The sequence below is a fragment of the Octopus bimaculoides genome, chromosome Z (genome assembly GCF_046866305.1).
Source record: "Octopus bimaculoides isolate indiv1 chromosome Z, ASM4686630v1, whole genome shotgun sequence".
Taxonomy (NCBI): Eukaryota; Metazoa; Mollusca; class Cephalopoda; order Octopoda; family Octopodidae; genus Octopus; species Octopus bimaculoides.
In genome coordinates, this window is record NC_142944.1 from 7,388,573 (window position 1) to 7,443,572 (window position 55,000).

Genomic DNA, 55,000 nt, shown 5'->3' on the forward strand with positions numbered 1-55,000 from the left:
TATCCTCATCCATTCTCGCCACATGACCATACCAGCGCAATCATCTCTCTTGCACACCACAACTGATGCTTCTTAGGTTCAACTTTTCTCTGAAGGTACTTACACTCTGTCGTGTATGCACACTGACATTACACATCCAGCAGAGCATACTGGCTTCATTCCTTGCGAGTCTACGCATGTCCTCAGCAGTCACAGCCCATGTTTCACTGCCATGTAGCATGGCTGTTCGTACACATGCGTCGTACAGTCTGCCTTTTACTCTGAGTGAGAGGCCCCTTGTCACCAGCAGAGGTAAGAGCTCTCTGAACTTTGCCCAGGCTATTCTTATTCTAGCAGCTACACTTTCAGCGCACCTTCCCCCACAACTAACTTGGTCACCTAGATAGCGGAAGCTATCAACTACGTCTAGTTTTTCTCCCTGGAATGTGGCAGAAGTTGTTCTCTGCACATTTTCAGTGTTTATAGCTCCTGAACATCTACCACATACAAAAACTAACTTCCTAGTTAGCCTTCCTTTGATATTGCTGCACCTCTTATATGTCCATAGCTTGCACTTGGTACATCTTATAGAGTTTCTACCTACGCCTTTGCTACAGATCGAGCAGAGCCATCTACCCGAAGGGGCTTGTGTTTTGTCTGCTTTCCTACTTATTAGGACTTTGGTTTTAGCTAGGTTGACTCTAAGGCCCTTCGATTCTAGTCCTTGCTTCCACAGCTGAAACTTCTCTTCTAGTTCTGATAGTGACTCAGCAATTAGTGCAAGGTCATCAGCATAAAGGAGCTCCCAGGAGCATCCTGTCTTGAATTCCTCTGTTATAGCCTGGAGGACTATGATAAATAGGAGGGGACTGAGGACTGAACCTTGGTGGACTCCTATCTCTACCCGGAATTCTTCACTGTACTCGTTGCCAACCCTCACCTTACTGATAGCTTGCGTCTCTGTACATGGCTTGCACAGCTCTCACTAACCATTCTTCTATCCCTAGTTTCCTCATTGACCACCAGATAAGGGATACATACATATATATATATATATATATATGATGGGCTTCTTTTAGTTTCCACCTACCAAATCCAGTCATAAGGCCTTGGTTGGCCCTTTAACTATGTGGTTGGGAAGCAAGCTTCATACCACACAGCCATGCCTCTTCATATTTATTTAATATGTATGTATGTACATGCACACATGCATGTGTGTGTATGTATGTATGTGTGTAGGTATGTGCAAATGTATGTGTGTGTATCTACACATTGTGTATGTATCAATGTATGTATCTGTGTCTATGTGTGCATGTAAATGTTACTGTCATTGTCATTGTTGTTGTCAAACATTCACTTTTCCATTCCTGCTTGTTCCAGGTGGAATTAGACCAAGACCTGTGACTGAGAAGACCCGGCAAATAAAGTGAGTTCACAGCTGTAAACTACACCAGTGTTGCATAACCAGCCCACTCAAAAGTACCTTGGATCATAGAGTGACATGCTGTGCTTCAGGAGACCTATTGAGTCAAGTACATCAACATCAAAATCAAAATCAAATCAAATCAAATGGAAATTGTAGTTGTGGTCCCCATGCCAGTGGCACGTAAAAAGCACCATCTGAACGTAGCTGATGCCAGCGCTGCCATGACTGGCTCCCGTGCTGGTGGCACGTAAAAAGCCCCATCTGATTGTGGTCAATGCTAGCCCCCTCTGGCCCCTGTGCTGGTGGCACATAAAAAAAGCACCCTCTACACTCTTGGAGTGGTTAGCGTTGGGAAGGGCATCCAGCTGTAGAAACACTCCCAGATCAGACTGGAGCCTTGTGCAGCCTCCTAGCTTCCCAGACCCCAGTTGAACCATCCAACCCAAGCCAGCATCGAAAACGGACGTTAAATGATGGTGATGATGATGATATATATATGGCAAATGAAAGATAAAAGATGGAATATATCATTTTATTATCCATTATATATATCAATATATTATAAATTAACTACCAACAAAAATAATTGGTAAGCTAACTCAAAAAATCATCACCAAAATAGCAGAAAAAATCGACAGTGAAGGTATGCGGACTCTTCAAGAATCGATCCTTTTGGTTATATTAATAATAATAAAGGAGTTACGACGCAAAAACGTATATATTCAAATGAACATATTTATCTTCTTCAATATATATTTCAGTATAAAGAATTCATTAAGAGACTTAATAAATCAAAATTTCTTTACACATCATTCAGGAATAAATATAACATCAGAAAAAATACATTCGGTTTAAAAACACAAACCGTTCATGGCGAATGTATTTTTTCTGATGTTATATTTATTCCTGAATGATGTGTAAAGAAATTTTGATTTATTAAGTCTGTAAATGAATTCTTTATACTGAAATATATATTGAAGAAGATAAATATGTTCATTTGAATATATATGTTTTTGCATCGTAACTCCTTTATTATTATTTATATATATATATATAAATATCAATATGTATGCATATATAAATATCTGTATAATAATAATGCCCGGATGCAGTACCACGTAGTGGCTCTCATGGCATCTGATCTTAATTGATTGGAAGTGTTATCATGTACATTGTTTTGTCTTGGTATCAAAAGATGGGCTACAGCAAATATTCTACTTAATACCACAGATTTGCTTGTCAGTTGTTTGACCATAACCAGTTGAGCATGTCCCTTGGTGGCTGACGATATGTGCATTTCGGATCATGAGCAGAAGTAGTGGAGGAGCTTCATAGCCATGTGTTGAGAGGGATTCTTTGGGGCTTGAATAATTCACCTTTGGAAACATGGGTGTTTTGCTCAACATCCTTAAACAAACCTTATTCAGGGACCTTTTGAGCGGGATGGGCTACTCGATCTGAAGAAAATTCTAACTGGGCCCCACCTGCGAGGTCATGTGCTTTTTATCTTGATATGAGATCACCATGTCATGCACATATGGTTGTGATGCATGTGCCTGGTGTACCCTTATCAGACGGGTAGTCATGATGGGTATACTGGGCTCCGTATATTTTACCCCAGTGTCACTTTGATGGCATGCACTGCTCTCTCACTCAATAATAATTAATGAAATTATTGTGTATAGTGCTCAGTTGCACTACAACTTATCAGAGGTGTATGTACAGTGCATAGAATTATGTACAAAAGTCAGGAAAGGGAACAGTGTATGAGTCATGGTATACATGTGTGCATGTGATTAGAGGCAAGATATCAGGTGCATGTATGTATAAATATATATATATATATATATATCAATATAGAATAGTGGTACAACAAGGCACCAATGCTTACTGGAAATAACAGTTGATAGTTTTATGATGCTATAGTAAAGCTTCAATGTATATATTCCGGCTTAGATGTGTGCAGGCAGCGATCATAAAAAAAATTCATCTTACCTCTAGGAAGAACATTAGATAAATGGTTAATCTAGTACATAGGTTTCAAACTCGTTAAAATACATTTGTTGTCGTAAATTTGATTAGTCCTCCTCACCTAGATTTACCTAGATAATATTTCAAATGTTGCCACATCAATGCCAGTAAACTCGCCTGAACGCCTAACTGTTAACAAGACCGATAATTGTGAAAAAGTTTTCAATGAAAATACTATTAAATATTGCAATACAATAGTATTACTTTCCAGTCAAATAAAGCACTGTAAAGGTAAAAGTATAAATATAGAGTAGTTTACTTTATATATAAAGTAAACAAACACAAATGGTGTTTAAAATTTATGACAGCTGTTTCAGTAGAATTTTATTTATTTAATGCAATCATAAAAGATTACAAAAGATGTACTCGTTTATGACTGTACTAAATTAAATAAAAGTTTCCCGAAACAGCTGTCGTAAACTTTTAGATGCCCTACGTATTTACTTTTTATACCTATGTCATACCAAGGATCTATGGTTTAAATTGGAGTTGGTACATTCATATTTCCAGTATCCAACACTTGATGTCTTCAATATTATTTATTTCACTGTGAGCTCTGTGTTGTTGTACTTAGCCATTTCTGGTATCCTACAAGTCAGCAAGGACGCTTCTGTGGGGTCACATGAACTGCTGAAAATAGCCGCCAAATCTATCCCTTTCATAAGGAAAAACACATTTGATAATATAGTGCTAAAAAAGACGTTATAAATGAAAGGTTATATGGATGGGACGTTTTTGATCATCAAGAATGATCTTGAGCTAAATGAACAAGATACATGGAGGAATTTCCCAGACTATTACACTGCACTGCAAATAATAAACCACTGTATGTAATAATTTAGTCATTCTGAAATGTAAGTAAACAAATATAGGCGCAGGAGTGGCTGTGTGGTAAGTAGCTTGCTTACCAACCACATGGTTCCCGGTTCAGTCCCACTGCATGGCACCTTGGGCAAGTGTCTTCTACTATAGTCTCAGGACGACCAAAGCCTTGCAAATGGATTTGGTAGACAGAAACTGAAAGAAGCCCGTCATATATATATATATGTATGTGTGTGTGAGTGTGTTTGTGTGTCTGTGTCTGTACCCCCAACATCGCTTGACAATCAATGCTGGTGTGTTTACGTCCCTGTAACTTAATGGTTCGGCAAAAGAGACTAATAGAAAAAGTACTAGGCTTACAAAGAATATGTCTTGGGGTTGATTTGCTTGACTAAAGGCGGTGCTCCAGCATGGCTGCAGTCAAATGACTGAAACAAGTAAAAGAGTAAAAGAATAAAAGAAAACCAATGAAGAATAAAATCTATAAGAGTGTCCAGAGACCAGAGGTTCTCAAATGACTCACAGGTCTGCATGTGACCCTTAAACATCCTTTTGGTGGCCTCCAACAATTTCCCCTCTATAAACATATTTTTGGCTTGTTTTACTTTTCTCCATGTGGCCCCCTAAAAAAATCCAGGTTTTGGATCTGGCCTGAATATCATACAGGTTGTCTCCTTCATTGGACACGAAACTCAGCTTGCGAAGACTTATTGGGGCAAGCGAAAGCAAAATTGGTATAGCACCTGTGCCCAGCGTTGCCTTTCTGGCACTTGTACCCCTGACATGTGTAAGGATTTTCGAGCGAGATCGTTGCCTTTCTGGCACTTGTACCCCTGACATGTGTAAGGATTTTTGAGCGAGATCGTTGCCAGTGCCCCTGGACTGGCTCTTGTGCGGGTGGCACATAAAATACACCATTTTGAGCGTGGCCGTTGCCAGTACCGCCTGACTGGCCTTCATGCCAGTGGCATGTAAAAGCACGCACTACACTCTGAGTGGTTGGCGTTAGGAAGGGCATCCAGCTGTAGAAACTCTGCCAAATCAGATTGGAGCCTGGTGTTGCCATCTGGTTTCACCAGTCCTCAGTCAAATCGTCTAACCCATGCTAGCATGGAAAGCGGACGTTAAACGATGATGATGATGATGATGATGATGTTGGGACCCACTATCATAGACTATTTCAGGAGAAATGGCTAACTCCAAATTTTTATATGCTTAGCAAGCTAGAAATTTGAAAAGAAACTTCTCATCTTGTAGCTTTTACTACACTTTTCCTTAAGCAGTGCTACTGAGAGAAACCAATGGAAATTATTCCCCAACAGCTGCAAGACCATAACGAGACCAAGAACCCTATAATCCTCTCTCTCAACCTCTAGATTATGTCGAGTGCGACTTTCTAATTAGGGCAAATTGTAGGGGAGGGGTGCTACCTGAAGTCACTCAGTTTCAGTGAGTTATTCTTGTAGTTAGCCATCAACTCTAAGTTTATTCTTGCTCTTTGTCATCACCATCATCAGAATCCTTTAGCATTCATGTTCTATTCTGGCATAGAGTGAACGGTTTGACAGGATCCAATGAATCCAGGACTGTATCATGTTCCAGTTTCTACTGTTGGAATAAGTATCAGGCTTTAAAAAATAAATCCTGGAGTTGATTCATATGTCCAAAAATTCTTCAAGGCAGTGCCCCAGAATGACTGCAGTCTAATGACTGAAACAAGTAAAAAAGAAAAAAAAAGGAATACTTGCCTCCAACTTTGAATGAATTCAGCTCTTTTGCACTGGGAAAGTGTTATTCTTAAATCCTCTTAATTATTGCATTGCGAAAAAATTGAAGTTTTACTATGAAAAATTACAGCAAGTAATTGCTGTAATTTGTTTCTTGGAACTTCTTAATTCTTCAGCTGGATGCACTTTCTGACACCAGCCACTTTACAGCATGTACTAGGCCTTTTTTCTTTTTGTACCACCTGGAATTAATTCCTTTCTTTATGCCACCTGCAACTAATTCCTAACATGCAAACCACAAATATTATTCTCCACCGAGACAAATCTCTAACCCACTTATATCCAGACAACTATCTATGCTTCAATTTTCTCAAAAATGACGTCTGTCTGCACTAATGTAGAAACCTGTCCTTGATATTTTTAAATGTTGAAATATTCAGCTAGCTATACAATCAATCCAGATTGTAACAGTACCAGTTTTGTCAATTAGGTGTTCTATGTTAACTAGCCATTTGTTATATGCAACATTTGAGATGGCAAAATGAGTTAACATGTTCCAAAGTGCCCCTCACTTACATAACTGAAGCATTGATGGCCTTTTCAATGAGACTAGCATTTATTGTTGTATTCTTTCTAAGCACGAGTTCAAGAACATATTCACTTGTTGAACCCTTTATCATTCAGATTACTGTCAAATGTAACTCTTATTTAGTCATGCTGTTTTGAACTAATCGTGCATTATCATGTAGTTTTGAGATTTCGATGATGTGATTTAGTTTTAGGAAAACACTGTCTTGTAGGTCGGACCTGACCAGATTTTGCTGGTTTGAACATAAAAAAAAAAGAAACAAAGGTGGAGGAATTGAAAGGCAAAATGAGAGGAAAAAATATTTCCAAGTTAACCATATTTCATTCTGCTAGCAAATACTAAAAGGTAATTAAAAATGATAAAAAATTGATAGTTTGTTTTAACCATTTAACATTTGAAACCAGCCATATTTGGCCTCAATATTCTACTAGTCTGAAGTTCAAACAGTCCAGATCTGGCATTTCTCACCAACACTATAATGTCATTCTAAAAATACACAATCACATCAATGAAATCTCAAAGCATTAGATTTACAGACTGAAAGGTTCAACCAGTGTTTCTCAACCACTGTTTACCCATGGAACTCCTTTGATTCTTATTCTACTTAGATAAACCCTCCTAGCCATTCAATGTTTTAAAAAATAATACATTTTTATAATCAAATTATCATCACCATTTAATGTCTGCCTTCCATGCTGGTATTGGTTGGACAGTTTGACAGGAGCCGGCCAAGTAGTAGACTACACCAAGCTTCCGTGTGTTTTGGCATGGCTTTTACAGTTGGATGCCCTTCCTAACACCAACTGCCCCATGGAGTGGATTGAGAGAGAGGTAACAAGAAAGAGGACAGTTCTTTGACTTCTAATAATATTTGTCAAACCCAAACATAAAAATGGGACAGTCAAGGCTGTAATATTTGCTTAGTCTAGGTCAGCATTGGATAAGCTGATTTTGTCTATACAACTAGAAATTAGGCCAAATTATGTATAAAAAAAAGAAAAGAAAAAGTTACTTCAGTAAATGTATAAATACTATTAAGAATTGTCTGCCAAATCAGATTGGAGCCTGGTGCAGCCATCTGGTTTGCTAGTCCTTAGTCAAATCGTCCAACCCATGGAAGGCGGACATTAAACGATGATGATGATGTATAAAAAAACTGTTGAAACATTTGGTGCATTGTAGATGTATAACCAATTTGTTGCACAAATTTTAACAGCAAAATCTTATATGGACCCCAGTTGAGAACCACAGGTTTAAACTGTAAGCTGAACAATGAAAGTTAAATGAACTTAGGGAGAAAACGAAGAGTCATAAATCTCCCTGTTAAATCTATGTTAAAGAAGAACACATGCTCAACGAGACAAACAAGGAAACAATCAATGAATATGAAAAGAAACATTTGTTCTTAAATAAAAGAATTTTATTTCTCAATAAAAGTTATAAAAATTAAAAGTTAGGCCTGAGTACTTTGCAATGACAAAATCCATACAATTTTAAAAATAAAGTTACATATAAGGCCATGAAAGAATGACATTCATGACATCTCAGTGATAAAGATTTGAAGTGTATTGAATGTGTTCATTATTTGGCAATAAACCAGCATAAGCCATTTGGCAAAAACTTCATCATCTCCCTTATCTCGCATTTTATATAATCATACATATTTTCAAATAGCCAACATAGACTATCAAGTCAATTTATATTTAAATATAAGGCTAGCTCTAGGATTTAATACAAATTTTGTATCTTACAAAAAAAAAAAGCTTATGAAAAAAAAAAGCAGTTAAAAAATTATTGTTTGGAAAAGTTGTAAAAATCCAATTGTAAAATGTTGAAATGTTGAAAAAAAAAGTCAACTGAATATTTGAAATAATAAAAATAATAAATTAAAACATTGTAAAAAGTAACAACACTTGGTTGCATTTGTATTTTTGATTCAAGTGGAACAATTCAGATTTGCATTCTCTTGTTCTTGTGAAAAGCCACTACAAAAAAAGCCAGTTTTGCCATTGAAAAATCAATACTAAATGCAAGATCGTGTTGATTTTCTTTAATGAAGCAAAAGTTATGAAGTCATCTTCGACAGCAAATAAAAGCTTTTATAGATCTATAAATTTGTGGTGAAAAAAATTTTAACATAAATGTTGAAAACAAAATTTGGCTACATATATTTTGAAGGCTTTAACTATATCTAAACAGTATGAATGGAAGTTTTTTTTTTAAACTATATTGAATTGTTTGTATTTACCTCCAAAAGATTTTTAAAAAATTAAACCAACAAACACACACTTCTTTTCCCAAAGTCAAGCATTTTATATAAGCTTTCAAGGGAGAATAACAATTAAGAGAATTCAATTAAAGTTGAAATGTGCAGCAATATTTTTAGAATAAAGTAACACATGCTGATGAGGTTTAGGAATAAATAACTAAGGTTCTACCTCAATCCATTCTGCTTTATAGACTGGTTAACTACTGAAGTGTTAGAAATATATATGCCTACCAAGTGTGCATCATGAAGAACAGACCATAAACTTTAATCAAGTACAAAATAATGGAAATATACAAAGAAAATGATCATTTGAAATATTGCATTTTTTTTTTTGCATTTTTTTTGTGTGTTATATTTGATTAACAGAACATAGTATTTCTTGATCTTTAGTTTAGATGGGAGCTACCAATAAGAATACTTCCACATTTATGCACCATACATGCATTCCAGTCCTTTCTGCAAGGGTCCAATACACGAGACGAGTGTATATTCAGGTTTCAAAAATACAAAAACAAAATCAAACAAAATACTTATCGTTGATTAAATACAATGAATAAAATCAACCTTAGTTGCCAAGTAGTTTGATTTGCAATAATAGAATTAAAACTCTCAACCTAAAATGTAAAACTTTGAAGTTTATGAATGGCTACATACTTTGATATTTGAGAGAAATTGTTAAAGCTAAAAAGAATCAACAATATTAAAGTGCCTTTAACATATTAAAGTACACAAATTGCTGTATGCCAAAACTTTTACATTTTTGAAATCTTCAAATTGAACAAGCAAAATCACCAAAGTTGATGACAATGGCCACCAGGAGGTTGAGAAATTCTTGTATGCATTACTTCTGAATCGGCTGGCTGAAAAAGTAAACAAAAATCAGACATTTACAATTAAACTTGTAAAAAGATTATGACGAATATATTTTGTATTTAATAAATAAAATAATGTAGTAAAGATTATTTGTCAACATAACATGGCAGTCCTGGTTTAGGACAGATGTTGCTGTAATTTAACCCCAGGAGACATCATCTCCAGCTGGTATACGACATGATCTGTATCCTCATATTTAGAACAAGGGAAATATAAGGACACAGATTGTGTCGTATAGCCAGTTAGAGACGATGTCTCCTGGGACTAAATTACAGCAACATTCATCCTAAACCAGGACTGCCATGTTATGTTGGCAAACAATCTTTACTACAAAGTACTGTTGCTGAATAGCTCTTGTTGTGAGATTTACAAATAGTAATTTTCTAAAATAAAATTATTTCCTTTATTATAATATGTATTAAAAAAAAAAATTTTTTGTCATTAATAAGGTAATCGGCTTTAAGTGTTCAAAATGAAAATTATTTTAGTAAACACTACATACATCAACTGATCTGTGAGTAAATATTTTTTTTCTAAACAAGATTAAAAGTAATATTGTAATCCTAATAAAGTTCCAATCTAATAACACTTCCAGGGCAGTATGATTAATATTTTATCTTCTCACTGATTTCTGTAATTCTGGTGACTTCAAAATTATAAGATTAAGTCTTTCCAACACTTTCATTTTATATTTACACACACACACACACACACAGGAAAAGCAAATGTTAAAACAATGATGATGAGATATACTCTTGTATCACCAAATCTTAAAAAATACCATCAAACTTTCACACTCTCCTAATTACTACTTGAACCTTATCTAACCTTTTCTAGCCTCTCCCGACTTAATAAATAGAACAAAATGGGTAACCAGTAAGATACTGATAGTAATAAATACCCTCTGGAATCTGTTTGGTAATGATATTTATATGCACCACTGTATAGTTACCACTAACAACTCCAAAGACTACACATTGTTTTGACTTCAACGCCCACTTTAAATCCAAGCTTTCGTCTCACCCATTGCTTTAGGAATTCATACAAAAGTATACAAAATTCTCTGGTTTCATACAACTGGTTGCTAAAGAAAAATTTCATATCTTTTCATCTTAATTGGAATATACTTTCAAAGCATAAATGGGAGAGGGCGTACATTTCCATTTTGCTAAAATTCTATTATTCAACTGCCTCTCAGAAAAGATTCCAAACTTCAATCATAGAAGAAAAGACTTTCAAATTTCTCCAACCAATTATCCTCTTATCTCTGTTTCTGTGTGCTTTGTCCGATTGTGTTTATTCTCATTAACGCTGTTTGTTTTAGTTCATGCAGTATATTTCAATCATATCTGTTGTCAACTGCAACAACCACTTCACCACAAGTCTATTGTAACAAACACTTCACCACTAATTGATCAGTTGACTTGCTAGAAATAGTAACCAAACATCCTTCAAATCACACCTTATTATCCTCTTACAATTAGAAAGAAAAAATTAAAAAAAAGATACACACATTTTAATGTAGTTCAAGATAGACGACTGAGATTGTATGAAACGTCTTTTACCCAATGCTTGCTCAACCAGAGATAATCTGAGACTAGACAATAGCTTTACAATGATCAAGCTTTGAATTTACTGTACTCTTTCTTTTACTCTTTTACTTGTTTCAGTCATTTGACTGCGGCCATGCTGGGGCACCACCTTTAGTCGAGAGAATCGACCCCAGGACTTATTCTTTGGAAGCCTAGTACTTATTCTATCGGTCTCTTTTTGCTGAACCGCTAAGTTACAGGGACGTAAACACATCAGCATCGGTTGTCAAGCGATGGTGGGGGGGATAAACACAGACACACAAACACACATATATACGATGGGCTTCTTTCAGTTTCTGTCTACCAAATCCATTCACAAGGCTCTGGTTGGCCCGAGGCTATAGTTGAAGACACTTGTGGTTGGTAAGCAAGCAACTTACCGCACAGCCAAAATATTTTACATTTTCAAATACCAAAGGCATAGGCATGGCTACGCAGTTAAAATGTTTGCTTCCCAACCACTTTGGTTCCAGGTTCACTCCTGCTGCATGGTACCTTCAGTGAGTCTCTTCTACTACAACACACATGTGTATGTTTATGCGTTTCACTCACTGTTTGGAAACAATGACTTCACAAATGGTACCATTCTTCTCCAGTTCTCCACATAAACATGCTCAGGCAACTTTTTGTTCAAGCTCTGAAGCATTATGACCTCATTTTGGAAATGGGTAGGAGCTGGCAACAGGAAGAGCATCCAACCATCAAAACTCTTCCCCCAACATATTTTCACCGGCCCCTTGCAAGCATGGAAGAGTAGATGTTATGATGACGATGATGATGAAACAGTGATGACAGATGAATTAATTTTTGATGTTAGGGAAAATGAAAGTCATATTAAACATAATTTTTTTTGTCTCAAATTGGTGCTTAAAATGACTAAAAAAAAAAAAAATTCTAGAATAATGAAGTCATGTATTTTTCCCAGGTAATGAAGTTAACAATATATAGGAGCAGGCTGAATGGTAAGAAGTTTGCTTCACAGCCACATGGTTTTGGGTTCAGTCTCATTGTGTAGCACCTTAGGAAAGTGTCTTTTACTATAGCCCTGAACCAACCAAAGCCTTGTGAGGGGATTTGGTAGATGGAAACTGAAAGAAACCCATGGGATGTGCGTGTGTGTGTGTGTGTGCATCTGTTTCTGTGTCTTTGTCTTTGGCCCTGACCACTACTTGACAACCAATGTTCATTTGTTTACATACCTGTAATTTAACAATTTGGCAAAAAAAGACCCAGAGAATAAGTACTAATCTTTAAAAAAAAAGTATAAGCACAGGGGTCAATTTGTTTGACTAAATCCTTCAAGGTGAAGCCCCAAGTATGACTGTAGTCCAATGACTCAAACAAGTATCAGGTCATTCCATAAGTTCTGTCCGATTTTACCTTTTTTAAAACTGAATGAAATTTAATAGTATTTTAGAATGTCTAATGGAATTAAAAATTATTCTTATGCATTTGTGTACATTTAAACTAATTGAATATTATTTTACAGAATAATAAAATTGAAATTTCTTTGATTAAAACCCTTTTTAACATGGAAGTATCCAAAGAGCATTTGAGGCACATAATGCTTTAGGAGTACAAAAGAAGGAAACTCTGCAGCCGAAGCGACTCGAAACATACTCTCAGTTTATGGGAAAGAATGCTTAAATGAAAGAACTTGCAGGAGATGGTTTGCAAAATTCAGAAGTGGAGATTTCAGCCTTGAAAATGAAGATCGAACAGGACGTCCAGTTGAGTTTGATGATAAGCTCCTTGAGGCATTACTTGCAGAAAATCCTGCATTATCAGTTGAAGAATTGGCAATAAAGCTTAGTTCAAACCATACTACTGTTCATCTCATCTTCAACAACTTGGAAAGGTTCCAAAACTTGGAAAATGGGTGCCTCATGAATTGTCCGAAGCAACCGCAAATCCCGAGTTGACATCTGCTCTTCTCTCCATTCTCGCAAACTCATTTCACACTTTTTGGATAGATTTATGACTGGTGATGAAAAATGGATCTTCTATTGAAATGTTAAACGTCGTAAACAGTGGCTTGGTAAAAGGGAAAAGCTCAATTACAAGCGAGAAGGGAACTTCATGGAAAAAAGGTTTTTCTCTCTATCTGGTGGGATTGCAAAGGAGTAATTCACATTGAATTGTTACCACCTAATGCAACAATCAAGTCTATCAAAAGAGTTTTACATTGATGGGATTCTAAAGCTTGTAAATAGATGGAAGGAAGTCATAGATGATCAGGGAAAGTACATTGATGATTAAATTTCAATTAAATATAACATTTGATCACTTGTTTTCTTTATTCAAAATCCGGACAGAACTTATGGGATGACCTGATAATAGATGTTCATTTTTTTGGAACCCATTTTACCAAGATTATAAAGTGAACGATTTTGCTGTGAGAGACAAGTCCTTTTTTTTTTCCTTTTTTTCCTACTTCCACTAGTTGACAAGTTCTTCTAATTAATGATAATACCAAATTTCAATGAAAGTAATGAGCTTAGCATTTTGGCACAGCACAATGCTTTTTGTCAGGATTCCAGATCTATAATCACACAACTTTCCACTATTTTAAACACTTAATGTTTCACATGAGAATTAATCATCATTATCATCATCGTTCAACATCTGCCTTCCATGTTGGCATGAGTTGGACGGTTTGACAGGAACTGGCTAAGCAGAAGACTGCACCAGGCTTTTGTCATTTTGGCATGGTTTTTACAGCTGATGCCCTTCCTAACACCAACCACCCAGCAGAGTGTATATAACACAACTAATTAAGTAAACTGATATAAAACACTAGCTTCATTAAAACGTCCTAAGAGGGAGATTGGAATGTTTTAGCTGGCTTCCTAAGTGAACAGCTGTAGGGGTTAACATTATATATTTATAAGGCAGCGAGCTGGCAGAGATGTTAGCACACCGGGCGAAATGCTTTGCAGTATTTCGTCTGTCTTTACGTGTTGATAATACAGTTTCTGTTGGCATGTCAGTGTGTGAAATGGTGTTAGCAAAGATTCTCTTATAACAGAGTGTTCGGTTTTCTTGTGTAACAGTTTGTTGTTTTCATCATTTCATTATCTCTACTATCAGCAACAACACCACTTTATCCTATGTCATTGTCTTCTGTATCTGCTAATCATGCTGTGACATCATCATCACCATCATTTAACGTCCGCTTTCCATGCTAGCATGGGTTGGACGATTTGACTGCGGACTGGTGAACTGGATGGCTACACCAGGCTCCAATCTGATTTGGCAGAGTTTCTATCAATATTTAATGACATTAAGGTGGAGATCTGATAGAATTTTTTGCACGCTGGGTAAAATGTTTCAGGTAGCGCGAGCTGGCAGAATTGTTAATATGCCAGACAAAATGCTTAGCAGCATTTCTTCACAATTTGAGTTGAAATTCTGCCAAGGTCAACTTTACCTTTCAACCTTTTGAAGTTGGTAAATAAGTTTCAGTTCAGCACTGGGCTCAATGTCATTGACTTGCCTTCCCCCCACCCCACCTCCCCCAAATTGCTGGCCTTGTACCAAAATTTGAAATCAAGATCTAATGACATCTATTTCACCTACCCACTGAAGTATGAAAATCAAGACAATATCTGACTACCCATCACTAGCTGCTTTGAAAATCTTGATACTCACATGCTTAACTAGCTTGACAGTGACACTGAATTTCTATACCACGGGATCAGTGATAGACATATTACTGTCACCGTCTCCTTAAGATTTGCATTTTCTACAACTTTCATCCGCCTCCTTGCACAAACATGATTTAGCATTTGCATCAGTGTATTTCACAGAAAAAGCAGTGAACAACTCAACCTGTTTGTTTTGTTAACACCATACTCTTGCACAAAAACACTAACCTCTAACTGTCAAAACTAAGTTACAGTTTATGGTTCAGATAGAGTAACACGCTTCTTTGGATTACAACTCTTCCTTAAAATATTTCATCTGATTTATCCAATATTTTAAACAAAACTGCTATGTATTCCAGTTCTTTAATAATTTATACAACTAATATTATTCTTTTCTACTCTAGGTACAAGGCCCGAAATTTTGGGGGAAGTGGGTGGGAGGCAGTAAATTAGATCGACCCCAGTATGCAACTGGTACTTAATTTATCGACCCCGAAAGGATGAAAGGCAAAGTCAACCTCGGTGGAATTTGAACTCAGGATGTAAAGACAGACAAAATACCGCCAAGCAATTTGCTCAACGTGCTAACATTTCTGCCAGCTTAATGCCTTACTACTAACATTATTGACTATAAACTTTTGATGCATTACAAATTATATATTTTCACAGTTCTAATGCTAATTATCCCAGATCTAATGCAGTTATAACAATTCAAAACAAATCTTGCAAAAGTACAGGGATTTAATATTTAATTACATTTCAGTAATATAATTTATTAAGAATACTGTAATATGAGATAAAACTAGATGTGAACCTAAAACTGTTAAAATGGAAATTAATTAAGAAAAAAAAAAAAAAGTTAAGCAGTGATGGAAATAAGTTAAAAAAAACTTACTGCTCCTGTATTATTAATTGGATCTTTGAAGTAACCTGAAAATAGACATTATAATCTTTAAAAAAAACACATCAACAATAGCAAAAAACTAACAGAATTAGCAATTTTAATGGCTAAAAATGCAATATTATACATTCTGAGAATTAAAGAATTCTTTACAATCATTTCAACATGGATTGTCACAATTGTTTACCATCCATCCTGAGAAGAGTGTAAGATATTACGTCTTCATTCCAAGCGTTAACTACATCATTCAACACTTTTCTCACCAAACATGTCCAAATGATTGCAGCCTCTTCTGTAGCAGACTACAGCCAAAATATCTGATGTGTAGCTTTTCTCTCAACATTCATTCATTCATGCATGCTGATATACACATCCATCACAACATGCTTGCCTCATTTCTTTACAGCTTTTGTATATCCTTTTGTACATCCACTATTCACATCATCTCACCACACATCACATTTGATATACGGTACCCTGAACATTTTTTTTCATCCCATCTTTATTCTGATTATTACATTTTCACAACACTGACCTCCACTGCTTATTAGATCACAAAGCTAACAAGAAACTATCAACTATTTCTATGTTATTATTTGGACAATTGAGAAACATAATCTTTTTATATGTGTATACATACATGCATGTGTGCATTTACATTGCACACATATACATAAATTCATTTTATTTTATCTTTCACTCATTTCACTCGTAAGACAGGCAGCCATGCTGGAGCATCACCTTGAAGGATTTTAGTCAAACAAATCAACCTCAGTAGCTATTTTTTAAAAAACCTGGTACTTATTCTGTTAGTTTCTTTTGCCAAACCATTAAATTATGGGGATGTAAACACACTAACACCAATTGTCAAGTGGTGGTGGAAGACAGACAGACAGATAGACACACACACTCGGTGGTCTTCTTTCACATCCACCTACCAAATCCGCTCCCAAGGCTGTTGTAGAAGACATTTGCCCAAGGTACCATGCAGTGGGACTGAACAAAGAACCATGTTGTTGGGAAACAAACCTCTCACCAGATGGCCACATCTGCTCATCTATTTTTCATTTCTTAGTTAGGTGGAAAAGTAGTACCAATGAACTTTTTATAGGACCTCCAAGACTGGTGTGAAGGATGGAAGAAGGTATTCTAAAACTAAAGATTTGTCCCAAATGCTTGCAACAGAGTGGACTCTACAAAAGGTACTTCAGGTACCAGGCGTCGGTGTTAAACCAGGTACCATATTAAATCTATCAACCAAGTAGACTATGGAAAGATTTGAACTCAGAAAGCAAGGAACCAGAACCAAGGCTGCAAAACATTCTAACATGTTCTGCCAACCCATTGCCTTAGATTTGTACTTTACCTTATTGATCCAGAAAGGAGGATAAAAGACAAAAGTTCCTGTCATTTTGGCAGAATTCAAACTCATTGAGCAGAAAACTAGAACAAATGCTGAAAGGCATTCTGTCCAGTGCTCTTACAATTCTCTCAGATAACTTCATTTTCCCATGTTGACACTGGATGAACAGAGATTTTCGGTGAACTTTGTATATGCTGCCATGCTTTACATATACAACTATATATATGTGTATGTATATATGTATGTACTAGACCTAAGTTTCATAAACTACAAAATATAAACATCCACACAACCACACCTGAAACGTACCTGTTTTAACTCTTCATCTCAGTGTATGTGAAGGTATTTAGAATGCCCAAACTTATTTCTGCAAATGTGTTAAGCACTGATGCTGATCAGAGTTTAATCAATAAGCATAGGAATGAGGTAAACACAGTAAAAATAGGGGGAACAGTGGGGCTCCATTTAAGTGGCCCTTCAGAAATTAAACCTCCTTATGATACTCCCTGGGAGTTCATGGTATGAAATTCATTATCATTGCTCTGATTTGGTCACCATTTAGTTTAAAATGCAGTAAAAATAAGGGGGGAGGGCATGAGTGGGGCCCCAATTAGGCAGCCATTAAAAAAACAGATCCCCTTAGGACGTTCCCTGGGATTAGGGAAGTTGCTGGTTTGAGTTTCATTGTCCTTGCGCTAACAGTCTAGGAGGAGTTAACGAACATAAAAACGTTACAGACAGAGAAACATCACTCGAATTTATAATAGGATATATATGTATATATATATCGTTGCTATTATGTTAAACTGTCGTATGTCCAAATTGGCCAAATGCGCTTTTTTCAGTATTTATTTTTGCTTGCAATAGTCAGACTTTCAAACTACCATATCTGCAGCTGCTTCAAATGCCAAGATAGCAAAAATTTTCAAAGTGTAGTACAATGGTTTTGCTATGGAATGGTGAAACTATTTTTATTGTTTTCTGACAAAGCAACGTTTTGGATTTACGACACTTTTGCATAATAGCAACGATATATATCTTTTTAACTTGTTTATGGTAATGTTAGGGGTATGCAAATATAGCTAGATTGTCCTTCATACTGACAAGAAGAGATCAATATCCCTCTGTGAGTCATCCAATAATGCAGTATTGCCTGATGAAATGAATCAATGATGATGATCAACCAGATGGCCATGGATAGTATAGACTATACTTTACTAATCCCAAGGATACCGACTCTGATGTTAAAATCATCTCTGATGTGTGCAAATGCGTAGTGATGATTTAAATATTTATAAATTCCATCCTAGAATTATTGTTACAATTGTGTGTGTGTGTGTGTGTGTGTGTGTGTGTGAGTTTGTGTATGTGTGTGCACAGGCACACTTTTTTATCTTTTGTTCTACTCATTAGAGTGTGGTCGCACTGGGGTAGTGCCCCGAAGAGATTTTCTTGAACAAATCAACCTTAAGTCCTTTTTTTTCTTTTAAATATCAGGTATTTATTCTTTCAGTCTCTTTTGCTGAACTGCTAAATTACAAGAACATAAACAGACCAAATGACTGTCAAACAGGGGTGTGAGACAAACACAAACATACAACAGGCTTCTTTAAGTTTCTGTCTAGCAACTTAATTTGCAAGAATTTAGTTGATCCAGGGCTATAGTAGAAGACACTTGCCCAAGGTGCCTTGCAGTGGGACTGAACCCAGAAACATGTGATTAGGAAGCTAACTTCTAACCACACAGCCCTTTGTGACTGGAATTGGCAGCTGGAAACTGAAAGAAACCCATCGTATGTATCTGTATGTATAGGCATAAGTATGTGTCTCTGTATCTGCTAGATATTCACTGAATATTACAATCCACAAATGGCAACATAGTCGTTATTTCCCAATCAACCAATGAACGACTGGGCTTGCACCTTGAAAGGCATGTGGAATAAGAAATTCATTGAAAAACAGGCAAGGACGAGAAACAGGAAATGCAGTAGAACATACATCTAACTTATGCTAGCATGAGAAAACGAACATAAAAAACAAAACACACACATATGCCAAATACTTCATTTTTGGCAGGAATCAAAGCCATGACCTAACAAACATAAGCCCAACACCCTTATGACTAATGTATGGGAACACACACACATATACATTATCAGGAATACATCAGTTTAACAATTGAGTTGGTTCCAATTGTTTGAGCGAGTAACTAATTCATATAAAAATGTTACAAACAATACTTATATTCTCACGAGGGATTTAAACCAAGAGCCTTTCTAAGTATTAAGGAAGGAACAATAAAACATTTCCAGCATAACCAATGCTTCAATACATCATCATCAGCAGCAGCAGCATTTAACATTCACTTTTCCATGATTGCATGGGTCAGGCAGAATTTACCGAGGCAAATATTCTATGGCTGGATGCCCTTCCTGTCAACAACTCTCACCTGTTTCCAAGCTACACAAGTTTTTTTTCACAGAAAACTGTAAATGAACAATGTTGTCTGTCTGATGGTGATGCTATTTTACAATTATCATGTGAAGTCTAGAGAAGGGTAAACACCTAAATATACATTACAAATACACACATACTCATTTGATGATATATACACCCATAAATATATATATATATATATATATATATATATATATATATATACATATGCATACATACACACATATGCATACATATATACATATACATACACACATATGCATACATATATACATGATGATAGGGTTTTTTTCCAGTTCCCATCAACCAAATCCACTCACAAGTCTTTGGTTAGCCTGGGGCTATAATGGAAAAACACTAGCCTAAGGTGCCATGCAGTGGGACTGAACCCAAGATCACATAGTTGGGAAGCAATCTTTTGAACCAAGGTCTACATTAAATAATGCATTTACAAATAATAGACAATCAAATGTCACTAGGTTTTTTTTTTTTTTTTAAATTCACCACTTAATGATGCTTTGCAGCAGCCCATATTTAGGTCAACCTCAAGGAGTTTGTTTTCTTTGTGTCAAGAGCTTCTTGCTTCCATGGCAGTCATTTCTTTTTTTAAATAGACCATACTAGCCATGAGGTTTATTAACACCTGCAGCAACATTCCTATTTAGCTTGAGATTTTAATCTTGAAAATATAAATCACTATTTGAATATGTGAAAAAAAAATTTGTCTAGACCTTTACATGAGGAACTTTCATATTTTATATAGTGTTCTTCCTTTTCAAAATCCATCTTTGTTTATGAGCACTTGGTCACAGTTGAAATAATCATTCACAGAATCATTAAGATGAGATGAATATTAGCAATATCAATGATAAAAATTGTTTCAGTTTCATTTCAAAGAATCTTCACTGTCTTTGAAATCACTGAAAATTATCAATAAATTCAGAATAAGAATTCTTCCTTAATGTCTCTTATTTTATTCTTTAACTTCACTCCAGGTTCATCCGCATCATCATCTTTTAACATCCATGTTCCTGCAAGCATCAGTTGGATGGTCTAAGTCAAAGACTGCACTGTGCTCCAGTCAAAGACTGCACTGTGCTCCAGTGTCAGCTTTGGCATGTTTTCTATGGTTAGATGCCCTTCCTGACACCAACCAATTTACAGTGTGTAAATGGGTACGTTTTTCATAACACCAACACCACTGAGGTCACCATGCAGTACACAGAACTATGAATCCTGAGGGAGGTGAGAGGGGTCTGCTTTATGCTGGGGAAAAGGGGGGAGTTAAACTATGAGAAAGGGAATGGCAGAGACAAAAGAGAAAATGAACAGTAACCTCCTCTTATTGTTTTTGCTGTACCTAAGACATTGAATAATCTCCAAAATCCTTTTAATGAGAAGCCTTCCTTATCATTCATGTAGCTAATCAAATGTGTCAAAGATAATATCCTTTAAATGTTGCAATGATGTCATGGTCTGTTGCTGGCAAAAGTGATTATTTGACAGTACAAACATAAACCTATATATGGATGATGATGTAGACATTGTAGATGATAAGTGCATTATCTCTGATCGGTTGCACAAGAACTAGAATGTTTTTTATCTTCAAAATATTTTTCTTTTTATTTCAGGTAAAGAGTCATACAAAAACCAATCTTTAGATTGTGAAATGGTAAACCAAAAGTCTTCTGTATGGAAGTGTAGCTTTACAAGGCCTTCTGGTGCTGTTAGATTTTCAACAGAAAAGCAAAAGCATGGGTTTTAACTTAATCTCTAGCTGCATTAGGTCTAAACCAGCTTTTGACAACTTTAAAAAAAAACTTAGCATCAAGAAATGTTTTTTCTTGCAATGTGGATTCTTGCTGGCATCCACTTCCAAAATAGGCATGTTTCATCTATGCTAACGATTTGTGATAATGTGTAACTATATTCAATTACTTCCTTCAGTTGTTTTGGGAGCAACTATACAACTTCAACACTTGCATTCACAGCTTCTTGCACTTTAACATTATGCCAACCAGCTCATACATGCTTATCACGTAAAAAGTATTCATGCCGGTGCCACGCAAAAAACACCCATACTTGTGCCATGTAAAAGGCACTCATGTTGGTGCTACATAAAAGGGCACTGGCACCACATATAATGCACTAGTGACACGTAAAAAGCACCCAGTACACTCTGTAAAGTGGCTGGCATTAGTAAGAGCATCCAGCTGCAGAAACCATGCCAAAACAGACAATTGAAACCTGGTGCAGCTCTCTGGCTGGCCAGCTTTTGTCAAGCCATCCAACCTATGCCAGCATGGAGAACAGATGTATAATAATAATGCTGATGATGTATATATAAATATACAATTAATCTAAAGGTCTTATTTATTTTTTCATCTGCCCAATTACAAAGTGTGCTAATGGAGTATCGAGGTGGTTTTTAGAGCCATTTGGCTCTAAAAAATGTTACCTACAAGGTTTTTATTTCATGCTGGCCACTTGATATAATCATCAGTGATTTTATCCCTAATTCTATATGAACGTTTATATATATATATATATATATATATATATTATTTAAAAGCAGCAGAAATATAACAAAAAACTGTTACTTGGAGCTTCACGTTCCCATTCATCGGACAGTTTTGTTAGAAAATGCTGCTTTTAAATAAAGCATATTACTCTACCTCTGGTATTTGAGTACTCTTTTTTCCACCTTGTTGCACATTTATGTGCTTACTCTGGTATATATATATATATATATATATATATATATTTATATAAAACCATTCACTACTTAAAAGTAAATGTTTCCTCATTTGCCTTCTTTAAAAATTCAAGAGATTTATCACAAGTTTAATCAGTTATGCATATTGATAAATGAGAATGTTAACCACTTCTGTACTACACATCTTTATAGATTGCCAAAGAGTGAACACTTTAAATTTCATTTGAATATTTTTTCTTATCCAATAAAATGATAGGTACCGTTAACTAAAGGAAAAATTTTAAGCTAAATCTTTAATAATTTTCCAGTTTTTTTGTTTGATTTGTGGTCTTTGTGTTTTGTTTATAAAGTAATTGTTTTCCATTTCTTTATATAATTAATTACATTCAACATAATGCTACCCTTTCATTTTGATACTTAGAAGTGTAAATTCAAAAGTTTTGTGACAACAAAACAGTGACAGACTGTGAACCCACAAATATGTGCATCACCATGCAAACTAAGTGACTGACTGAATGAACCAACAAACACACACGTTATCAATATATACATCACAGTAATTGAACATTGGAAGTTGCCATTATAGACATTTTCTGCAGTTAACTTTACAGTTTTTAATTATTTATAATTTTTAAAAAAACATGTCATTAAAGCAAGATATTACCTTATACACATATATATATTTTCACATCGACAACTCAATATTAAATAAATTTATGAGGGTGACCATGCTAGATGTAGCAGTGAAATCTCTCAAATTACATGCCCAACCACAATAAAAAAAAAAAAAACTGTAGACATTGTAATCTTGTGATGTAAAAAACAAACAAAAATACAGTCAGTTGGAAAATTACCTGATTTTGTTCTTTTTTTTTTACAGGAAGAGACATTTACGTTATGTATTCTAAAGAAAAATACACAAATGATTTGTTGGCCATGGTGAAATTTGAATAACAAGCAAAGGACAAGTAACAAAAAGAAATCCCACAAAAGCTCACACATACAAAGAAACAAAGAACCAAATTAACAGAATCATCAGAGTGTTGGATAGATTACCCTGAAGCATTTGTTGCAATTTTCCATGCTTTGAGACCAATTTATTCCAAGGTGAACACTGTCACTTGTCTTTTTCAATGGTGGATGGGGAGAAAAGTGAATTAATGGGACACCTTGCTGCGTGTATTTTCCGACTCCTTGCAATCTGACAGCAATGTCTGTGACAAACTCGGCGCCAAGATGCATCAGCCTTTAAAAAAAGCCCTTTCTTTTAGACAACAACGGTGGTGTCAGTGTGTGTGTGTGGGGGGAACTTACAAATAAGGACTCAGGTGTAAAAGCATGTACATGTAGATACATATCAACCCTGTTCAATGGAGACCCTCACAGCAAATATCTCTCAATTACATAGGACTACCAGTCAATAAAGTATTCAATACATTATAACGTACATTTTACATTGACACACACACACAAATGTAAAGCTATGTGGCCTTGTGGACTCCTGATAGTGAGGTTAAGAGTGTAATTCTCCAACAGAGATAGCGTGCTGGGGACTAATCTTGCAACAGACCAGTGTTCAATGCGACAAGAGTCTTGTACTTTCGGTCACTTTTACAAATGGAAAATGGAACACATTCCAGCCTATAACTTGTGTGTATGTTTGTGCAAAGTTTTGTGTAAGACATTTCTGAAACTTAATTCTCATGTTATTTTCAATGGTTTCTATTATCTACAGCCAGTCGTCGCGATTATGACTGTTCATGGCTTTGGTATGACTTGGTAAGCTTTCTCCATACTGGTCAGTTTTTCATTTGGTCAATTCCTTTGCATTTCATATTCATTTCTATACACAGGTCTACAAAGGAACATCACACTTATATACAAGTGATACTTTTTTTAGCAGCAGAGAAATGTAAAGTCCCAAGTTTATTGTTCTTCTGAAGTGACATAAATAAATAGTTAAAACGGTGGAATAAATTCTATGTTGTGAGGCATTGAATTATTCATGCTGGTACACAACTTCTTCAAATTTACTCTTTTCCTCTATTAGGGACCAAAATGGAATCAAAACTTGGACATGGATTCAGTTTCAGAAAACTTCCTCCATTTGCAACATTTTCTATATATAAAAATAATGGTTTTATAAAAATGAATAGAAATATTAGAAATGGTGTAATTACATATAAAAGAATGAAGAATCATAAGCTTTACATCCAATTATCCAAACTGACAAGGTATGAACACATATTTTAACACATTGAACCGTTTACACTTCACAGCTTCAGCACATTAGCTCTACTGACATACTTTAATGACCAATCAATCAAAGACAATAAATGTCTAGGCATGCTGGGAGAGAGTGTCTTAAGCTTAAATTGAAAATGTTTAAAAGATTTGAGAAAACTGTATATGGAGCCCATAATAGTCTAAAATTTGAGACTGAAGGCCAATTATATATAAACACACACACTGTTCTTTTACATTCTATTGTTGCTTGTCTATGCTATCAGCTTTATATTACATTTGGCTCTTGATAATTGCATTAACTTAATACCCAGTTGATGCAAGTGACAAAGAAATTAATTTCATTTTATTCCACTAAATATGTATAACAATTTATATCTTCCATCCTGAAATTAAGTAATAAAATATAAAATATATGTTTATATTAGATGTATGTAACTTGACTTTTTTTTAATATCAACATTGATTTTCTATACACTTTCATTCAGTTGCCTATATTCTTCTAAAACTTCAGCACTGCCCTTTTTTTTTTTTTTTTTGAAATATTAAATCAAAACAGTAGAGTCAGTGCCATGCCTTTTTCAGGGCTTCAAACTGCTTTATATCAATAACCACATCTTTGTAATATACCACACAACCTAACTACCTCTATTGCTAACAGTATATATTTAGACCTCCTGTATTGTAAACTATTACCTACCCATAATATAAACTTGTATTATAGCCAAACAAGGTGCAACCAGCCACAGAGGCCATCCCAAATCAGAAAGTTTTGCTGGTTAGTCAAGGGAATAACACACCTCTTAAGATTCTACACATATCTCATGCACATATCATTTAATGAACACAGGATTTAAATGTGAGCTAATGTAAGTTTCATGCTCAATCAGACAGGCCACGTGGCATATTGTTACTTCAATGTACTTATGAGACCTGAAAAGTCAAACATTCCAAAACATGACCTCACTGTCTCCCCATGTTATTGTAGTTAGTATCTACTATTCACAATCACATGTCTTTACCAATGAAACCATCTCTACTACATACACCAGCTGATACTTCCTCAAGTGCCTTAGTCACCAACTCAGCACACTTGTACAAGTTGACACTTGAAATTCAACAAATCAGATTCATCTCATTTCTCCCCAGCCTCCACTGCAGGTTTTCTGTAACTACTAAGCAGTATTACACTTCTAACAAATGCATGGATCTGCAGAACCAAGCTAGGGGGGGAAACTAATATCCAGCCAATGAGATGGAGATGGATATATATATATATATATATATATATATATATATATATATATATATATATATATATATACATAGAGAGAGAGAGAGAGAGAGAGAGAGAGAGAGAGAGAGAGAGCATGACAGACTAGTTTTGTTAATTCAATCAATTCAAATTTAAATGATTTCAAATACGATTACCTCTATAACCAACATTATGAGCATAAGAAAAGTAAAGAGAGATGCTGCAATAGTAGCAGGGTCTTTTTCTGCTTAATCACAAACAAAATTATAAAAACTCCATACATGGATGTGTCCTCAGCTGAATCCGTATTTTAAAACAATAATCCTTAATGTTTATAAATGGACACACACAATGACGAACACACGTTTGGGCGCACAAACATGGAAAAAAAGTACACAATACTCGTAGGGTTTAAGTTGCTCTTCACTACACGGTTCCTCATATACATGCACTTGCTCGACCATTCTTTGTTGTCTGAGATGTCTGCATACAAACAAACACACTCAAATAACAACAAAGTAAACTAACATCTTCACGTGATTGTATGAAACTATATTATCTTATTACATATACACAGTTATTAAGGTCATTTTGGTTCAAAGAGTAGAGTCTTGTTTCAAGTTATCAAAACACATAAATTAGTACCAAATTACTAAAGACATATCAATGGAAGAGAGGTGTCAGCTAACATCATATTATTATACAAACACATGTTGAGGGGGAGGAAGCAATGAAAACAGTAAATTAATCATACAGAACGAACACTTGAAAGAAGGCATGTTCACAAACAGTAGTTATTGGTTAGGTTTTGAATTCCTTGTACATGATCGTTTTATATAAACAATACCTCGAAAATATAACCATTTGTCATATTTGTTCATTGTTATCTAAATTTCTTTAGACACGATCACATTAAACAGCATAAATGTAAAGAAAAAGAAAATATAAGAAATGTTTCCAATAGTGCTCTCCAATCTCAGGGTCCACTGCCTACGACTAAGCCATATTTCTCTCCCAAACATCCGGAAAGTGATGTAAATCAACATTAACCAGTCTACAACTTCTCGTATTGCGTTTTTAGCATTGGATAAAAAAAAATAAGATCCATCAAAACGATAATTGTGACAGTGTCGCCTTAAAAGACTGGGAAGTTGCTTGGGAACCCTACTGGCCCGATTCTGCTCTATGTATGTTGTATCTTGAAGTCAACTGATTTGCCTGAGGGCTTTATAATTCTGCCAAATGGACTTGCAGTGTAAGCATAGGCTTTGGTCAAACTCTTTATTTGCCCTACGGTTGACACTAATTAATCATCTGGATCTGAATCTCCAACACAGGCCATAATCACAATACCACACACTCGATTTACTCAACTGAACAATTCTAACTCCAAAGTTCACTGCTGAATATCAACAATCTAGGCCAGATATCAACGTTTCATTATCGAAAATCGTCATCATATTCATAATGAAAATGTTGAAAAACACCGAGAATAACTATTAAATATTATGAACAACTCCCTGCTCCAAACATTTAGAGTTTTCATTCTAGAATCACACATAAACAGACTCTTTTTAGCAGTTTTATATGCATCAACGAAGATGACTTGGATATCTTTTTGTGCTTAAAATACTTCAATTCTAAAGAAATATCAGGGATGGGATATTTCCTACATTTTTGATATAATACTAAGAGGAAAGCTGCCTGTCTGATTGATACACTGATAAATCGTTAAAAAAATTTTTTCATTCTATCACCTGATATTAATTAGGACCTGTCTTTCCTATTACTGTTATAACAAGATTGTTTTCCAACAAATGTCAATTTGCACCCAATCTCCAATTAAACACAATCGTCGCACTGTTCAGACGAAAATATAATGTACAAAATATCTACAACAGTAAATATTTATAGAAGGACGTTTACTCCCGTACATACATAATTTTAGTTACTAACACACATATATATAAAGAGAATTACCTTGACCCTTCACGGTGGCAGCATTAAAATCAGTCCTAACTTTCAGTTTTTGCTCGCCAAATAAGTTATTATGGGTGTCTTCTTTCTTGGATGCTACAGGCTGAGTTTGTGTATCCGGTTCTTTAAACACATTAGATTCCATGCGGTTCACTTTGCTATTTGCAGAAGATCCCGCTACTGCAGGACCAAATATATTACTTTCTCCTCCGCCGGGTGGTTTCAGCACCCTAGAAAAAAATAGATTGAATTAAAACTTATAAATTTCATCAGTAAATAAGAGTTAATATAGTAAATAAAAAAATAAAATATCCTGAAGTATTTTGCAATACTACACATACCCACAGCCCTTTATAAAAATAATAAACTAGTGAAGTTAAAAAACCTCTAAGGTAATTTTAGATTAGCTCCGATAGCTTGAGACATTACATTGAAGAAATGAAACAGGAAACCTATTCATCAGATAAAAAAAAAAAATATGGAAAATGTTGGAACTTTTAAAATAACCAGTTGTCAATTTACAAAATAGTAATAGTGACAAAATGAAAGCGAGAAAACGTCACCATACAAGAAATCTAATAATAGTACTACTATTAACTAGTATTACAGCTTTTGAATTCTTAAACAACCAGAATTTATAACTAACTGGGCATTGCATTCTAGAAATGCCATGCATTATTGAACGACCATCCCACAACATAAGACATTAATGAAAGAATTTCGCCCTTCATTTATTATTAACAAGAGAAAACCATTCATGCATCCATACAAAAATATGTTTGAATGGGCCACAAAGTGAATATATCCTGAACGGGGAAGTTAAGTGTATTAGTTGAGATATCATCAATTAATTTTTAGTTGTAAAGGAAACTGGTTTTTTCTTCTTTTTTCTTTCTTGTATATTAGTCATGTTGGTGCGTCTATCCATTTCCTCAGCAACCATGCTTCTCATTCTTAAGCCCAAATATTTTATTTATTACACACAAGCTCATCTAATAAATAGACCTTATTAGCGAGACGAATGAGCAGCGCCAAAAAAACATCTAAATTTTTAAGAAAAACTAGGGATCTGGCCTTTATTTGATGGAGCTACATCCACGATTTTGGGTTTTTGTTCTTGTTTTTTTTTTTTTAAACAGTCAACTCGTATTATTTCTGTTAATTTATTTTTATCAAACACAGAACAAAAAAAGACAAAAGAAAATCGACAAAAAAAGATTTGCCGCTAAAATCTTGCGCTGCCAGTGAAAAAAGAAAGATGCAAAACAAAGAGTTCTAAATATTTAGAAAATTCTAGTAGTTAAAAATAAATGTAAAATTGAAACAAACACCCATCCAGAATAGACACAACTAAAAATTATCAATTCATAAAGCTTAGCAGATTGAAAGATACACATCTCAATTGCTAAAAAGGAAAGTCTTTATTCTTAAGAATTTATAACTGCTGCTTTATGAACCTTAATATTATTTAAACAACAATTATTAATTTGTGTAAACGTCATTGCGATGCCATATTTGTTTTAAGGAAGGAAAAAATGGTTAGAAAACAGTTTATTATTATCGTAGTGTCGTCTAAACGGGTATATGTATATATATATATATATAGATATAGATAGATATATAGCTCCAAGACACAACACTATAAAATCGTTTGGTATAAACTAAAACATTGAAGATGGAAAAATATATCAAGATAATAATTAACAAAGTCTGATGTATTTATTACAAAGGCCATGCAAAAGAGAGAGAGAGAGAGAGAGAGAATGTGTAGCATTCATGCCTTTCCCTAGAGCATTGGTGACATCGTCTTCGGTGTGAGGAAATAAAAGATGTGGACGTTCTGCGAAGTGATGATGGTGGAATAGTAAAAATGAAGCCAACCGAACGAAAATAGACAAAACGCTGCTGTCATTTGAATCTCTTTTCCTTTCTCGAAACTTTTGAACCTGACAAACGCACACATCTCGTCCATATTTCTGACACCCAATTATATTAATGTAATTGGTTTCTGATTTAGGCACAAGGCCAGCAATTTTGTAGGGGATAGCGATTAATCGATGCCATCGACCACTCAGTGTTTAGCTGCTGGTACTCTGTTTTATCGAACACGGTGGGAATTGTACTCAGAACGTAAAGAATCGACAAAAATACCTGCAAGGCATTTTGCTTGACAGTCTAACGATTCGCTTTGCCACCCGACAATCCTTTCTACTATAGGTACAAGGCCTGGAATTTTGGTGGAAAGGGAATAGTCGATTTCATCGATCCCAGTACTGAACTGGTATTTTATCGTTCACGAAAGAATGAATGGCTAACTGGATCTCACATTCATTTAATAAAAACATATTTACAGATTTCTATATATTTCTATAGGGAGAGTTTACACTTCAATAAAGGCCTCTCTTCCGATCATCACCAAGGTGTCTGTTTCCAACACAACCGTTCTCTTCGGCTAGATTACGATATCGGATCCTATCTTTTATCACCGATAGAGACAGGAAGAAAGAAAGAATAGTCCAAAAAAACATTATAGATAACAATTTTAAATAGATGAGGTTAACAAGATGACTAAAATCTCATTCGAATCTCATTAAGCTATAATTATTAATATACCATTAATTTTAGAATGCATTTCCTGTTGCCGAGAGGTCTTTCGAAACATCATCTTTTCATTAAAGAATCATTAAAACACACATTCACGTTATATATCAGAGAAGTGAACAACTAAATAAATATAAGTCTGCACTGGGTTGGCTTTTTGAGTTTACCTTAAACAGACTTCAGCTGGAACTATTTTCGTAAGGTGGTTTCAATGCACTTCCTTACCAGTTTTCTTCGGTGGGAACGAATGGTATTCTTCTGTAGATGCACACACACATTATCACTCTTTCTCTCTTTCACACACACACACACACATTATCTCTCTCTCTCACGCACACACATACCCTGCTGTTAGTACCAACTATTTATTATGGATCTTGCCAGACTGCCAGACGAACGAGGAAATGATGGATATATGGATATGTGTATATGTTCTGCAGACACACGAAGTGTGAGTGTAAGAATGTATAATATATGGGTGGGGATAATCAGAGAATACACACAAGCACAGCTATGTGTGTATGTAATGTCTGACTATACACACACACTGAATCAGCAGAATGTATGTGTACGTATCCTTTCATTTCCTTGGTCGTTTGACAAGGAGCCATAATAAATAAAGCATCGTTTCGCTAGAATCTGTTTTTTTAGATTTGATAAAACAATAACAGCTCATAAATACACACACACCGTTCTAAAGAAACATCAATTCAAAATGTTGCTATCCGAATGCTTGAAATAATACAAGGTAACTGAAACCAAGGAAAATGTATGAGATAAGAGAGAAAAAGAAAGCATACCCGCTTACATACCTTCATAGCTTGTACCAGGGGGAACAAAGATAAGCAGTAGAAGTATGTATAAATAGTTACATTTAGATATATGCATATATTCTTTGAATAGTATAAAATACAAATAGTAACTCCTCTTTACCGTTATATATCTCTGTCTGCTTATCTAATAAACTCATCATGTATATATCTATATATATATATATATATATATATATATAGAGAGAGAGAGAGAGAGAGAGAGAGAGAGAGAGAGATCTACATATCTGTCTATATACAGAGACGCATGAACATAGAGAAACATACACAGATGCATAATTCAAATATATACACATGTGTATGCATATGAACACATACTCATTGTGAGCGAAAAGAAAAGAAAGCATGGAATATTTACCTCGATGATGGTTTATTTTCGCTATAGCCCTGTCTTATTTCTGTGGAAGTCATATTCCGTTTTTACCTTTTTGATCCAGTTAAAAAAAAACAAAACAACCCCAAAAACCACAACAAAAGGTAACTATATATTATTAATATATGGCTGTGTGCTGCACTGGGTTTGGTTTGCCAAGCCAAAATGGTAAATCAGATTTGAGGCTGCTGTGTTGACAATGTCTGTCTTAGATGGAAGGGACAATATAGATGTAGATCTAGATATGGATATATATACATATACAATAGAGAGAGGAATATGTGTGTGTGAATAGCTTCGACAGTTCTAAATACAATTGGCAGTAACAGACATACGGCGACAAGGTCGGGAGAGACTCTGCGAGTGAAAGCGTTGCTTCTCGTTATTACTGTTGCTACTGCTGCTGATTACTATTATCATTATTTTTGTTATTGTTGTTGTTATGACGATGATGATAACGATGGTGATGATGACGATGATCGTGCGACCGAAGCGAGTGCGTGTCACGTGACATTTTTATATGGATGACGCGAACAGCAACAATATAAAATATATTAATATGAACATTTCCCCACAAAGCAATAAGAAGTGATAAGAAGTGAATTATTAATAAATAAGGAACGAACTAATGTGATTTAAGATCTCTTTTAAAAGATATCTGTTTTCCTTTTCTTTCTTTTCATTGTATCTTATTTATCTTTCTTTGTGTTTTGATCCGAGTCTAACTATATAAATAGGCGAATGAGTGGGTGATGGTGGGAAATATGTAATAAAATATATATGCAAAGCATTTTTCTCATATATTACGTATATATAAGCACTAGCACACACCCTCTATTTCTGTCATTCATTATATATATATATATATATATATATATATATATATATATATATATATATATATACATATATTATACATAAATATGTAATTGTGTGTTTATTATGTGCATTTATACGTATTTCCTTCAATACCCCCCCCCCCTATATCTGTCATAATGTATGGATATATATAAAGACGCATACACACACACACTCTCTTTCTTTCTCTCGATATATATATATATATTATCATCATCATGATCATAAATATATATAGTGTGTCTATAGGTTTACGTTAGGTCTATATGTCCCATGTCTAACGGTTCGACATACAGACACCTATAAATGTGTGCGTATATATGTTTGTACGTATGCATGAGTGTATATATATATATATATATATATATATATATATATATATATATATATATATATATGTACACAATAGTTAGAGTACAGTTATTGCTACTTATATTTTCTTACAGAGGCACAGTCTCAAATTGAGAAAGTAAGGGTATAATTGATTATATCGACTTCAGTTAATTATGATAATTGTTTCTAACATAATTATTAATAAATAATACTAAATTTTATAATGCTTTCTTTATTTTAATAGGAGCAATTAAGACAGATTATACGCTATTGTTTGCGACGGTATAATTTCTAATCTTCTTAATTGCTATTATTAATGCATATGCAACAACAATTAAGGCTTAGAGAGAAAGAAAAACAGAGATTGCTGAAGATTTATTAGTATTAAGCTCGTTCTTTATTATCCCATTTTGCTTAAACTTTTTTTTCTTTCTGTTCAATTAAATTAATTGACGCCATGATTAAATAAAATATATCATTTATCTATTCCGAAACCTTCAAGTGTTAATTCCAGCAAAATTTGCGCTCGATTCTTCATTCATTTACGACAGTGTAACTTTTCCGGAACTCCACTGACCACTCGGTAGAATGTAGTGTCTGCGACCCTCTTCCTCTCTCTAGTTTTAACCGTTTCACTTTATTCCCTCGTTAATACTCAAGGAAAAGGATTGAACAATACAACATTATACTTTCTCCCACAATCTTTGCAACTGTGAGACACATGGAACCAATAATAAATAAATTTTTATAGTTTTCATTAACAACTCCGTAACGGAAAATGAAATGTAAGCTTCTTTCATGGTATCTTTTTATAACTTATATTCGTAGCATCACACACATACACCACAGCAGTTGATTAGTTACAATTTGGACACAAATCATTAAATTTATGTTTATATACGGATTTTGTAAAAAGAAGATAAATAGCACTCAAAACGCGCGCGTGTGTAACTTAATAGTAATGTAATGTTTTAAAATGGTAAATATTGAAAATGTTTTGTTTTGTTTTTCGTGTTTTTGTTTCTCCCTTTTTTAAACGCTTTCACTTGAGGCGGGAAAAAGTGATGTCTGTTTGAAAAGTGAGAATCCGATTGATTTAAATACGGAAACCTAATTGTGATAGAATACCTGAAAAACTGCAGGAACATCATAATTCTACCACACCACTGCTTCAAATTCAGCACACTGCACACATGCTCCCTCCCCTCCCGCGTCACACGCATTTTGGAATTGGAAGCATATTTTTGGTTTGCATCAGAAACTTTTGCTTCGACTTTGTTGGCATGTGTCGTGTCTGTAAAAGACCCACACATGAATTACAGACCTGGCTTCGGCCACTGGGGTTTCCTGTGTTGCTCCTCCCCCTCATTTTACTTTTCATTATCAGCAAGTCTAAATTTCTCCTTTCGTCTTTTTAAACTCTTGCCTAGTTCCAATCTCACGTTGGAGATATCACGAGAACTATCCTCCTAGTTTCAACGTTCAAGCAAAGAGATTTTATGTCGCACATTGAAACGAAAACGTGGTCGGCCCTCTGTTCTCTTGCTAGAGGTCTTTCGGGAACTTCCTATCTGTATGTGACCGAGCTAGAGGAGGTAGAGTTGTAGTAAGATGACAAGGTTGGATATCTAGATGCAAACAGAACCCCTTTGGTGGTTACACGGTCAGTCTACTTGATGGGCAGCATCCAAACAGAAAGATAACGTAAGTAGTAGCAATGATGTTGTTAATAATATAGAAACAAAGGTTAGTCATAAAAGTTCAAACATGTATGAACGCAAGTCAGTTTCACAAAATTTTGTCTTAAATTGTAACTTTAGAACGACTTCTACTTGTCCCCTTAGAGATATTGTTTTAGTGAGCAACGTTTTTTTACAGATGTAGTGTCATAACATCAACAGATATCAGATTTAATTCTTTTAAGGGTCGCTGCAGCTTGCACACAGCCTTAGAAATATTTTTTTTTAATTATAAAATTTAACTAAACTAGCTAAGTACACATTTTATTTTAACAATTCGAATACAAAATACGAACTTCACTGGAACATCATAGCAATAGCCCCTTCTTCTCCTGGAAACAAGAAAGAAAGCAAACTTTATTGAAGTGCGACATATTTTATTAGTTAATAAATTACCTACCTTAAAACAGAAATCTATGCTTTTTCTCGTGCAAACATGATATTTTAAAGTTGTTACAATTAATCAAATACAATTCTCTGGGTAAAATAAGAAATGCTAGTCGAGCAATTTCTTTTGCTTAGCTCTTAGTTATTATATATAATCATTGTTAGCAAATTATAACTCGACAATAGGAATATAGAAACTTGTATATTTGGATATTTCTGGAACAATCGTTTCTATAATTTGTTCCAGAAGTATCCAGGTAAATACCACTATCACCGGTATATAAATTCACAACTCCTTAATTTGTAACTAGTTTGATAAGTGCTAACCTCGGCCCTTGAGTCACTCTGTTGCTTCTACTGAATATTAATAAAAAAAATACACAAAAATATACAAAAAATGTTTATATATATATATATATATATATGTGTGTGTGTGTGTACATATATATATATATATATATATGCGTATATATATATATATATATATATATATATATATATATATATATATATATATATATATATATATATATATATATATATATGTTTGTATGTAATGTAATGTAATGTAAGTATGTAAGGACCAAATAGGCAACCAAACGTGTGAAAGTATGTGGATGCAACTGAAGGCCTCTTCAGAACCCGCTATGACAACCACACGTGCTCCTTCAACAACCCGGAGAGACATAACGTCATAACCCTGACCAAGCACGTTTAGTCTTTGAAAGAAAGCGTCACCGAGTGCAGTAGAAGATCCTAGAGAAACGTAAACCGAACTTCAGCAGCAGCAGGAAGTGCAGGTTATGCCTGGCTGAGAAAAGAGCAGTTTTAAAGAGCACCCAGCACTCAGGCATTTACCTGAATAGCAGAAGTGAAATTTTAATCTTTGCCACATGAAAGGTAGTACATCCTATCGTGCCCCATCATGACTATAATCATCAGTCTCCCAACCTCGGCCCTCCGCCAATACCTTGGACTCCAGCAAAGAGTTTGATCAGAGCATACACTAACGCACGTCCCAACATAGCGGACACATACCCAAAAGACTGTTTTCCACCCCACCCTCCAATATAAATTCTCACGCTCATTGTACCCATTCACATGTACACATAAAGGTCTACGAACTTAACTGATTGATAAAAGAAAAACACACTAACGAACACAGATGTGTATGTCCACACGCCCTGCAAAGGTTATACATATAATACCACTACACAAATTCTATTTCTGCAAGAACACCAACCTTAAGGACACACACATTTCCCACAAACACTTCCAGAAAACTCTTGCCGACTTGCAACATAATCACTCTAGTGGTTAGGGTTTTGTACCAAAGGACATAACTCTTAACTCAATCCCCTAATCGTTTTGTTTCATCATCTTTTTCACAGCAACTGCAAATTGGATGTGTCTATTCACCTCCAAAAATAGAGAGCAGTCGCCATATTTCATTTCATATCGGCTAGCTCTGATGAGCGCAGGCTTACATAATCGGATTGTCACCTAACACTCCGTTGAATCCCCAGGGCGAAACTGATTGGTAAGATCAGCCGTAATGGATGTAAAATACTGTACACTTCAGAATATATATGTACGTATGTATGTATGTATGCATGTATGTATGTATGCATGTATGTATGTATGTGTATATAAACAAATACATACAAGTACATATATGTGTATGTGTAAGTGAATACATGTACACGCACATACACATGCGCATATACACAAACACCCGCCACACATTTATGATGATTGCTTCATCTTCACAGATAATTACCGTCTCCTTGTGCTTCTTCATTGTCAATGGCATTTCTGACTTTCTGTCCATGACTTCTCACATGACTATTCAGCCTCACTTCAGTTCTGTATGGTTTGAAGCATAGGTGACAGACGGAAGTTGTAACTTACTGAACACTTCCTCCAAGTGGTTCGGTCTGCACACGTGCATGCGTTGCCATACGACTTTCAGTAGATGGAATGACAAATGAGGTCACCACAAAGAGACATCTGTACGTCATTGGATTATAGTGATAAGCACTTATACCAGACGAGTACCACTGTCTGAGCCTCTGTAACTAGTCCTTAGAGACAGGCCAAAGCGAGATGATTTGTGACCATGTGACACTGCAGGTTTCACATCAGAGTGTCTCTCTCTCTCCTGAAAAGATGTTGTGATAACAGTTAGGAGTCCCTCACTCCCGGTGGTTTCACTACGCAACCTGATGGATCGTCATCACATCTGCTAGTTAACCCATAGCTGGGATCCTGGCAGAGGCTACTAGTCCAGGCCAGAATAGACCTGGAAATGATAGTGGTAAATCCTGGAACTTCCGAACGAGACCCCCACCGGTTGCGTACATACATACGTGCAGGCATGCAGTTGCATATATACAAACATGCGCGCGCGCACGGCAGACTCATTGGTAATGTAGGAAACTCTCAGCCACTGAGTCACTTTATGACTTCCACCGATTTGAAATGATTAAAATACACACACACACACACAAAGTATATGCACGCGCGTGCGCACACACATACATGCAAGCAATGACGCATAGAGGAAAGAACAATGTAGTTCTAATACACTAGTAGCAGTGGCCACATCTGGAATGGCTTTGAGTATATGTTGGCTTGTTCAAGGTTGAGCTGGTCTTGAACAAAACCTCAAGTATCTGATTGATGAAATTTGGATAGGAAAATGTGGAGGACCAGCTATATGTTGTATGATATTTCAATATTGTTTAAGTATAGGAACAGTGGCTGAAAATGGAAGCTAAGAAAAAGGAAATAGGAAGTGAATTCTACTTTCGTTTTCTATGATAGATAATTTACCATATAGATCGATAAAACATACCCCGAATGAGTGCTACTCAGTACTTGGTTTCAGTGTAGAAGGATCTAGAAACATATTGAGGGAGAAACAGAGAGAGAGACACAAAGAGAAAGAGTGACTGAGTGACAGAGAGAAAGAGAAAGAAAGGGGGGGGAGAGAGAGAGAGTGACTGAATGACAGAGAGAAAGAGAAAGAAAGGGAGAGATGAGTGGATAGAAGGTAGCACATGTTATTCTTTGATATAAACCGATCCAGTACGGGATCGTTGTTGCTGACCTACATAGTTCATTTTGTTAGCTCATTTGCATAAATCCATTGATTATGAAATGAGTGTCAAGCAAGCATACGCTCTAGATAACAACAACAGAGGGAAATTTATACCGCAATAGCTAATGCATATTTAATCATTATCGTATTATTTACTGCAATATAATGGTCACTCTGGCTGCATCTGCAGCTTTCATTCGTGGAAACTGAAATTGTCAATGCAAACGCATACGTTATTATTTAGACTTCGTTAACTTCTGTTTTTATTGTTGCATACATGTGTTATTATTTAACTCCATGTCAGGCCTGAATGAGCAGACTTTTCCTTAGTCAAGTCGTGAACGTCCTATATTTGTTTAATGCTATAAAATGTAGCCAAGACTACGGTATCCTAGATACATAATTTCTTCTTTTTTTTCTTTCTTTTTTATTTATGGACCGTAGTGCGTGAAATAAAAGAGATGACTACTATTTGCAGCAGATGGAATGAACGTGCAAAAGTTTCTATTTGGTTCGTTTACATATACTATGTTTATAGAGAGATATGTGCGTTTAAGTAGAATTGGCGATCTTTCGAACTTTATACACATAAGTTGAAGAACAAAAACAAACGGCATTGGATCAAAATGAAAGATAAACAAATTGTTAATAATCAGCTATGCGATTGATTTAATACACACACACACACACACACACACACACACATGTAAAAATAATAGGCTGACATAGTGATTTGGGATAGAGATATCAGCTGCCCAGCAGATGTTAACATAAAGCTAAAGATCAGTGAAAAAGAGAATACCTACACTGAACTATTGAGAAATCTACAGTTACTCTACCCAGGTCACAAGTTCAGATTTATACCTGTAATTATTGGGGCACAGTGTCTAAGAACCAATCTTGAGAAATTAGGCTTCTCCAAACCAGAAAGGAGAAAGCTAATTCGAAGACTAAAGATCCAAGCCATCACTGGAACTGTAAAAATCTGTAAAGCTTTCCAGAGGTTTATCATTTAAGTATATATGCGTATGTCTAGATATGCATCTATATGCATGATTATACATACATAAAACGAAACATACACATCTGCACATGCACTGACTCCAAATACTGCACATTTACATACATAAAAAATACATTGTTGATGTTGTCAAAATTCCAATGACGGAGCCTTGGATAAAGGATAGCAATTGGCTCTTGTTCTATTGTCAAGGATAGCAATTGGCTCTTGTTCTATTGTCAAGGATAGCAATTGGCTCTTGTTCTATTGTCAAGAATAGCAATTGGCTCTTGTTCTATTGTCAAGGATAGCAATTGGCTCTTGTTCTATTGTCAAGGATAGAAATTGGCTCTTGTTCTATTGTCAAGGATAGCAATTGGCTCTTGTTTTATTGTCAAGGATAGCAATTGGCTCTTGTTTTATTGTCAAGGATAGCAATTGGGTCTTGTTCTATTGTCAAGGATAGCAATTGGCTCTTGTTTTATTGTCAAGGATAGCAATTGGCTCTTGTTTTATTGTCAAGGATAGCAATTGGCTCTTGTTCTATTGTCAAGGATAGCAATTGGCTCTTGTTCTATTGTCAAGGATAGCAATTGGCTCTTGTTCTATTGTCAAGATAGCTTGAAATAAAACTGAATAATACCATACATACATACATACATACATACATATTTGAATGCTTATTACCATTAAGAAACATACTATCATTAAGACAGCCCCTTCTAATGATCTTGGATCATTCTAGTCTAAGATCTGGAATGAAACGAGCAGAGATATCTCAGCCAGAATGCATCATTTTAAAATCAACCAGAGTAATGTACCAATATCAACAGAAAATATACACATTTTCACCATAACTGAAGGTAAGCCACATAATAGAAAGGCACCAGGAAGAGACTAACAGTTGGCTACTGGTATAAAACCTACAGAATGCCTATGTATATTCAAAAGAAGGCGGTGAGCTGGCAGAATTGCTTGCATGCCTGGCAAGATGCTATGTGGCATTTCATCTATCTCTACACTCTGAGTTCAAATTCCACTGAAATTGAATTTGCCTCTCATTCATTCAGGGTCAATAAAATATGTACCAATCATGCACTGGGATTGATATAATCAATGTACCCCTTCACCTGAACTTGCTGGCCTTGTGCTAAGATCTGAAGCCAATATGTATGCTCAAAAGACTATGGAAAGCCAGATTGACATTCCTTTAGCACAGATGAATCTTGCAGCCAAAAATAAAATCACTGAGCTAGCAGGAAACTATGAACCTATTGCTTCCATAAACATTATGTACAAGCTGTTGTCTCAACCAATTTCTCTAGAATCATAGTGAGTTCAACAACATAGTGACTGATAAGAAGACAGGTGGAAAGAAGAAAGTCTGGGGATGTTCCAAGCAATTTTTGATAAACAAAGCTATGTCTCTGAAGTAAGAAAATACTGTAAAAACCTTGTGGCAATAAGGTTTGATTATAGGAAAGGATTCAACTCTATTCTCCAAACCAGATCCAAAACCAAGATTTTTTTAGGGGGCTGCATCAAAAAAAGTAAAATAAAAGTCAATCAAAGAAGAATTTATATTTATAGAGGGAAGACCATCGAGGGCTGCTAGAAGGATATTGGAGGGCCACATGCGGCACTGGGAGTCACTGTTGAGAACTGCTGTTTTAGATATTGTTGGATGCACAACATAAGACCACAAATTTTGAGGAGAGAAGATTTGGTGATTAAATTGACATCTGTGAGAGCATCGTCCTAATTACCAACATTATTGAGACAATGCCCATTATATTCTAAATGAAACCTACCAAGGTTAACTTTGCTTTCCATTCCACTGGGTTTGATCAATTAAAGTATCAGTCAAGGACCAAAGTTAATTTAATATTCTTACACAGCATGCAAAATATGTATGGAATTATAATGGATTCTTATTTAGGCATGAGACTGGTAATTTTAAGGTGGGTGGGGGTGGATAAGTGATTACCACTGACCCCAGTACTGGACTGGTACTTTTTTTTATCCACTCTGAGAAGATGAAAGACAATGCTGACCTTGGCAGGATTTGAACTCAGGATCTAAAGAACTGAAAACATTACCACAAAGCATTTTGTCCAATGCTCTAATGATTCTGCTGGCTCAAAATCTTAAATTGAATTATAATAGTAAACTAAAAAGGCTTAATTTTACTCATGCTGTTTACTGTTTCCGTTTAAATTTTGCTCACAAAAACATAATGTTCTTTATGTACTCTCATTCCCAATGAAAAAAGAAAAAGAAAAAGAAATCAAAGATAAAAAAAAGCATATTTTGATGTATTGATTTTCATAATCAAAATTTTCATAGCAAACAGTCTAATATAAATAATTTGAACCGTTTTTCTATCTAATTTCCTCTTTCTGGAAAATAAAAATTTTACATATTCATATATATTATTTTTATTTCTGTATGCATGTAAAAATGTGAAAGTGTGATTGTATGCATGTGTTCTTATATGTGTATGCATCTGCATGTGGCTGGATGTGTATGCGTGTGGCTGCATGTGCATAACTGAGTACTTGTGTGTGTGTGTGTGTGTGTTTCTTCACCGATTTCTCGTATTGATTACCTTATGTTCTCTTTTCTTCCTCTTTTCATCTAAACCCAAATCACTGCAGTATTTGGATGCAGCAACTGCAGACAACATTGCATCTGTTTACTACAAGGTATTTTAATGAACACCAATGCCAACAAATGAGACTCTGCATGCATACTCGACCTGCTAAAAATAGAAGTCTGATCTTCTTCAGATAAATTCTTTATACTAGGAAATGACATAACATTTAAATAGACTGGATGATCATAAAAACTGCTCAATCAGGTTTAGCCTGGGGTTAAACAACAGCAACATATTCTGTTACAAGCCAATGCCAGAGCCTCTAAGTGGTTACTCAACTTGCTAGACATAGCAGCCAGATCTTAAAATAATTCCTTACCATTTTGAATAAAGAGTAAACAGAGTAGATGAGTTCAGCCAACAGATCCCTTATCCTTAAACAACTTGATTGGTTACAACTGGGGTACTTCTTGATTACAGATCTCCTAGATCTGGATCTAAACAACGACAATAACAATAACAACAGATACATATTCTTCCACAATAAATACATCTCAAAACCAGGAACAAAAATTTTGATCAATAATTATTTGTTTCTTATATCTGTCCCTTTTTCTTTCTTTTTTTAGGTAATAGTCATCTGTGTTTCAATAAATTATAATTGCAGGTCTCTCTAAAATGGAAATTTAACTTTTTGAATAAAAAATAGGTCTATTTTTTTCACTGATTCAAATTAAATACTCTTTTACTTGTTTCAGTCATTTGACTGCGGCCATGCTGGAGCACCACCTTTAGTCGAGTAAATCGACCCCAGGACTTATTCTTTGTAAGCCTAGTGCTTATTCTATTGGTCTATTTTGTCGAACCGCTAAGTTACAGGGATGTTAACACACCAGCATCGGTTGTCAAGCAATGTTGGTGGGGACAAACAAAGACACACAAACACACACACACACGCACACACATATACACATATACGATGGGCTTCTTTCAGTTTTTGTCTACCAAATCCACTCACAAGGCTTTGGTCAGCCCATGGCTATAATAGAAGACACTTACCCAAGGTGCCACGCAGTGGGACTGAACCCAGAACCATGTGGTTGGTAAGCAAGCTACTTACCACACAGCCACTCCTGTGCCTATAATTAATATAATTTTTTTTTTTACTGATTCAAAAGTAAATATAGTTTTTTTTAAAATTCTAGTTTTAATAAAATTTCAATTTCATTTTTTTGAAATTTTTAAAATTCAAATATCTTTGTTCTTGCATTTCAACTTTACTTTGATTGTAGAAAATATCTGAGTTTTAATGATTTGAAATTTTAAACCAAAAGATGGAAACCCTTTATCTTCCATTGAAGAACCTGAATTGTCCTTCCCAAACTTCTTCATTGGTGATGACAGCAATGGTGATGTTACTTTTATGTCCATTTTTTCCACATTTGCATGGATCAGATGGAACTTGTAAAGGCAGATTTTCTATGGCCAAATGACTGACCTTCCTATTACTAATCCTCACTTATTTCCAAATAAGGAGATATTTCCACGTAATCAGACATGTTTTTACCAAAGACTGGAAATTAATGACACTGCTTGTAGTAGAGTGACACTCATTTACAACTATCACTTGAATCACTTGATATGAAGATCACACACATACATGTGCGCGCATGCACGCATACACGCAAACATACTTATGTGCGTACAATCACATTTAACACTTGAACGTGGAAATGGAGGAGGAGAGATGATGGGGATGGTGTGGGGGAAGTGGAGGAGGCCTATGTCCATGTTTGTTTTGAGTTGTACCCCTTTACACAGAAAGATTAAACTTAGTGATTTGATAAATCGATGTAGAAAAATTTAGAAACATAAGAGTGTTTTACAAATGACATAACAGATGTATATGTTGGTACTTGATATAACAGGCTATTTCTGCAGCCTGTTCATCCTCGATTCATTATCGGATATGTCTGCTAAAGGAAATGATATAATAACTGTAATGAACTTACATTTAGAGACTTGATTTCAATATATGTAAATTAAGACTGATATTTCAACCATTAGTGGTAATTTGGAACTATCCGATTTTTAATCAAGGAATCTCTCATTTAGTTTAATTCATAATGATCACATCTTTTGGAATTTGAATGAAATTTAGCTACTATTTCTAGCTGGCCAAATGACTACACAGAAGCTATCTTGTTGGCTCAATATATATCACTAGCTGGCCGTGTGCCATTAAAAATGGTGGCTAATTGTAATCTATATATATAAAAATGAGAATGTGTGTCTGTCTGTCTGTCTGTCTGTCTGTCTGTGTGAATCCCTAAAACTCGAGAACTACGCAAAATTGTGGGAGTTAAGGCCCCTATTAGTGATGGGTGTATTAATGTCAACCAGAGAAGTTTAATTGTTGGGAATCTTTTTAACTTGTGTGTAATATGTATTGTTTGAATTTCTTTAAAATAGGAAATATATGTATGTTCACTGGGTTTGTAAAAGAGAGCAAAGCTACAGGAAAGCAAAAGACGAATGATCACGATAATCAGTCAGCTACCATAGCCTAGTCGTTACTACTCCCCAATGTAGGATTCCTCACCATACAGGTGACAGGTACAGCTTTAAGATGCATTATGGATCTATAGCAATTGGAAGAGCATGACTCAATAGAAACAACAATGTGTGACGTTTGGAGCAAAGGGAAATGAAAGTGTCGCCTCTGGAGTTTGCAAATGACCACTCTACCGATAGGTAACTGGGCAGAAAATATTTACAATCAATAAATGTCTTAGAACAACCAGTCACTCATCTGGGAAGGCCTTAAAATCAATGTTACCAACTGGGGACTATATGTGTTGCAGTGGTAATAAAAAGACTCAAAGGAGGTCTGCAACGAAATAATTTTACTCATCACTTTGCAAGTGAATCAGTGGAGGCAAAGATGAGTCTCATTTACTTGACAATTTATGCACCACATTGCAGAAATCACAATGTAGGTATATCTGAAAGGATAGTCTTACACTGTTGTACCGTTGAATTACAAATAATGCTCATCTGTTATGTTCGGGTGACCCTATAGCTACCAATGGTACAACTGTATTCATCTTTGCTTAGGAAAAATGACTAAATTGTGGGTGTGAAGTCCCCATGAAGGGGTCTTTGTAACTTCTAAGTAGAAAATTTTTTAGAAATATTACTTTATTTGTGTGTAATCTGTATGGTTAAAATTTCATCAACATCAAAAATATATGAATTTTCATGGGGGTTATGGCCATTATGCATAGAATATAATTTCCAAATTTCTTAAAGATCCATTCAATACTCTTGACGTAGTTTTGGATAAGAAAACAAATGACTAATGTGTGTGTTTGTGTGCATATATATGTGTGTGTGTATGGGTGTATATATGTATAGATATCTGTATGCATTTATATATGTGTACATATTAGATGTACACCTATATATATACATCTACACATATGTATACATGTATGCATATAGATCTATATCTATATATATATCTATACATATACGTGTACATATACATGTATATGTATACATATACATCTCTCTCTCTCTCTCTCTCTCTCTCTGTATATATATATATATATATATATATATATATATATATATATATATATATATATACACCATTAAAGTGAAAGTATCTGTCATTACAGTATCGAAATGTGATTGTTTCAGTTAGTGGAATAGTTTCATTTTTAAAGTGAAAGTATTTGACAGAGTGTTTTTGTTTCACTTTTAACACGTAATACTTAAATAGTGGAGGAGATATGATGTTGCTGTGGGCTCGAACTATGCAAGAAGTTAAAAAAATTTTTTGACTAAAACACAACCGGAACCCTAAGTAAGACATGTGTAAAATTTGAATCAAATTGGTTGTGTAGTTCTCGAGTTTTAGGGAAACACACACACACACACAGACAGACAGACAGACAGACAGACACACATTCTCATTTTTATATATATAGATATATATATACATATATATATATAGATCTATATGCATACATGTATATGTATACATATGTGTAGATGCATATATATATATAGATGTACATGTAATATGTACACATATATACATATATACATGCATACAGATATCTATACATATATACACCCATCACACACACATACACATGCACACAAACACACACATTAATCATTTGTTTTCTTATCCAAAACTACGTCAAAAGTACTGAATGGATCTTTATGAAATTTGGAAATTATATTCTTTGCATAACGGCCATAACTCCCATGAAAATTCATATATTTTTGATGTTGATGAAATTTTAACCCGAACATAACAGATGAGCATTATTTGTAATTCAACGGTACAACAGTGTAAGACTACCCTTTCAGATATACTTACATTGTGATTTCTGCAATGTGGTGCATAAATTGTCAAGTAAATGAGACGCATCTTTGCCTCCACTGATTCACTTGCAAAGTGTTGAGTAAAATTATTTCGTTGCAGACCTCCGGCCATTTTGTCCTGTTGTTAATTCTGTAGATGACCTCAAACACAAAGTCTTTCCCAACTTTAAACAAAACTACCAAAATCACAATTGGCTATGTGAAAGAGCAATATTAGCTCCAAAAAACGTAGCTGTTACAAAAATTAATCAACACCTGATGCATTCTCTTCCCGGCAATCTTCAAACTTACAAGTCTGTTGATACAGTTCCAGATACAAATGAAGTGGTGAACTATCCTCCTGAATTTCTCAATTCGTTGGAGCCTCCAGGACTACCTGCCCACATATTATCACTTAAAGTTGGAACGCCTGTTATGCTGCTCCGCAATCTGGAACCACCAAGACTTTGCAATGGAACACGACTCGTGATAAAGAAAATGATGTCACACGTTATCGAGGCTACCATTCTTTCTGGATGTGCAAAAGGGGATGACGTCTTTATTCCAAGAATTCCTCTTACTCCATCAGGAGCAGACATTCCTTTTACATTCAGAAGACTACAATTCCCCCTTCGTGTGACTTTTGCCATGTCCATAAACAAATCTCAGGGTCAAACACTGTCTGTAGCTGGTCTTCTCTTGGAAGAGCCCTGCTTCTCACATGGACAACTGTATATTGGCTGCTCAAGAGTGGGCAGCAAAAAAAACCTATTTGTATATGCTCCACAAGGGAAAACAAGGAACATTGTTTACGAGGTGTTATAATCACAACAGCAAGAAAGTATGTACATGATCACCTTCTTTTCCGAAACTTCATTGACTTTCATATATTTATATTGATATATATATATATACGTGTGTTTGGGTGCGTGTGTGTATATACATCTCTATATATAAAGATGATGCGTAGTCTAGACGGCGTTTTTAGATTTCATTATTCTCTTTAACCCGGGCAACGCCGGGTATTTCTGCTAGTATTTTATATATAAATAAGGACAAAAGATAGAATATGGAGAGTTATTCAAATCAATACACTTGTCAATGATATCTAATGGCTTCTTTTGAGATGTGACATTGATCATCATTTGTTACTGAAAGAATGCTGGTTCACACATACATTCACACACTTCCCTTTTACATACACACACATATACTCACACAGAGTTGAAATGCTGTTTGATTTTTCTTTTCAGTGTTGAATGTTCACCATCCCACTTCCAATGCACACATGCACACACACACACACACACACACACACACATTCATGTACTTCCCTTTTATATACACACACATATACTCACACAGAATTGAAATGTTTGATTTTTTTGTTTTTTCACCACAGAATTTCCATCATCCCACTACCAAGTTTGCCATCACCCCTTCCTTCCTTATTCATCTATCACCCCTTCCTTTCTCATTCATATGTTGTGACGGAGAAAAACACAAGTGTATTATTAAAGGAGATTCTTGTACATAACTGAAGATATTTATTTCTTTATTGCTCACGAGGGGCTAAACATAGAAGGGACAAGCAAGAACAGATAATGGGATTAAGTCGATTACATCGACCCCAGTGCATAACTGGTACTTAATTTATCGACCCTGAAAGGATGAAAGGCAAAGTCATGGCCATGCTGGAGCACCACCTTGAAGGGTTTTAGTTGAACAAATCAATCCCAGTATATCTTTTATCTTTTACTTGTTTCATTCATTGGACTGTGGCCATGCTGGGGCACCACCTTCAAGGGTTTTAGTTGAACAAATCAATCCCAGTATATCTTTTATCTCTTACTTGTTTCAGTCATTGGACTGTGGCCATGCTGGGGCACCACCTTCAAGGGTTTTAGTTGAACAAATCAATCCCAGTATATCTTTTATCTTTTACTTGTTTCACTCATTGGACTGTGGCCATGCTGGGGCACCACCTTGAAGGGTTTTAGTTGAACAAATCAATCCCACTATATCTTTTATCTTTTACTTGTTTCACTCATTGCACTGTGGCCATGCTGGGGCACCACCTTGAAGGGTTTTAGTTGAACAAATCAATCCCAGTATATCTTTTATCTTTTACTTGTTTCAGTCATTGCACTGTGGCCATGCTGGGGCACCACCTTGAAGGATTTTAGTTGAACAAATCAATTCCAGTATATCTTTTATCTTTTACTTGTTTCAGTCATTGCACTGTGGCCATGCTGGGGCACCACCTTCAAGGGTTTTAGTTGAACGAATCAATCCCAGTATATCTTTTATCTTTTACTTGTTTCACTCATTGCACTGTGGCCATGCTGGGGCACCACCTTCAAGGGTTTTAGTTGAACAAATCAATCCCAGTATATCTTTTATCTTTTACTTGTTTCAGTCTTTGGACTGTGGCCATGCTGGGGCACCACCTTGAAGGGTTTTACTTGAACAAATCAATCTCAGTATATCTTTTATCTTTTTTTTCTTTTTTTTTTTTTGGAGCCTGGTACATGTTCCATTGTTCTCTTATTGCTAAGCTGCCAAATTACAGGGATATAAACAAACTAACACCAGTTGTCAAGTGGTGGTGTGGAGCACAAACAGGTGCCAGCGGCATATTAAAAGCACCCAGTACACTCTGTAGTGGTTGGCATTAGGAAGGGCATCCAGCCATAGAAAACCATGCCAAAACAGTCACCTGGAGCTTGGTGCAGCCTCTGGCTCGCTAACTCTTGTCAAACCATCCAACCCATGCCGGCATGGAAAGCAGATGTTGATTTATGGAAATGATGATGGCACACACACACACACACACACACACACACACACACACACACACACACACACACACACACACACACTCACACATACATACACATGCACACACACACACATGCAACACACATACACATGCACACACACACACACACATATGTATGTATGTATATTTCTATGAATACGTGTATGATTTTCTTTCAGTTTCTAACCACTCACAAGGCTTTGCCTGGCCTGGGGCTAAGTTGTCACACAGTGGAACTGAACCTGGACCCACGTGAATGGGACACAGATGTCTTACCATACAACTGAGCCTGCACCAAAAATAAACTAAGGTGTTAAGACAAAATTTATGTAATTGTCCATGTAACCTAGTGGTTCAGCAAAAAAAAAAAAAACCCAATAAAATAAGTATCTGTCTTAAAATAAGTACTGGGGTCAGTTTGTTCAACTGAAACCCTCGAAGGAGGTGCCCCAGCTTGGCCACAGTCCAATGACTGAAACAAGTGAGAGGGATTACACAATACCTCTGCATAATTTGATATGAGTTCTCTTTATAAGCGTTGGTGATGTTTCAGTAATTTGAAATACATTAAACACAAATAAAAAGACATAATCATTTCATATGAGAAAAATCACCAAAATAATAAGAAAATACAAGAACTCAACAGGAAATTATCTCGTTGGCAGAAACTGGTCTTAATCTTCAATTATTAAACCTGTCTGTTTTTGTTTTTTTTTTGTTTTTTTTTTTGCATGTTAACTTTGGAGTCAAAAATAAAGTGAGTTATTTATGCTTGTTGGTTTTTGGAAAATGTCCATGGAAGTAATAATCCTTTCTACTATAGACACAAGGTCTGAAGTTTTGCAGGAGGAAGTTCTTTACTTATACCAACACCAGACACTTATTTTATCGACTCCAAAAGGATGAAAGGTAAAGTTGTTCTCAATGGAATTTGAACTCAGGACATAAAGCTGGCAGAAATGCTGCCGAACATTTTGTTCAGTTTGCCATCCATGGAAGTAATAACAATTTGAGTTTCATATTTTATCATCTTCTCAATTAAAATACCATTTGTGTCTTTTCTCCTTCATTTTCACTTTTCTTTCTACATTTACACATGTGAGTTGGATATGTACAGCTAATTAATGATTCTATTTGTATACAGTTAATTGCTTATATTTTGTTCAGTAAATAGAATTATGTTTCAAAGGTTAATGACATAATGGCACAAAAATTGATCGGCAGGCCTTGGTGACAAGCTAGCACTCTGTCAGTTATAACAAGAGTTCTATTTGAGCTGATCAATAGAACATGCTGCTTGTGAAATTAATGTGCAAGTGTCTGAGCACTCCATAAACCTGTGTACCCTTAATGGAGTTCTCAGTGAGATTCAGCTGGACACAGAATGTGAAAAGGCCCTTTGAATTACAGGAACAACCCATCTTTGCCAGCTGAGTGGACTGGAGCAACATGAATAAAGAGTCTTACTCAAGGACATAATATGCTACCATGTATTGAACTCATGACATTATGATCATGAGCAGAATACCTTAACCCCTAAGCCACATGCTTTCTCAGCAGTACAATATAGGTTCAAAGCTAGACTTCAAAGGGCATGCACTGTTTGATTCCAAGTGATTTTCAGCAGCGTGTCCTTACGTGATTTGTGAACTCTAGAGATGGTAGACATTGGCATCTGCCCCATCCCTGCACCAACCCATCACAGCTCTTAGTAGAAAAAGGAAATAAGTGTAAAGGGCTGATAACAGCCTTTGAAATATGGGCAGCTGTGATCAAACTTGTTTACTGTAGTTAATGTATACTGCAACTGGCAGTGGAAGGGTTGGCTAAAAAGATTCCCAGTTGTGTGAGTTAGGGAACAGTAGTACTGTTAGAAATGATATGAAAAACAGGGAGATAGGAAATGAGTTTTGGCCCTACTGAATATGTCCAAGATTCAGTTTGTGCTCTTAACCCTTTCGTTACCAACCCGGCTGAAACCGCCTCTGGCTCTGCAGTACAACTGTCTTGTTTTCATAAGTTTTGAATTAAAATCTTCTACCAAACCTTAGTCACAATTTATGTTCCTAACACTAGCTTAATGATAACTAAGTTATTTTACTTAATTCTTTGTTATATTTAAAATAATTGAGAGAAAAACAGAGCATCTTAAGATGAATATAGTAATGAAAGGGTTAATGTCATTGAACATACTCAAACCTGTGTGATCCCTGGAAGATCTATCCAGACCCAACCAATATCATGAGAAGCATTACAGAGGAAATAAGCTTCAGGTTTTGTTTTGGTGGATCTCTGTCCAAATCAGATAAATTGAAAGCAGTAATAATGGAAGAATATTGAAACATCTTTGCCGTCCAAAATGTCACTGCTTTCAGCCTTGTCTTCAGACAGTGAATCACTGATTGTTCTATGGCATTTGTCCTGTTGTCTAGATAAAAAGACGCCAACTGGATTTCTTTACCATCATACGAACAGTCAACCAAGGGTTTCTGTTTTGAGCACCTTTGCATGTTTTAGCTCCTAAGTTGTTACTGAAGTTGGATGCCCTGGGGATCAGGTTACTTGAAAGACAACATTGCAAGGAACAATAATAGTAACATAATAGTGGCAACAAATCATTGCCATTATTATCATCCTTGTCACCACCACCAGCATCATTTAACATCCATTTTCCATACTGGCATGGGTTTGATGGTTTGATAGAAGCTGGCAGTTCAGAGAGCTGCAACTAGTTCCAATTGTCTGTTTTGGCATGGGTTCTACAACTGGCTGGTCTTCCTAATGCCAACCACCTTATAGAGTGTACTGGATGCTTTTTACATGGCGCCAGCACAGACAACAAATATGTAGATATATTAATGTTTAGTTGTTGCAATGGTAGTTCCTTAGTGAGGTCTGACTCCACTGTTACCAATTCCATTCTAGAAAAGCAAATACTGATTCAAAAACATAAGTATAGTTGAAATACATCTTTTATTTTTAGTAATAATTACATGTAAATGAATGGAATATTCTATGAGAAAGTTGTTTAAATCTCAAGCAAACTATTTAACACAAAAGGTTTCCGAATGAATAATGCATGAGCCAAGAATCAAGTAATTTCATCATCATCATCATCATTATCATCATCATGACCACCACCATCACCACCACCATTGTTGTCATCATCACCACTGCCAACGTCATCATTTTTCTATGCTTGCATGGATCAGATGGAATTTTGTCAAGGCAGACTTTCTACGGCTGAATGCTCTTCCTGTCACCAACCCCCACCTGTTTCCAAGCAAGCTAATATTTCCCTATAATTATATATGTTTTCACCAAAGACTGAGAACAAAGGACATTTTTTGCATGATGGTAACATCAGTTTACAACTATGACATGATAGCAAGGCAAAGAGACATTAAAACACACACGCACACACACATGTGCACACACATATGTGCACACACACATGTGCACACACACATGTGCACACACACACACACACACACATACATACATACACAGTAGGCTTCTTTCAGTTTCCTTCTACCAAATCCACTCACAAGGTTTCATTTAGCCTGGGGCTATTGTGCAAAACACTTACCCAAGGTGCCATGCATTTGGATTGAACTCAGAACTGTGTGGTTGAGAAGCAAATTTCTTAAAACACAGTTAAAAGATTTAGGACAAATTAAGCTCAAAATGAAAGTCTTATTTTGGCAAACACAGTATAGAATGGAAGCTTGGGGTCTGCAGAATAATAACATGTATGTGTGAATGTAGCTTTAATTAAATAGTCATTTATATTATTCATCAAAAATTTGTTTATATTTTGACAGGAATGGAATTTCGACCATGCTTCATGGTCTGCTACCACAACAGCTCCTTTATAGGATCTAGTGTGCTCAAGACATCATCAGGAGGAACCACGTCTGGTTTCAGCCCCTACTCCTCTACCGTTTTGACGTAATGCCCCCCCCCCCCTTTCAGAGGTGTCTTCAGCTCTGGTGTTGAGTGCATGTCTTCTTTCTTCTGTTCCCTGGCCTCTTCAATGCAGCATCAACGAGTGTCAGCGGCCGACTGACTGTCTTGTCAAATTTCCCTTTAAATACCTGCTGCTAGGCTCCAGTAGGCAGCCCCAGCAAGTTGTCATGTGACACTGTCATTAATATTATTCATCAAAAATTTGTTTATATTTTGACATAATACAACAGTTGACACAGAACATTAGACAATATAAATCTAAGATGGTTTAACAGAAATCAACAGCAAAACTAGAGACACACAGCTGTTTGAAGATTGAACAATTGTGACCAGAATAACTATTTAAATATTTTTAATTTAAAAAAGGAATGGAAAACCTTTAATCTGTCATTCTTCAGTGAATTGGTTTGTGAAGTTGTGGTTGTCATTGATATGAAAGGAAGCTACCATTCTGATATATCAAAGTTAAAGTTGATTTGTTGGAAATGTGCTGGATACTATTAACGTGGGGAGTGTATTTTGAAATTCAAAGCTTGTATTTCACTGATGATTCTGAAAACAATATGGATGATAAATCTGTTGTGTTATGTGTTATTTATTAGAAATTCTAACAAGGTTGAATGACCATTGTTCTGAAAAGGAAGGTGTAAGAGTGTTCTCCATAAACCACTAGGATGTGTGGCATCAATGAAACTTTCCTACTTTCATATTGAAGATATCATATGTGCTTTCAAAGGGTAAGAATAAAATATCACTTACTTGAAAAACAGGTAAGGGTTGGTGACAGGAAGGGCACCTAGCCATAGAACACTACCTTAAATAAATCCTCAACCTACCGAAACCAGCATAAAAAAACAGACATTAAATGACCAAATGAATTGTACATCAGGGTACAATACTAAATGTATCCGTTTCTTTTAAGATAGTAAAATGTGGTTTGAAAGAGATTTGGTTGTTAATTTTGGCATGTCAAACAAACATATAGAGCAGTGGTTCCCAAAATGGGCAGTACTATCCTGACCCCACCCACCCGAGGGTGCAGTAGAAAGATCCAGGGGAACATTGAAGAAAAGTGGGGCAATAATGAGGTAACCGAAAGGGGGTTAAGGATCGAAACCTCTCCCCAAATAATGGGTTAGTTAGGTTAAGATTTATTTGTGAAATACAGTTGTTTTGAATTTATTGTAGAAAGTGGTCTAATATTTGTGCTGATGAGTGTTTGTGGGGTTGCTAAGAATATGGCCTGCATGCCAAGGGGGTGGCAGTTTTGGAATCACTGATATAGAGTAAGACAGACAGAAGATGGTTTAGATGAATGGCTTGTTTCACTGTTTCATTGGAAGCATCATTTCACTGACACATTTGTTAATGCTTCTTGGGGAAATGTCAATATCATGACTTCATGTTCTATTCTAGTGTAAACCCTTCTATCAAATAAAGGATCTTTGTGTCTGACCAATAACAAATCAGTATTAGAATATAAATTAAATGTTTGTGCAAGTGTGGCTGTGTGGAGGCACAGGTGTGGCTGTTTGGAGGCACAGGTGTGGCTGTGTGGTAAGTAGCTTGCTTCCCAACCACATGGCATCTTGAGCAAGTGTCCTTCTACTATAGCCTCAGGCCAATCAAAGTCTTGTGTATGGATTTGGTAGACAGAAAATGTCTGTGCTTGTCCTCCCCCACCATCACTTGACAATTGATGTTGGTGTGTTTATGACCCCGTAACATAGCAGTTTGGCAAAATAGACTGATAGAATAAGTACTAGAATTACGAAGAATAAGTACTGGGATCAATTTGCTCGACTAAAGGCAGTGCTCCAGCATGGATGCAGTCAAATGACTGTAACAAGTAAAAGAATAGTCAAATACATACATGCACACACACAAACACACACACACACACATACACACACACACACACACACACACAAACACACACACTCACACACACACAGAGGCACTCACATACACACAGAGGCACTCACTCACAACTCAAACATCCTTTTGACTTTAGGTATGTTTACTGAAACAAATTTTAAAGTATAGGCACTCCTGTCCCACACGTACACACATATACATGTACACACACATTCAAACACACACTTACACAAACCTGCTAAATTAATTAATGATATTCTTGAT

The 55,000-nt window shown here is 35.6% G+C and overlaps 1 protein-coding gene across 1 annotated transcript; it reads right to left on the minus strand.

Moving 5' to 3' along the window:
* Positions 1-7,972: 7,972 nt before the first annotated feature.
* Positions 7,973-32,071, minus strand: LOC106875865 (microtubule-associated protein Jupiter). The gene is made up of 4 exons (XM_014924165.3): positions 31,658-32,071; positions 27,872-28,098; positions 15,851-15,885; positions 7,973-9,703 (listed from the first exon to the last, which is right to left on the minus strand). The coding sequence occupies exons 1-4, from the start codon at positions 31,708-31,710 to the stop codon at positions 9,632-9,634; spliced, it is 387 nt and encodes a 128-aa protein (XP_014779651.1). The 5' UTR covers positions 31,711-32,071; the 3' UTR covers positions 7,973-9,631.
* Positions 32,072-55,000: the final 22,929 nt, after the last annotated feature.

Bases quoted from the DNA above. Each gene is read 5' to 3' on its own strand.
- LOC106875865 (XM_014924165.3), bottom strand. From the start codon at position 31,710: ATGACTTCCACAGAAATAAGACAGGGCTATAGCGAAAATAAACCATCA. The intron at 28,099-31,657 runs GTAAATATTCCA...ATTTTTTTCTAG, and splicing joins GAAAATAAACCATCATCGAG to GGTGCTGAAACCACCCGGCG. The intron at 15,886-27,871 runs GTAATTCTCTTT...GTCTATTTTCAG, and splicing joins TGCCACCGTGAAGGGTCAAG to GTTACTTCAAAGATCCAATT.